This window comes from Anser cygnoides, chromosome 2 (genome assembly GCF_040182565.1).
Source record: "Anser cygnoides isolate HZ-2024a breed goose chromosome 2, Taihu_goose_T2T_genome, whole genome shotgun sequence".
NCBI lineage: Eukaryota > Metazoa > Chordata > Aves > Anseriformes > Anatidae > Anser > Anser cygnoides.
In genome coordinates, this window is record NC_089874.1 from 27,420,597 (window position 1) to 27,481,544 (window position 60,948).

A 60,948-nucleotide genomic window follows, 5' to 3' on the forward strand; every position below is an offset into this window, starting at 1 on the left:
ATATGAAAAGTCTTTTAACTGATTTAATAAGAAAGCATTTATCTTCTTTTTTCTATTGTTTTAGTGATTCAAAAGCTGAGAAACCATGAATTAATTAGAGAATGAGTTAGTTAATAAATTAATTTTCTTGCATATTATTTTACTTCAAAATTTCAGCACCGATCCAAGACAGGCAAAAAAAAAAAAAAAAAAAAAAGGAAATTCTACAGCTAAAATGTTAATATGGATAGGATATATGGACAGTCTTCTTTATTCAAAGGAGACTGATTATTTGGCAGAAGCAGAAGTAAAGGAAGGGAAGAAAAGACCTGCCTGACCCCAAATTTAAATCCCCTTGGTGAAACTGGGTCCACCTTTGATAAGGCAGCCTTATGCTATATACTGGCACATTGTAGGCTATTGTAATAGTATAACACTATTCTGCTTTCCTATTTCCAAACACAATTTGATGTCTTGAATCCAAAAATACTTGCTTAATGTCTTTGTGTGCCTTCTTCATTACCCTGATACTCTCTGTGCATTTGCAATGAGTTCCCACATCCTTCCTATTATTTCAGTCATGACAAAGCAGCTCTCTGTTTTTGGACCCTATGGAAGCTATCTGTTTTTCTTGTTCTATGGCACCATTTCTGTTAATCAGATCCTGATCTTGGTTGTGATAGTCTCAAAGAACTTATTTCAGAGTGATGTTTTTCCCTCTTTGCTCTAAAAAGTTCAGCAGTGATTGCAGTTATTTGAGACACAGTGATGACACTGACATCTTTGAAACTGTGCATGGCTCATCACCGAGGGGAAGAAGCTGCAAGTTGTTTTAGGAATATAAAAGGCAGCTTTGAAGATCAGTTAACTTCCTTCACGCACAGATTGTTTAAGTGGAAAAAAGACTTGAACATATTTTGTGTTTCTATTGCATCGTTTCATAATGTCCTACCACAGCAAATAAAACAATGTGCAGTTTAGCTAACATGGCAAGCTACTTAAGGTTTCAATAGTTCCTTTTTTATTATTTATTTTTTCCCCATCTTTTGCCTACTCTCTACTCAAATAAAACCTTCCCAGTGGGAATATCCACCAGATTCTGCTGGTATGAATGATCACCAGGATGGCCCATGTCACCACTTTAGAGAAATATAAAAACATCTCTAGTGAGACTGCCCCAGGTAAGGTTAATTTACAAGATACATTATTCTTAGATTAAAAACAGGGTTTCTGATGCAATAATGTAAATTGTGAATGTAGAGACGAGCACTAGTTTCTACCAAAACTAAATGAAATATATGATGGATAAAGTTTTCAGAACTATTAGAATCAAGTTCTCTATATTCCTGATTTAAATATAATTCAGAGCTTGCTTCTCCTTCCAGAAACCTTAAAATCCTATTTTACAACCTTAATGGTAAATTGGTCCAGCACCAGAGCGTTCAGTAAAAATGGGAATTTGTGATCTTCCTCTTTCGAAAACTGAAGATGCAGTCACCCTCTGGTGTTTGAATGCCATAGGTAACATGATCTTGATTAAGATCCCTACAGGATGCCTAGAGAATTCTTCACTATAAAGTCCTACATGTGGTTGATTCTTCAAGAAAAAAAATCTATTGTTTTGTTGTACCAAAAGATGCTGAAATTAGCCCAGCTAAGACAGCAAAAAGCATAATTATCCCCTGCAATAGTATTGATGTTGTGTAATTGTGTTTGTATAATATTTAATTATGGTAAAATACCTTTACCTAGGCAATGCCTATATTACTGGACTTGGGATGCAGATAGATTCCCAAGTTCAGGTATATAACTTAGCAACATACCAACCCTATCTTACAGCAGAACTTAGGTCCCATCATCATGAGGATGTGGAATAGGAATCATGGAGTGATGCAAATAGGTGCTGGTTGAGAGTAATTGGTGGCAGTCCTGTGGCATGTCACAGAGTGTGTCAGGAATTGACACAGACCTTGGGCTCCTGCAGTAGGCAGCTCATCTCTCCTGCCACAGGACTATGGAGTGTCTCCGTGCAAAAATAGCTCAGTTATGAGATATGGCCACTCAGAAGAAGAGGATGAGAACAGAACAGGAAATTTTTATAATGGATTTTGAAGAAACCAGAAAAGTACTATTGTTCTATGAAATTATAAATATAATAGCTCCTTTTTGGAAAGGAAGAAAAATATCATGTATCTGTTATTTTTATATTACCCTACTGCTATATTATATTATATTCAGACCATCTACAACTTGAATGGAATTACTATGTGCTAGGCAGTAATGAATTACACAAATCATCTGTTTTCCCCTTATGAGCTCAAAAAAAAATAGTCACCATAACTGTTTTTCTCTCTTGGTTGTACTAGCAGCCCTGGACAAGCAACAGTCCCTCTCTCTTGAGAAAGTACAGCACAGCAGCCCTGATCACCAGCAGCACATTTACATGGCCTCAGCCCAACGTGCAAAAATACTACACCCCACCTCTCCGTCTGCAAATTTTTGAGCTTTTTTCATGCCCACCACTCATACCCCAAGTTTCAGTTTATCCCCCACAAAAAATAACATAATTTAAGAGGAGCTTCTTGAATCTGGAAGTGTTAAAAACTCTGAGGCTGCGCTGGTCTGGTAGAGTGTTAAGCCAAAATCAAACAGCAGACCACCTCAGAGCACAGCACCGATTTTGCCTCAGTCTTGCACTAGACCGGCTCTTTGACCAGGCTGTGACACTGGTGGCAGGAGAGCACCTGGACTGCAAACAGCACGTTCTTCACTCCATGGTGACCATGCTGACAGGGACAATGGTTGTGGCTGAGTAGCAAGTAAAGAGGGGGTTAGAGCCACGTTTCCCAAACCAAGGACCGCCTGTGTCACTGAGTGTGCCACTCGTTGCCAAGTACCTCCCTCTGCCACAGAAGAACTTAGTTTGGGGTGTACCCATGGAGGTCATCCAGTCCAACATGAGGATAACTTCAAAGTTAGATCAGGGGACAGCAAGTGTGCTCTGCAATTCTTAGCCATGGATAGACTGAGAGCTTGCACTCTGATGTTTCTCAAGCAGTGAGTTGCATATCATCACATGGAAGGAATCATCTCTTACAGCAGAGATCCACCCAACAGGCTGACTGGGACACTGGAGTTTCCAATCACAGAATCAATCAAAGTTGAAGCACTTCTCAAAACTTTTCTCCAAGTTCCAAAGTCTACTGTTTTCTCCGTGCAAGTATTACCTCCCACATGCAAGTGTGAACTGCAGTTCTGCCTTTAGCCTGTAACCTGCCGTGCTCTACTTGTTTCCTCCTTTTCTCCAATGCCCTGAAGATTCTCAAAGGGTGGGACCCCTTTTCCCATTATGAGACCAATTAGCTCAAGTTCTGGCCCTCAGGATTGGCCATGTGCCTAAGGGCAAGTTGAAGATGTGGTTTCATCCACAGGTGGTTTTTAACACTTTGGTAACCCCTTACCATTATCTTCCTGAAGAAGCCACCAAAACTACTTTCAAAGTCTTCTTCCAGCATGCACAAGATGTCTTCTGCATACAGGGCTGCATGTGGCTACTTCATGAGGATCTTCATGCTTTTATACTGTTGGCAACCTCCTGCTCCTCGGGCACAGTTGTCATCTCTTTTTCTATGGGTTTTGGGAGCACACAGGGAATATGCCATTTGGTGACGATCCTTGGAACACAAAAGACTCAGAATTGATCACAGTGCCACAATCTCTGTTCTCCATGGGCAGCTGCAGCAAAAAATTACAGACTTATCTCATTTGAGAGAAGGTACCAGATAATTTTATGAATGATTTGACATCAGTGGGATTAAGTGGTACATATGCTTGCTCTGGACAAGGAATACTCTCCTAATCACCTCTTTACTTCTCTGAAAAGTCAAAACACAATAACTTATTCTGTAAAAAATAAAATAATAATAATAGTAAAAAGGTATACAGGAGATCAGGAAACAAAAAATGTAGAAGTAACATGGATAACCATAGAAAAATTAGTGTGGCCCTTAACTAATGAGTTTATTGACATTTTTAAGAGAAAATGACTTTGCTCACCTGATGTTTGCTTTCTATGACATACATTTGACTATCTGTGTAGGGCTTGGCTGTACATTAATAAAAGAATTGCAATCAAATCACAGTCTGCCAGAGACAAACCTTTGCTTTCAAAAGTTTGTGAAAAAAATACAGTACACAGTTTGACTCAGAAAGCAAATGCTGTCATGTTCTGTCTTTCTCAAGCAAAATATCAAGGAAAAAGTATAAAAAGTAGAGGAAACTACTAATGTTTAATGGAACACTTGAGAACATATGAAAAACAGAATACATGATGTATCCTGAGGTAATAAACCTCAGATCTATGAGTAATATTTTTATCTTTGATGTGTCCAAATGCATTTAACATGTTTTTCTTCATTTGCTGCACAAAACTTGCTACTCAAACTAGCATTTTTCTGAATTATATGTCTGCATATTAATGTGGAAGGATGTGAATATTTCATAAGCACAAATTATTTTCATTCCAAGATGGGGAGAGAACTGTCCATGACACCAGCTTTCATCTGCAGCATGTTTATTCAAGATACTTTCTTACAGTAGACATCTTTAGTCTAGAGTAATCATATATCATTATTAATGAAGAATTTAACTGAAATATAGAACATAGCTATATACATTTTGTGTTTGGAGTAGGCACTGCAAGAAACTATGACTATAAAAGCACAACATGTTGATTGTTATTAATTTTACAATATTCAGCTACAGATAGAGAACTGTCCCTCTCTCTTTGATTTCAGTTTTATATATATATATGTTTATCCAGCATTTAGCACAAAGCAGATCTCTACTGCCCTGATGGGGGAATCTAAGTCTGTCAGCTATTTGAGGAAGCATTTAAACTCCTACATATTCAAATATCCATAGTTAACTTTCCCAAAATGCCTAAATGTCTTCTTCTGGAGGTGTAATTTGAATCCTAGCCATGCTCGGAAGATAGCTACTTAGATATTGAAAGAGGCTTGGAGAGTACAGATCTCTGTGATATCATTCCAAAATGGTCCACATGGAAAAGTCTTAACCTTCACTTAGGTATTTATATTGCTTATAAAGTAAATCTGGACCCAGCACCAATGTAAAAGGAAAGCCACTTAAGCTATGGATTAGAAAAACTCCAGTAGAGGTATGGATACATCTGCGAAGCTTACCAGCCCTGGAAAGAACAAGATCACCTTTTCACAGAATCACAGAATCAGAGAATCACAGAATTGAAGGGGTTGGAAGGGACCTCGAAAGATCATTGGATCCAACCCCCCTGCCAAAGCAGGCTCCTTAGAGCAGGCTGCCCAGGTAGGCGTCCAGACGTGCCTTGAATATCTCCAGAGAGGGAAACTCCACAACCTCCCTGGGCAGCCTGTTCCAGTGCTCCGTCACCCTCACTGTGAAGAAGTTCTTTCACATGTTGGTGCCGAACTTCCTGTGCTCTATCTTGTGGCCATTGCCCCTTGTCCTATCCCCACAAACCACCGAGAAGAGGTTGGCCAAATCCCTCTGTCTCCCACACCTCAGGTATTTATACACATTGATGAGATCCCCTCTCAGTCTTCTCTTCTCCGGGCTGAACAGACCCAGGTCTTGCAGCCTTTCCTCATGGGGAAGATGCTTCAGGCCCCGTATCATCTTTGTGGCTCTCCGCTGGACTCTTTTCATCTAATTTCACTGACCAGAGCTTTACCTGAAGATTGCTGCCTTCATTCTTCTTTTCTAAACTTAAAAAAATAATCATAATCAGCTGTCTTTAAGGCATTGTCCAGTGAATGCACATAAATTACGGCAGATCCACATGTAAACTACATCTCAGATTAGATAAAATGAGTAGTATATTTCCAGTCATTTTAAAGGGCTGCAGCAACTTCCATCAGCCCTGTGGCAGAGAGATTGTATATCTTTACTTTCAGGGAAGAGCAAACAGCTGATGAGATGTCTAACTTGAAGATGGGGAGGATAACAGACCTCCACACTTTCTTCTGACTAACCCTAGGTGGTCTCTCTCTGTTTGTGATTACGTTTGAATTCCATTATCAAGCATCTAATTCTTCCTTGCCTAGGCAGGAAAAGTAGGACCCTGAATTTTGTTCCTAGGGGTGTTCAAGCAAGCAGCTAATACTTAAAAAGTCCAGTCCTTAGTTTTTAATGTACTTAAATTCTCTTTTTAAATAAAAAACTAAAAATTTTAGTAATTTTGTATGAAAGCATCAGAAGACCTCTCTCCTGTAATTTGGAATACATGCGATGCATGTGATACGGTTCTGTCATTTGGAAGTAAACACCATGTCACCTGAGCTGCATTTTGCTAAAGAGCCATTCCTTCCTCGTGTCCTGGGTTGCAGACGAGCAGCGGTGCTTGTGGCATGCACAGTCCGTGCTTGTGCTTACACACACAGCCCGTGCTCATGGTTACACGCGTGGCTGTGGGAGAGGAGAGCCAGGCAGACTTGCAAGTTGACAGGGAGTTAGCACAGCTGCAGACTCGCTCATCATTTCTGTCTGAATTCATTATTCTGGATGTCCTGGGAAAATCAGCTTTCTGGGAAACCAGTCAGAGTATATTGATGATCAATATGAACTACCAGAAAATATTTGTATGCACGCACTACAGTGCATCTGTGAGGGCACTGGCACTGAGGCAGAGCGCAGACCTTAATGGCCAGCCCTTAATTATCATTCTGATATAAGTCCTGATGCATCTTCTTACTAGCTAAAACACAATAATTTTGCCTTAACTGGATAATGCTATGAATCGAAATGAAAGCCACCTCTCGTTGCTGCAACCGAGCAAAAAGGGAAGGAATTCAGCAGAAAGGGAGCTGCCTGCTCACTTGTGTGCACACTTTGTGAGTGAGGCAGGGCTCGGACCTGGCAATTCTATTCCTCTGCTCTATGAAACGTGAACGGGATGAACGCTTCAGCTTCTAGCCAAGTGATGACCCAATAATGGTTTTTCCCTTATGTATACATAGGATACTTGATTGTGTCACCTTCTGAGTTATTATTCCTTATTTTTTACCTCAAGCACACCAAAGACAACTGGCTGAGGTGTGGATTGGTGAGACTCCCAGGCTGGTGCAGTGAGCTCATTTCAGATGAACACAAGCCCATTGGAACTGAAGGCTCTCCCAAAAACGCAGGTGCTTCCAGATCAACACTGCATTTACCCTTGTTCATTAGTCTCCAGAGGAGTAATCTGGGAGCAAAATCACTCTAGCAAGCATGATGTGAGTATATGGAAATGAAGGGTGAGGGAAAGGGCTCTTGGAGAGCTCTGACCTTCAGGACAACAGCATCATACCAGTTTTAGGTCAGAAGGGACTCTTCAGTGATGATTTCCAACCTCCAGGATGACATGTGATTCCCCTGGCTTGAGCCTCACGCCTTGGGTTTGGCTGCTGCACCCCAGACTTGGGCTTGGAGGGACAGCATCTTGCAGCTGTGCCTCCAGCACCGTGACAGCAAGGGCAGAACAGGCCCAGGTGGTGCCTTGTGTACGAATGGGGGAGGTTGGTCCTGTGACAGTTCCTATGCTGAGTACTTAGAGCTTTCAGCCATGCAGACCACGTTTTATCTTTTCCAGACAGTCCACCTCTAGCAAGTACATCAACTTTTGCAGCCCTTGACAACAGATGCCACCTTGGAGGAGAAGCCAGCTCTTCAGCAGGTCCAAGATGTTCATCTCCTCCAAGGAGAAACAGCCCTGAGAGTGAGGGGACCTCACACCTCCTGGGACCTTTCCTGGGGTGGGGTTCAGCTTCCTTCTTCCCTCCCATCCCACAGTGCCCGCAGTGCTCTGAAAGACCAGCCCCTGGTGGCAGCAGGAGCCCGGCCCTGGGCACGTTGCTGCCTCTCGCCTGCCCAGACACACGACAGGACGACCCTCCTCCTCAGCCCCAGCCAAGGCTGCCCGACCCTCCAGCCCTTTGCAAATGCTCTCAGGCCTTTCATCTCACACATCAAAAGGAATTCTAGAAGAAATAGATGCAAATAACCTAAACAGAGATCTCGCAATATCAGGGACGTGGCGTCAAGCAGCGGGGGTGGTGGGAGAGAAGGCTTCTTTGATTTCCCTGAGCATGGAGGTGTCCCCCAGGACTTACTGTGAGGCAGTCCCCCCTCCTCCTCTGTCTGCCAATGGAGGCTGGGCCCCCAGCTTGTTAAAGTACCCACGTCAGATGTGGCAAGGCTTTAAAATCACTCAGAAGTCAGTATGGAATGAGTGGGAAAGGAGCACAGCAAGACAATGAAGCCAAACCCCAAATACCAAATACCATAGCCAAATACCTTCATGTGAAACCCCATGAAAAAATCTCAGGTTTCCATAGCATCCGCCAGCATCTCAGTCACCTACCTGCTTAGGCCACACTTTTGAATTCTTGCACAAATAGCCTTGCTCTGGTCAGGCAGCTACTTTTGTAAAGCTTCTGTGTAATAAATGATGCCCATAAATCCATTTCACAAGTTTTAAAATCTTTCTAGCTGAATGATTTGGCAGGAAGTGACCTACTTAAAAATGAACTTGTCACTGACATGAGTTTAGAACTTGAGGGTTTAAAAAAATGAATGTATTATACGGTTCAAAACTGGAAGAGAAGACAGCCAAGCCACAGAAAGATATTTTACTTCAAGTGATTATCAAAGCAGCATGAAAGACTGTCCTTGCTATCTTCTTCCTTTCTCTACTTTTCTTCTGCTTTATTTGAGCATCTGAACTTCTTAGATCTCCCACATATTTCCTCCTCAGGCAATTTCTTTTTCTTTACTTCACTTTTATCTCACCATGCACAATGCTATATCTAAGACTAAGTTCACAGACATTTGCTCCTGGAGCGCCAACTTGCACTGCAACAACTTGCCAACAAGTTGTTGCACAGGCCTTCTTATATGAATTAAGGATTTAGAAGGAAATCTCATAAAAAATGTAGAGTAAACAAAAAGCAGAAAAGTCAACAAAATGATGGACGACTTCAAAGACTTCTGGAGAGGTGGTGAACTTCTGTCGAAGGTATATGAGGAAGGAAAGAGAGAGAGAGAGATGCAACAAATGCCAATAAGGAAGAAGATTTTGCTATTATGAATTTGTGAAAGCTGTTTAACATGACAAAAATGGTAGGTTGTAGTAACAACTACCAAAACTAGGCAGTTGTAGGAAGATTAGAATTAATTTAAATTTTAACTGAAACTACAGCCTTTTATCCTGCTGATTTCTGAATCTTTTTCAAATGTGCTACACTACTGAGAAAAAAAAGAGTAATATTGAATGAAGATATAGACATATAAATTATCTTGTTTCTAAAACGGAGTAAAAAAGAGGAGGATTCACAAGTGCTTGATCCCCAGTGAAGAGGCCGTTTCAGTGACTTGCAGATTGTAGCATGGATGAGCAGCGTTCATCCCTTTCTGCTGTCGCAACGAACACCTGGAGGCTGCAGGGACTGGCAGAAGGACCTAATGACAAATAAGCCAGGTACTCAGCGTGATGATGGCAGTTTTCGGTGGCAGGATCAGATAGATATTCACTGTTGAATACAGGCCAGAGGGACTGGCTTTGATGATCCATCTGCAAAATTTCCTAAGACCGAAGCTATTTTTTGAGGGCTCCCTGAGAAAAGATTGTCCTTCCTGCAGAAAAGCTTTACTGAAGGTGTGCTAGGACTTGATTAAAAATCAACTTTTTGCTTTCATCCATTGATGAAGTAAGCTTAAACCTTCCCTTTATCCTCACAAGTCACTGTGAGGTAGTTTTCAAATAGGCTTGGACAACCAAAGCAAAAAGCCTTAGAGTGAGAGCTCCAGACTCAGAAGGTTCACTTTGAATCAAATCAACTTATTTATAAATATATTTGTAATCTAATAAGTGTTCGGGAGACAAACAGGGTCTCTGTTTGCATCAGAACAAAGCAATGTCAGCAGTTTTCTGCCTAGAGTGATGAACTTGGTTAATCTGAAGAGCCTGCTCCTCGGCTGCTCCGAGCCCTCTGCATTGCGAGGAGAGGTCGCGTTGCAGATTTTCTGGCTGAGCTCAGACCAGAGACGCTCACAGTCTGCTTGAGCTTCCAGGAATACTTTGTGCCACATTTCATGGTTGTCCCTGAACATTACGTTGGTTATGGCAAATATGGAAAAAAACTACATTTGTGGTTTACAGAGGCAGGCACTGTCTCTGCGAGGTCAATACCATTCTGCATTTGCTATTAACATGTGTTGTCAGAATGGTGTTCAAGGTTGGCTTTATGAACAAATCCTAGCAAATACTGCATCTTCCATGCCTCTAATCAAAATATTTGGAGAATTATGGTAAGCCATCTCCAAGTAGCTGCATGTCCTGATCTTCTTGCTTTTGTTCAGGCAGAATGAAAGCAGGCATAGAAACACCCCAGAGGCTTTGGCAGAGGCTGAGCCCCCGCAGCCAGGCACCCCTGGGCAGTCAGACGGCCACCCCCCTGCTCCTGCCCACCAGCTCCCCACACCTCCTGCAGATGTAGAGGTGGTTTTGCAGGGCTTTGCTTCTCTCCCTCTGAGACCTCCAAATAGCTGAGGATAAATGTTTTTTCTCCTCCAAGGACACGCACTCCATCTCCCATAAGGATCTCAGCAGGACTTCATTTATTCCTTGCTCAGTTGATCGTCTATAGAGCTACCAGACTGGGAGGACAGCCTTGACTGCAGTATCTACATTGTGTGTTTACAGTCAGCATCTTAATACCCCACCATTTATTTTCATTTCAGCTGTATGCCTAACTTAGTGTGGACAAAAATGGGCCTTGGATCGTGGTGTAGGAAGTTCACTCTAGGTAACTCTGTGCAAATGATACCAATGGCTTGGCAGGACAGGGAACAGTGATGGCTGTGTGAAAGGTCACAGGGATCAGAAGAGTGGGGAACACCATTACCTGTTCTTTTCAAAATTAGAACAAAAGCATTTCCAACTCTTAACAGACAATTAAGTGCGAGATCATCTTTTCTTCCTCCTGTACCTGCCCAGGAAATGGCATTCCTGTGGCACAGAGATCTCAGTGCTCCACTTCTTGCCTGCCTGTGAGCACAATATGATTGACCCGATAATGTCTGATTTCACAAGCAGAAGAACAAGGTCTCTCGTGCGCTTCATGGATGGAGAGAGAGAGAGAGATGCATAATTATCACATATGCTTCATGCATTAATATGTACAGGCATATGCTCTGGAAATGTAAACCTTCATTAAATGAAAAAAATTAAAGCCAACAAATTTGTAATGTAAAATTTAAAATACAGGTGAAAGTAATTCACTAACCCAGCCACATTTAATTATAAAATGAGGCTGTTGTTGTGTGCTCTGCTGATTTTTCCAATGCCACTTGGATGCCTTCCCAATAAATAATCTTACAGTGTCAAAATCCATCACTGTTTTACAAAGACACCTCATCTGTGATCAAAATCATTCTATTTCCCCTGGAGACACATACCTATGAAAAATTTAAGAGGTCATCAGTCACGGTCTCTTTCCAATATTTATAAAGTTATAGCTCTGGATAAGAACGTTTCCAGAATTCTTGTCGCAACAGAAATCAGAGTTGAAATCTGGGCTATTCACTATGCTTAGGTAGACTGCATCTCATCCCTATTTTTTTGAAGTTATATAAAATATCTGTTCTAGGGCTGAATCTCTGTTATTTTCAGATACCTGGTAAAGGGATGAAAGGGGATCTCAGTATATATGAGACTTAGGCTCTAGGTTTAAGTACCTAGCATATGATTATATGGCATAAAACCACTGAAGAACAATGTCAGGTGCATTCATTTAATGTCTCTGAAATGTTATATACTCAAACAATTCAGATTTGCATTCTGCCCCAGATCTTACACGCCTACATTTAATTTGCTGTTTTCACAGAGCACATTAGCTGTTTGTTGATGGAACAAGAATCACTCGATAATAGTGTAGCAGCGATCGTCTTTTATCATTAAACTGTTGGACTTTTTACTGGAAACCAAAGCATCATCATAAAATTCAAATAAACATTTCACAAGGATCATCACACAGGATGTATCATATTAAACCCATCTGAAAAGCAGTTCTCTGAGGTGTGTTTCATAGGCAATTGCTTCCCAAATAGTTTTCCATTAGTGTCGAGATTGAAGCCACAACAAGCGCCTCTAATCTGGTTCCCAAGCTCGATTAGGGAGATGTCTGGATAATAACTCCAATAGCGCATTTTTCTGCCACTTCCATGGGAAATGTTGACCACTGTTTGGTTTACCGTGGGTCTAATGATCTCCTGATTCATGAACAAAAGTCTTTGTGCTAGCTGATACAATTCACACAGTCTAAGCCTACCAGGAGGGTGGGATCTATGCACTGGGCATGTACAGGGCGGACATTCAACGCAGGCACCTTGTACCTACACACTCTCACACAATAATTCACAATGTAGCTCACTAATACTATGCAAAGACTTTTGCTTTTGTGCCTGAGGCAGAGGAAAGTTTTGGCAAAAGTGAGGACATTTTGCTCTGCCCTGATGCAGCCAGAGGGCAGGGACCAGGCAGCACACGGGCAGGATCTGTAACTGCTTCCAGGTCGAGATGTGGCTCTTCCTCCCTTATTTGAGCCTTCTACCTCGCCTTCACATGAAAAATCAACTCAGAAATCCTCCCTGGGAATCAGTTTTGCTAATTAGCCATGAAATCCGCTCACTTCCTGACAAGTCCATAAGTGTAATGTCTGGGTATTGCAGGTCGAAGAAAGATTAAGCCATCAATTTTTTTCAGAAACAGAGAAAGAAAAAAGTAAGCTTGACCTATTAGTCTTTTTTTCACTCCCACCCAAACTGTTAGCTAAGTCTGAGATAATGTGCTTGAATTCATTGAAGTTTCTAAGGAATGGAGAGGACCAAAATACATGCCTTTACATTTTCCATCTCTTGCACTCTCTTAAGAAAGAAAACCCCTGTAATTCCACAGGTCAGGCTATGATTACATCCATTTTGATACGGCTCTGAATTACAGAAGAGAGAAGACTTTTCAATTCAAACCTACCATACTTATCACAGCTTAGACTCCTCAGTGACAGAACTGACTTCAGAGGAAGCTCTCAGTGTTTCTGTAAAACATGAGCTTCATCGACACTCCTAGGATTGCTCTGCCTGGAGCCATATCCCTGACCTCTCGGTTGGTTGTCGTTACAGTGAGCAGAAAAAATGCGATGAAAGAAGACAAGAAAACAGTTTTCCTTAGGGGCTCTTCAAAGTTTGCCTATCAAAGGGAACTCTGCAAAGCTGCAGCACGAATATCTGATGGCTCGGGCTCCCCAGAGCTGCTAACGGTGCCATTTTTGCCAGCTCGCTCGTAGGCAGGACGAGGAGCATCCACAGCACCCACAGTAGAAGTGTCAGCGGTGGCACTCCAGCAGGTGCCTGGCTCCGTGCCGTCCCCAGGCGGGATCCCCCAGACCACCCTCTTCCTCATCCACCCCCTCCAGCAGCCCCTGTTGGCCACGGAGGGACCCTTGGATCCCCGGTCCGCATCCTTCCACCTTTACCTGCTGAGCCCTGTAGGGAGCTGGGAAGAGGCTTAGCTGCTGGCTGTGCTTTGGGGGATACTTCGGGGGCTGGGGAGCATTTCTGCTTGCCAGGGAGGCCTGGAATTAGCCGTGCCTTTAGCAACCAAGGTGCTGGGTGCCCACGGGGACCGGCTGCATCCACAGCTGTATCCCAACACCCTGTCCTCGGAGAGGAGGGTTACGGCTGACAGCAAGGCACCTAGGTGTCCCAGCGTCCTGGAACAAGCCGAGGGATGGTACAAGGCAGCTGACTCCAGCAATCTTGCCTTTCTCACAACAAACACCGCTAGCCCCTGCCAAGCTCTGCACAAAAGTGCCTTACGGAGGCTGCGGCACAGCCCGGGTGCTGGGGGTCCACCGGGGCTGCCTGGGACGCCTGGCCTGAGGGAAATGGGAACAGCCGTGCAACGGGGGGGAGCGGGAGGAGCTGTCCGAGCCCCTGGGGAAACGCAAAGCTGCTCTATGGGATGGGCAAAGGTAGGGACTTTGTGCCGGGGGGGCTCGGCTCCCCCTTTGCTTCCTCAGACCCGTGCTCAAGGATGCCTCAGGGGGTGGCACGGGGGTCCCCAGACCTGGCGGAGCTCGGGGGGGGTCCCCGCATCCCCATGCCTGCTGCTGGCCTTACCCGCACCCTATAGCCGCACCCTATAGCCCGGGTCCCCGCAGCGGCAGCGGGCTTTTGGGGGGAAGACGAGGGGAGCCGGAGCGGCCCCTCCGGGAGCTGGGGGCGGGGGCTGCTCGCCGGGGCGGGGGCTGTCACGGGGCTGGGACGATAAAAGCGGGGGTAATTGCATTTAGGCAAATGAGGCTGCCTCGGCCCTCCCCGTCCCCGGGTCTATAAAGCGGGGAGCGGCGCCCGCCGACGGCCAATGCGCACGGAGCGCCCGCCCTGCCGCTGCCACCGGTGCGTGAGCCTCGGGAGCCCGTCCGTCTGTCCGTCCGTCTGTGCGTCCGTCTGTCCGTCCGTCCGTGTGCGCCTGGACGCGTGGGGCTGCGGGGCTGTGCTGGGAGGCTGTGTGCGTGCGGTGTGTGCTGGGGGCGCGTGCCTTCACGCGTGTGTGCGGTCCGTGCGCGTCCCCTCTGCCTGCGGGGGGCGGCTGCGTGTGTCCGTGTGTCCCCCGCCGTCTGTCCGGCCGCACCCCGGGGTGCCAAGGGGGCGTGGGTGCCCCCCCCCATGCACGTCTGCTCTCGCGCGTGTGGATGCTGTGTGGGTTTTTTTGGGGAGCCTGCCGGTAGGTGTGTGTGTGTGTGTCCGGCCCGACGTGCGGGGTGCCCGCACACACGGCTCTGTGCCTGCCTCGGACCTGTGCCCCCCGAGGGGCAGGCAGCCGTCGGGGGCTCTGTGGGGTTTCAGGGCTGTACGTGCGAGGGGTGTGTGGGGTTTCAGGGCTGTACGTGTGGGGTGTGTGGGGTTTCAGGGCTGTATGTGCGAGGTGTCTCCGGGTGCTCCGGGGCCTTACCCTCTGCCCCCCCAGGACGTCGAGGCGGCGATGAGACTCCCGCTGGCTTTCGCCGTGCTCCTCCTGGCCTCGGCGCGGGCGCTGGCCGATGAGATGGGAGCCCCCGACGACCTCAGCTACTGGGCAGACTGGGCCGACGGCGAGCAGGCGAAGGTGAGCCCCGCTGGGATGTACGGCCACCCCGGGGGGACCGAGCTGGGTCTACATGTGTGTGTAGGGTGTGTGTGTGTGTGTGTGCACACTGGGGGGCTCAGTGCCAGTGCCACCCCTTGGGGGCTGTGGGTCTGGGGTCCCCACTGATGGCTGCCCGCTGTCGCCCCGCAGGAGGAGCTGCCGCTGCCCCTGGAGCACTTCTTGCAGAGGATGGCGCGGAGACCCCGGCCCCAGCAGTTCTTTGGCCTCATGGGCAAGCGGGATGCCGGTGAGTGGGGTGGGGGCATCGCGGCACGCCTTGCACCGTGCCTCCCTAACCCCTTACATCTCCCTCCAAATATTTCATTTCAGTTGCTTGCATGTTTTCAAGCGTCATATAAGACAAACGCCCTACGCCCAGCATGTGCGGTGAGTCTCAGTCCCTTGTGGCGTGGCCCCGGTGCCACGCGGGGCTGGGCGTGTGTATGGTCCGTTCCGTGTCCCCTGCATGAAGTGGGAACTGGTCAACACCGCTTGGGGCCAGCAGATCTAACTTGTGGTGGCTTATCTGAAACAAGGTTTTGTATCCGATTCAAAGGGAAACGTGGTTGTAAACATCACCTTAATTTTCCCTGTAGGGTGGTTTCTGGTTTTGATGCTTCAAAGTGTTGCAGTAGCATCGTATGTGTATAGCTATCCCTTTTATAACTTTATCCTTTTTTTCTTTCCTCTTTCCTCTCCTCCTCCAACCAGGATACGGCCAGATCTCTCACAAAAGTAAGTTAAAATGCAAATATTTTAAGTAGTTATGAGAAGATATTCAGGTAGAGAATAGTGTATGTCAGGGAATTAGGAAGAAAGTAACTGAGTTTAGCTGAGGAATGGCAGCCCAGAGGTGGAGAACTGTTCTGCTAAAGGCAGAATACCCCACAGTCAAGCCTCAAACCTTACCTAGTCTAAGCTGCCACGAGCTTAGAGATTTCAAGCCACATTAATGTGTGGATGCTGCAGTTCTCTTTTATTTCTCTGGGGGCTTTCTGTAGCCTTTCTCATAGGCAAGGCAGGCTTACTGCCAGACTTGGAGAGGAACAATTAAGACAGCAAAATCTGGAAGATTACAATAGCAAACTCCCGAGTCCCTGTGAATGATTCCAGGGACGAGCCCAGAGGACTGGATGTGAGATGCCAGGTGGGTGCTGCCCGCGCTGTCCGGGCGTGAATCAGCCCCAGCTCACAGCACAGCTTGGCCGACCATGTTCTGCCCTACAAACACATCTTGCACCATTAATAAGTGTGCCTTGCTTTGTTTCTGTACATCATCAAGCAGGAGATGGTGTCAGCAGTGCAGTGCTACCCGGTTGTGCACGGTGACAATCATACTCTCTGAATATATGTGAAGATGCTTAGACAGGGTCTGGAAGACTTAACAAGTGGAAAATATCTTTTTCTATTTTGGGAGACCTCCTCTGTCCACAGAGGTCAATAACTGTCTCGGTGCTCTGTTAGTTAGCTTTTATCACAGGGATTATTTATTGGAAGACTAATTAAAGAGTCCGATACAGAGCTCATGCCAGACAGCCTGCTGACTGAAGTAAAAAATTATAGCCTTCTGAAACTGCTTTGGCTCACATTAATACCTATGATGTCTGAAGATCATTCGTCTTGGCTTGTAGATAAATTAGCCAAGCAAAATTCTTTCCAAAGAGAGATTTCTAAGTTTGCCTCAGAAGTCAGCTTAGAGAAAGAAGAATGGCTCCTTCTCGGTCCTTACCTGAAACTTTAGCTATCACTATATCCGATACATGCTCTAGGCCAGAAGTTGGACTAATTTATCCTCTACACATCCAGTGCCTCGAGGAGTACTAATGAGACAGGAAGGTAATATCAGAACTCATAAATATTCCAGAAATAGAGCCAGACTGTCTAGCTCAGACATGTCCAGACATTGAGCCCCATTGGCTTCATCTCCAGTGAGGGCTCTGCCTTGTCTGTGGGGAAGATTTTCCTCCACATTACAGGAAAAAAACCACCAGTAGGTAGAATAGATGCATCACAGAGTTGCAGGCTATGCTGAGATACCGCTTTCTTATGCATCTGTCCAAATTAATCAGAATTGTACTGGGGGAGGAATAAGAATTAGCTATTGGCCATTTTTTTTCCTGTGGTACTTAAAAAAAAAAAAAATCCATCTAAGTCAATGATTGATATTCATTCTACATGTTCTGAGAGTGTTGTGAAAAATTAGCGTGTGAGATGAACAGTTTAGGAGCCAGTGTCTTCCTTGGGAGAGCACATTTTCTTAAAATCCTGCCTATTTAAAATGTATTAAAACAGCCCCAAATATGTATTTTTCAGGGCATAAAACAGACTCCTTTGTTGGACTCATGGGCAAAAGATCTTTAAATTCTGGTACGTATATGACTAAATCTGGTACTCTGCTATACAGCTGCTTAACTCTGTTGCCTCTTTGTTCCCTCCCACTGGATGGCAGAAGCAGTCTTTAGCAGAGACACGGAGTTCTCTGAGAAGGGTCCGGGGTTTTCTTTCTGAACCAAAATATGTCAGAGTGCCCTTTACTCCAACACTTGGGGTGGTCAGGCACTGCCACGGTGCACGTGAGGTCAGGTGAAGGTCCCGAGGGCACTTGCCTCGCTCCCCCTGTCCTGGCTGGCAGTGTGTGCGTCTGGTCCCCAAGGTGCTATGGCAGAAAAAGAAGAAATGTTATTGATGCATCAGGAAAAAATCCAGAGGATGAAAATGTAAACCTCATTTAAACTTGTAATTGAAATACTGATCTCCACAGATGAAGGGATACTCTCATTTCTGCAGATCATTATTCCTGATAAACTTGGAGCAGGAGGTGAAAGAGCAGAGACCAGCCATTAACACCACCTCAGTCTGCAGGTCAAGCTGCTAAACATTCCCAGCCTCTTCCAGCTTTACCTAAAAATAGCAAAAAGCATTTTAAGCTTTGAATAGATACAATGAATTTCTATTGTTCTCCCATGGCATCTATATAGGGCAGAGTCCTCCTCCCTCTTGCACGATCCCTGAGGGTAATTCCAGGCTGCCAGGAGCCTCTGCTATAGGGTTGCAGTGAGGAAATCCCTCACTGTGAACTCTAAAGTGTCAGTTAATTCCCTAGAACAGGAATTTAAAAAAAAAAAAAAAAAACTAATGCCTATTTCATGTCTCTGAAATAGTTCTCGCTGTTTTTGTTAAATGGATGATAAAAGTTAAATTACTAGCTGACACCTTTATATTACTTGGATACATGCTGTGATCTATATTCTGCAATTATGGTTGTCAGTAACTTTTATTTTCAATTAAACCCTGTTCAAACTAGTAATATTGCTCTCTGCATCATTTTGCAAATTGCTATGTATCATGAATAATTTCATACAATTTTATCTGTGGTGGCAATAGCTATTAAATGCATAATACCTGTAAATATATCTGCTATCATAAAAGTAAATAGCCTGGAAGTAACAGACCGGGTTTTATTTCCATTGGGATTACATTTACATGAATACGAGGATGTAATATATGGCAAATATTTTAAAAAAGGCAAAGATTTGATTGGTCTAATTTCAAAATTGCTGGTATAGTTAGGATACTGTTGTGTGGTATTTATCGGTAACAAAGGGGAATAATGAATTTTTACCCTGTTGGAGTATGTAATACTGCCTGACAGGTAAAAAATACAATTCACTGCTTTCCTCCCTGATTCCCTGAGAGGAAAATGGTAGGAAATTTCTTCTCATCCTCTCGAGGAGGAGGAAGGTCCCAAGGGCTGATCAGGAATAGGTGCTAGGTTAGCTGTCACTTCTAGCTAACCCTCCCCACTGGGTGATGTTTAACTGGGCAGGATTTAGACCTTTTCGTGGCACCACGCCGTGGTTTTCTTCTTGTGCAGAAGCCCTGTGCCTCCTGGCAATGTGCAGGTGTTCGTACTGCCCCAGCAAAGGCTGGTGTGACAGCAGGGCACCGTAATGCCAGTGTCCTTGTCCCTGATCTGGTGAAGCTGGCTGCTGCCCAGGCTGCCACCCCAGGTGGAAAGTCCTGAGTACAGTAAAGATGCTGTAATAATCCATATTGAGAAAGGAAGCTCAATTCATTTTTTTTCATTAGCCTGATAAAAATTGAAGCCTTCTGAATTTAAATCTGTCGCTGATCCAAATGCCAGCTCCCCGCAGCACGCAGTGCAGAATGCCCCCAGGAGAGACGTGCATTTGCTTGCATGCACACTCTGCCAAAGCCAGGATCCCTTGGGTTTGAGGCAAAGGTGACTCCAGAGACTAGCCATGTCCTGCAGAGGTCAGGCTCTGCAGAGCCTCCTCTTGTGTTATAAGAGCAAGAAGGAAAGCTGCTAAGCACCAAATTTTTTACTGAAGACTATTTTAGGTGGCAGTCGGCGTGCAGGGTAGTCTGGGTTTTGCTTAGCTCCCGCTGCAGAGTTTAATAGAAGATGTCACTGTGTGTATGGGCTGGAGACAGGGAAGTTTTAAACCCAGCAGAGAGCTGACAGTGCGGGACAGAAGGTGGGAATGTCAGTGCTGAAAGCCTCTGCTCACAGATTGACCAAGTGCTCTGGTCCCGCCTGTTAAATGCAATACTGGGAGGTAAAGGGGCTCTGAGATAATGGTACTTCAGGCAGCTCCACAGTCAGAAAGCACTGCTCAGACCTTGGGCATCTGGAAGCATCCTGCAGCCTAAGGGGCAAGAGCAGCCCAAGGAGCTCGGGGCTGTGCCAGGACCCCACATCTCTGCCTGGAAGGTGAGCAGGGGCAGCAGCCTCCAAGCAGTGCTTTCCCAGTGCACCCACCCATGGGCTGTTGGGGACTTTGGGGACAGGGTAGGACGCGTCCCCCTGGGAGCTGCAGCCACCCCATGCTCTGGTGGCTGAGGTCACAGAGGTTTCCTTGTGCCTGCTGGGGTCTATGTGGGGCTGCACGATGTGCTTCATGCCATTTTGGTTTTTTTTTTGCAGGATCCTCTGAACGGAGCATAGCACAGAATTACGAGCGGAGGCGTAAATGAGACATTCCCGTGCATTATTTATTAAACTTCATTTGTTCCAATGGCCAATGCAGTGTAATATAAACTAACCACTGTATGGAATAATTATTTATTTAACAATAATCGATGGGATTTTTTTTGTTGTTTTGAGTTAGACATTCAATAAAATGATTATTTTTCATATTGTGGCAGCGATATATGTTGTGTAGGTGCGTTGCGGTTCTGGAAGGACAGCTCCTTCGAGACCAGCAACCTTGGTGATGTCTCACAACAAAGCACATCGTTTGATATGACCTGTAAAGTTACATTCACTAAACAGAGAAAAGATTCTTTTGTTCATCAAAAGTGAGTCTATATCAGCTTGACAACCAGTGCAGAACAGAGCTGATGTACAGTCTAGTGCCTCAATTTGTTTTCATGGTTTATAATGTACTGTAATTTCCGTATCAAAAAATATATTTGTATCATTGCAGCATGTTTTATGTTTTGTGACTACGTATCTATATATTTTAAAAAGGGGAGGGAGGGGTAAGGCTTGAATGTGAATCTGAGGTCTTCATTTCGTAGTCTGGAATTTTATGATAGTAACATTTTAAATAAAAGCCACTCTGGGGATTTTGCAACATACTTCCTTTGGTGATAGTGATGGCGTTATTTCCAGTGTGAGACACGGATCCAAGCAGCAGGGATCTCAGATTAGAAAGACCTATCAGTGTAATGGTGTCTTTTCGCAGGGAGGCGGCGAGCCTCTTCCTGTGGGTTTGGTGGAAGCTTTGGGGGAGCTGCTGCTGGAGACAGAAGATCCCAGGGCTGCGCTGGGTCACACAGGGTGCCTGCCATTTGTCCTCGCCCCTATGGGATCCAAGACATGCATTACCTGACTGAGAAGGGCTCACTGTATCCCCCAGCTCCAAGTGGAACAATTTGCTGGGGATTTCATCCAAGATTGTAGGTTTGTTATTTGAAAGCCAAGTTTTTAATAAATTCTAGCCCTCAGATTCACGATAAAAACACCTGTTGACTCAAACCAATTGAATGTGAGGAGAAAAATATGAATGTAATCACTTTTTAATTAAAATGTCTGGTTACTATATTTTCAGGACAGTCACCAAATGCTACATACGTCTCACCAGATGCCAAAGCATCTGGCTATTTTCTTTCCACCTGCTAAAAGCTAGAGGTCTCTGTTTGATGCTTTCACACAACCTTTCATCGCAGATTAATCAGCAGTAAAAACAGCCAGCATATACAAGCCAAATTTCAAAATAAGCAATACAAAGTGATTAACTAGTTGTTGGTTTCCATTTTTAAAGTGAACTTGGCAAACTCCATTTTCAAGTTTATCTGAGGCCTCCCCACAATTGCACCCATTACAAGTGCTGGTGGACATAGGACCATCCCCCGCTCAGCTACGGGCATCATCTAGGCCTGCCCATGCTTAAAACAGATCCCACTTCACAGCGTCACAGAACGGCTGAGGTTGGCAGGGCCCTCTGGAGGCCACCTGGTCCCACCCCTGCTCCAGCAGGGCCACCCAGAGCAGGGTGCCCAGGCCCACGTCCAGGCGGCTTCTGAAGATCTCCAAGGAGGAGACCCCACAGCCTCTCTGAGCAACCTGTGCCAGCGTTTGGTCACCTGCACGGTGAAGACATGCTTCCTGATGTTTGGGGGAACCTCCTGTGTTTGTGATTGTGTCCATTGCCTCTTGTCCTGGCACTGGGCACCACTGAACAGAGCCTGGCTCTGTCCCCTTTACACTTTCCCTTCAGGTATTTATAGACGTTGATGAGATCCCCCTGAGCCTCTTTTTCTCCAGGCTGACCAGTCCCAGCTCTCTCAGCCTCTCCTCATCGCAGAGGTGCTCCAGTCCCTTTGTCATCTTTGTGGCCCTCCTTGTTCCAGGTGCTCCGTGTCTCATACCAAGGAGCCCCGAACTGGACACAGCTCTCCAGGTGTGGCCTCACCAGTGCTCAGCTGAGAGGCAGGATCACCTCCCTTGATCTGCTGGCAGTACTTTGCCTAATTAAGCCCAGGATACCATTAGTTTTCTTAGCAGCAAGGACACGCTGCTTGGTGCCCATCAGGACCCATCGGTCCTTTTCTGCAAAGCTGCTTTCCAGTCAGGCACCCCCAGCACGTCCTGGTGCCTGGGGTTGTTCCTCCCCAGGTGCAGGACTCGGCACTTCTCCTGGCTGGGCTGCATGAGGTTCCTTCAGCCTGTCCAGGCCTCTCTGGATAGCAGCAGGACCCTCTGGTGCATCAGCCACTCTGTCCAGTTTTGTGTCATCTGCAAACTTGCCGAGGGTACATGCTGCCATGATCTTCCAGATCACCGAGGAAGATGTTGAGCAGGACTGGGCTCATCGTGTGCTGATATTCGCAGGGCAGGAAAATACAGAAGGCAAAAGTTTGCAAGGCAGACCTTGACATTTACCTCTTGGGCTTCTAAGGGGGATGTTTCTCCAGTCCCATCACCAGTACAGCTTAGCTGAATAATATATGAGGCACACCTGAGACTTTCAAAAATAAACTCACGTTTCAACAGCACTTTGCGGTTGCACTGGCAGAAAGAAAGAGCTGTAGGCTCACCTGTAACAACAGAGCTCAGCCCCGCAGGTGTGGCTTCAGAAAGCAGCTATGATCAGCTTAGAGGGGAATTGCAGGCCGGTGGCAGCAGCTTTGGGCTGGACACTGCGTCCTCACCCACATCATTTTGGTGCCTGCAGGAAGGAGGCAGGGGCTGCGCAGCAGGAAACCTGAGGCAAATTCGTGACAGGCACCGCACAAGTGCAAGACACAGAGGTACTAGTGCTCTGCCAGGGCTTGTTTTCAGAGCAATGAACCCCTGTGTCAGCTCCCACTGAGCTCGGCGAGGAGGGGAAGCTGACTGCTGGGCTGCGGCACAGCAAAGGGGGTGCAGAAATGTGCAAATGTGCACTGGGTGATGCTCAGCGAGTCGGGGGAAACAAACCCGTCAGCAGTGAGAGCGGATCTCACGTGTTCAGAGGACAGCACAGGCATTCATTAGCAGCACCCAGCAAAGGGCCGGGCCCGAATCTTCCACTAAAACAATTTTCCCCAGAAGAAAGGATGACCCTCCAGCTTCAAATACTCTCTTGTTACATGGCTGTCCGAAAAATGTTTTTAATTTGACCTTTGAAAAGACTCATCTCCATTTCTGATGGCACATGTGTTAGTCCATGTTTTGAACAATAAGATTACAATTGGCATTGATGTATGTGTTTGCACAGTCACACATTCCCAGATACAAATAAAACACACACCAAGAGGCATGGACTGATGTGTTTCAACTAATTCCAACTACAGCGCACACACAAAAAGTATATAATCAGGGCAGTATATATCAGGGCAGTTTTCCAAAAGCTGCATTTAGGAGGACATTTGGAGCAGCAGCTTGTCACTTCAGTGTGCAGGGAGAACATGTTTTAGATCAATGATGCTCCAGAGAAGGAGGAAGGAGGAAGGAGGAAGAGAAGGAGAAGGAGGAAGGAGAAGGAGAAGGAGAAGGAGAAGGAGAAGGAGAAGGAGAAGGAGAAGGAGAAGGAGAAGGAGAAGGAGAAGGAGAAGGAGAAGGAGAAGGAGAAGGAGAAGGAGAAGGAGAAGGAGAAGGAGAAGGAGAAGGAGAAGGAGAAGGAGAAGGAGAAGGAGAAGGAGAAGGAGAAGGAGAAGGAGAAGGAGAAGGAGAAGGAGAAGGAGAAGGAGAAGGAGAAGGAGAAGGAGAAGGAGAAGGAGAAGGAGAGGAGAAGGACTTCTGGTTCCTTCCGGTATTCTGCCCAAGTCTGTCTTGCTCTCATGAGGCTCATCCTGATGTCTCAAGGCTCAAGTGGGAATTCTCAGCCTTATTCTTACTCCCTTTTTTTCTGCCTTTATTGGAAAGCAATATAGTTTATACATTATTGAGTGCTTAAACATCAGAGGGACTTTTTAATAATTTCTGTTGTCTTTACCCCCCTTTTGAGATGGTTGTCTCCTTTAGCTTTTAAATGCTTTTCCTGTGTGTGTGTGTTTGTATGATGGAAGGCATTGTCTGCAGCCCCAGGCCACGTGTGTCTTCAGCCCTGCAGCTCCATTGCAAGGTTTCAGGAGGCTTTCAGTGAATCCCTTGCTGCCTCAGTCACAGCCAGCCACATCTGTGACACAGACTGAGACATTTTTGATGGTAACAGCCTGACATCCCTTGAGCTACATCATCTGATCACTAAAGCTTCAGCAAGGGCATCAATCAGTGAAATGTGAGTGAGCTTTTAAAACAAAATATTAAAAATCTTTCTAGGAAGTCAGCACAGAAAGCAAGCCCAGGGTGATGCTCAGGGTAATTTTCCCACTGGGGAGGTGCTGCAGACAGTTCAATATCACAGCCCAGACATGCTCTGCCCCCCTTTTTTGCTTCTTTCTTCCCCAGAAATAGGTCATTTATGTGCCTCATGGCTGGTGGCTGCTCATCCGCTGCCCACCAGCTCAGGCTTAGGTCCCAAATCCCAGGGGATGCTGAAGTCAGGCTGACAGCAACCTGTCTCAGCCAGGCGTGACCCGGAGGAACATCAGTTCAGTCCATCACATCCATCTCTCTGCCGTGGCATGGAGATGAGTCCTCCACTGTGCAGATGCAGCAAAATTTACCCTCGGGGACTGGCAAGAGTCTGGACCCTCTGCACACTTTGCCAGGGAGCCTGGGCTCTGCAGCACTTGCCCACCCAGCTGCCATGAGCAAGTTCTTTGCTGTGGACATGCCAGGCTCTTCTTTTGCATCGTGGTCCTAAGCAAAAGGAAAGGAAGACAAAGTCTGAGCAGGGAGAACTCTGTGGAAGAGCCCAGCCCCCAGCCATTGTTAGCTGGAGCAGAATAACACAAAGAGTTTTAATTTTTATTATTTATTTTCATTTTTAAAATTATTAAAGCTATTCAAAAATTTTTTTTCATTGTAAGCCAGCAACAGCTCCTTCAGAGCTACCAAGAGCCATTATTTATATGCAGACGTTGTCCCTGTACTTTCTTAAACTCTAGCTCAGATAACTGCTTTAGCACAAAGAGATATTGCACAAGTCCCAGTGCAAACCTTGCTAATGACCAAATTTTTCCGCAATGAGCCCTAACCGTTCCCTTAGCCATAATATTGCAGACTTTGTTAATGAACTTCTCCCAGAGCTCTGGGACAGGAGCACGCGGTGGCTCCTTCCCTGAGGTGATGCTGCGCTGCTCTGCCATGCAGCCGCCTGCGAGTTCATATACAGCTCCGTGTCCTCATGCTACCTCCAAAACGGCTTGTTTCCATTTACAGGAAACAGTTGTTACTGGAAGTGTAGGTTTTATTTTGCACTGTTTTTGCTGCGAGCAAGTGTACAAATGCTTGCTACCTATCTACAGCCTATCAAACCTATCTACATCCTTCAGAGATGACAAGCAGTCTCTCTTCACATTATTCTTTCAATATTTTTTGGAGACCATAGACTGAGACATTTGTCAACAGGAGGGATGTCTGGGCTCTATGAAATTCATTATGTTACTCATTAAAAATGACCATTGCTCCATCCCTGATAGATATCTGGTTTCTGTCAGAATATAACAGCAACTCCTCAGCTCAAGGCTCAGAAACTCCTATTGAAAGAGAAGTAGGCAGGGGGCACACAGCTGCCTAACTGCAAAGAAACTTATGAAGAATGATAAGGCAGAATGTTAAGAAAAAGCTCTGGCAAATTAATAGTTTAAAATGAACAAACAAACAAAAAAAAAAAAAAACACTACAAAACCAAACCAATCTAAACAATTTCTTATACTGCTATTTTAGAACCACAGCTACAAAAGAGTTAAAAGACATACCTGCACCAACAAGTCACTATACTTGTGTCATTGCTTTCTACAGGAATTAGCTGGCACTGAAAACATCTAACTGAACAACAGATGAACACTTCAAATCAAAAACAGTCAATTTTGGCACAGAAATGCTTTTTAGTTTCATTGTTGTTATTCTCAGAAAACAATAAGCACAGTGTATCAAAGCACTAAAATTCAAGCAATATCCTTTGAAAGCAAAACTTGCTTGAAGATATTCATTAGTTACTGAAGGAATAAATACGTACAGCAGGGCTACATTAAGACTGCATTTAAAAGCAGAAGTTAAACATTAAATCCTGCTGGACAGGGAATCAAACAATGGTGACGGGTCTTCTGAGTGAAAACTAGTCTATGGTTATGTCTGTTCAATTATATGATGAGCACAACTGAGAAATGAAGTTTTCAAGGTGATAGAAAAGAGAGATATTAAGAGACATTTTGCATGTGCTTATTTGTTTGCAGATGAAAAATGTTGCATACGCAGTTATTTGTTTCTTTTTTATTGCTCACAGGACGTACCCATGTGCTTGAGTTTGTTTTAACAGCAGTACACCACACAGCTGAAGAAATAATTTTGCTCGCTGTTTCATTTCTTTCACAGCTTTTGTATTTGAGATGCACCATGTGGTGCGTTACGGGGCACTGGGACTCCGTGCAGAAATGGAGCTGCTGCATTCATTACCGTGAAGCCCTGCGGGGCAGCCTGGCAGAAGCAGCCCTGTGCTCAGCTCACCCCTGTGCCATGGTGCTACCTGCAGCCCAAGCAGCCCAGGACCACAGGACCTGATGCATATCCTGGTACCACACCGGGGGCTGGTTGGGGTGAGCTTGTTTTACAGAAATCCCCTCTAAGGATTATGGAAATCTCCTGGAAAAAAAGATAGAACGGCACAAAATATTCCTCCGTCTACTTTTGTAAATTGCCTACCTCTATTCAGAGCTGAGAGTCTGAGAAGAGTTTATTTGCTTATTTTTTTCAATTGTTTTCCAGGGAAACATTTGTTTTACCATCGCTGCTGGTATTGATGCATTTAAGGAACACAGCTACCTGCGTTGCAGAGGAGATGATTTATTGTACTGACTATGAAAAGTGAATCTCAACCAGCATTTACCATTACAATGGCTAAAAGAATATGGGCTGGAGCACTTTCCAGCTCAGACAACTTAGAACTATTAGCAAAACAAAACAAAACAAAAGAAAACAAAAAAAGCTTTAACGCAGAGCAGAAAAATAAAACTTACAAACCGAACAATACCAGATTTTTTTAGTCTCCCTCAAAGCAATGAATTTACTTTGTCTCCCATTAGGAACTGTTTGTGTTGAATAGAAACCGATGAGCCCATTACATGTTATAAACTAGGAGAAATGTTAAAGAAAGTCAGCTTGAACCATAACATTAATACATTATTTGCATATTTCAAAGACCTTTATTTGATGGTATTAGATTTTATAGGTGAACTATGAAGCTAAGAGAGAATTTTTACTTTTTCCTTTGGCAAGCAAAATAAATGTTTCATGGTTTTTAATGCTAGGTCTTACAAAAACCTGTTCAAGATGCCCCTTGAGAAAGATGACCCACGCCAATGAAGCACTGTTACATCTCATTTCCTCTGATGTTTTCAACACGCACCATGTACTGGAGTCATGAGGTTATATAAGATTCTCAAACTTCATGTTGAAAGAGAAATAAAGTTTCCAGACACCATATTAAGAAGAAAATTTTAAAATGATTCAGAAAGGACAATATTCAGGATGGGATATTTGAGTGAGTCTTTTATAAAATTTCATGGTTTATATATATATATATAATTGTTAAAGTTTATATATATATATGTATATATATAGCTTTGCTGCAAAGGGTGTTTCTAAAGATTTTCTCTATGCTCCTCAGCAGGACTTTTCCTTTGAACTTTCACTGTTTGGCCATCTATTAGAATTGTACAGAGAGCTTTCAACTTCCTGACACAGCAAGTGTGTGCAGGAACTGTCATGGAATGTCATTTCTTTATTAATATTTGGCTTTTAATTCACATTGTGATATTCAGGAATAGATGCTATAGGAAAAAAATATATATTTCTATTTATACAAGAGGTTAGCAACCTTATCTGAATAGCGTATTTCAGTGATCTGAGATTCAGAGCATTCAAGTCAGATGCTCTTTGATTATCAAAAAAAAAAAAAAGGAAGAAAAAAAAAAAGACAAAATTTAAAACCAGTGTGTAACATTATATCATGAAATATTGTCTTGAGAAGATCTACACGAGTTTTTTCTGAAATGAAACTGAGCAGGGACCAGCAGCACTGTCCAGCAGCCAGAATCCCCTCTTTCAACCAGCTTCAGTGACAGAGACAACCATGATCCAAAACACAGGCTACTGTAGACAGACAAGGATCTGTCTGATCTCCTGATCTCCTGATCTCAGGAGTTCAGAGAAGCAGTGTGACCGTAGTCCTTTGCGTCACTTTCTTCACTTTTAAATACACCTTGAAAGATACAACAATCACAGCACCCCAAACACACACTTTAAGCGTTCGATCCAGCTGAGGCAGCTATTGTAGCATTTAAGGGTGATTATGGCAAATTGCTAGAGCTCAATATTTCTTCAAAGCCCTGATCTACTGAAGTGCTCATGCATCTTTCTGGTTTTGTCTCCTCAGAGCAAAGGAGATCAAAAGTTGTAACAGAAACACAAACGGCTCCTGAGTGGCTGCAACACTTTTTCAGGTAACTTAATTGAAAATCATGAGTGATGCCTCCTATACCTTAGTTTTTGATATTGATTCCTTCAGAGACATCTAAAACAGAAACAATTAAAGAAGCAAATAAACATCCTGAGATTTAAAGTAAGATAAGCCTTAAGTAAAAGGGAACGTTTCACAGAGTGTCCTGGATGGAGCCATCTGATCTGTTTGTCAACTAATGCTATCACTTCAGAGAACATTAAATTTGCTATATACCTATCCCTTTCCTTGTGTTTGAAGCAAAAACAATTTAGGTTGCTCCACTTTTTGTTTCATCTCACACAAAGGCACCTCTCCACCTGTTGAAATGCAGAGTTACATGGAGCTGAGCTTCTCCTCCTCTCGGGGAGTCGCCAAGGACAAAACCACTCCACTTCCAGCCTTGAGACGGGCATCACCTTGGAAATGGCTTTGTGACTCCTGGGATTTAGCAGATATCAGCTGGTAATTAGAGCACAGAATGTAAATACTGTTCTGTCATCAGCACCCTGATGATAACAATATTTATCCTAAACCTGTGCTGAGTGCCCATTACATTTCTTATCCAGTTGTTAAAAACTGCTGATCTCCCTGTAATATCAGTTTTCTATGAAATTTTGTGTGAGTTAAAGCAACAATTCTGCCAACAGATGAATTCCAAAAGTTTTGTACTGCACTGACACCAGGCTTGGTGTATCCCACACCCTTTACACACTGCATGTGTGTGTGACTTGTTCTTTGGCACTGCAAAATTAACAGTGAGATATTATGAGGGAGTTAGAGGGCTGCAACTATATCGCTGTGCAAGGGCAACTTTTATCTACAGGAATAATGTAGGAATCTCTCATTCCCTCCGAGAAACTTTGATAGAGCCAGGTCATCTCTGGAAAGTATTTGCATATTTAAACTGTTTCATTATCTCATAAAAGTCTCTAATCGGTCATTTGCATGCTAAGAGAAGAAGAATGTTAACAAGAAGGAAGAGGCAGAGGAAATCAACACAAATACCTCTTCGCAATCTCATGGAGCAAAAGATTTAAAAAAAGAAGAAAAAAAAAAGTGTATTTGGGAAGGAAAGAACTGAAACAAATTACAAAAAAAATGTCCATGATAAAAAAAATTACATCACAGTAATTATTTCTTTAATAGACTACTTCAATAAGACATTTGCATAGAGGACACATTTCTACAGAGAGTTAGTCATTACATTTATCTTCTTTTCTATTTCAAGCTGGGGCAGTAAGCCATGCTTAATTTTAAACATGACAGGAGAGTTGTCTGACAGCTCCAGCTGTTTTGGCTTGTGTTCTTTTGCACCAGAGCAGAAATATCTGCACAAACCCCTACATTAATCACTCTGAGCTATTCTGAAATCATTTAATTCTTTAACAGTGAAGGAGGTGTGATTTAAAAATAAATAAATCATGCTGAGAGGTCTGAACGAAATTCCTGTAGCATAGCATCTGCCACAAGTACTGGTTGGAAGATAAAGGGAGACAAGGGAAAAAAATACAACACACTGAAGATCTCTAGATCATCCTTTTCATATACATACATATATATATATATACACATAGTTTTTATCTGGTTTTTATCTAATCATTTTTTAATGTTTTTTATCTAATCATTTCACTTTTACTTCAGGTCCTGTTTCCCAATACAGACCCTGCCTGGTAGGTAACTGGCCTCTTTGGTGTTCTGCTCTTTGGATGTTGCTGAGTCCCTTCTTCAAGGTCCTGAGCACCACTAGAAGCTGCTGAGATCATCAGACACAGAGAAACTTTACTTCCCAGAGGGAGGGGATTAGTAGAAACTAGTGATTTTCAGGCTGGTTGAAACAGCATTTTTAGCCGTGTCAATGAAGCATTCAAGGGACTATTTAATTCCATTTTTATAGAACCATAGAATGGTTTGGCTTGGAAAGGACCTTTAAAGATCATCTACTCCAACCCTCCTGTTGTGGGCAGGGATATATTTCACTAGATCAGGTTTTGTTTAACTAGGCCTAGGTATAGTTTTAGGGTAGATGCGTTTCTGAAAATAAAATATAGAAGTTTTTATCTTAGACCACGGCAAAACCAAAAAAAATTAGTTTTCCTTTGAATTAAATGTTATGTATTTCTTGTGTGTTTGTTTCTTGAAAATAATTTTATGGCACAGAAAAAACTTGGCTGTCCTGTACTGGGACAGCTTGACCAAGAGAAACACATTTGCCTGGACGCAGTCAGCATGTGGCTAGTGTGAGCCACCAGGCCCTGAGCACAATTCAGGAGAAAATGAGTTATTTTTTCTACCAGACTAAGCACACTGAACTCTAGAAGGTATTAAAACAGTTAAAAACACTCTAAATTGATCCAACATGCTTCTGAAACAAACATGAAAGCACCAAGCAAACGCTACCCAACCAGCCATCACTTTCTGGATTTACCAAAATATATAACACATTGTTTAAACAACACTAGACTGGTTTGAAGAAAAACTATAATTAAAATAATAATAAAAAATCAGACAGTAGCTGTAGTCAAACCTGCCGTTACCAAAGACTCAAGTCTGGAAGGGCTCAGAACTGCCTTGCTGCCCCCAGCTTGGTGATCAAGCCCTGGAAGGGAATGTCCCAGAGGACTTGTCCTCTTCTCTCTTCCAAGACAGAGAAGTTCCTCTGCTCCATTTTAGGTATTATTTTTATTTTCCTGAGGCTGCAGGATAAGGAGAGGAATTTTGTAGATGACACCAAGATGTGTGGCGAGGATGACATGCTGAAGGGAAGGGATGCCATCCAGAGGAACCTTGACAGGCTCGAGAGGTAGGCCTGTGTAAACTTCATGAAGTTCAACAAGGCCAAGCTCAAGCTCCTGCACCTGGTTTGGCACAATCCCAAGCATGAATAAAGGGTGGACGATGACTGGATAGAGAGCAGCACTGTAGAGATGGACTTGCAGGTACGGGTGGATAAAAAAATAAATATGAGCTGGGAATGGGTGCTTGCAGCCCAGAAAGCTAACTGTATCCTGGGCTGCATCAGAAGCAGTGTGGCCAGCAGGACAAGGGAAAGGATTGTTCCGCTTTGCTCTGTTCTCATGAGCCCCCACCTGGAGTGCTGCGTTCAGCTCTGGGGCCCCAGCACAAGAAGGTCATGGACTTGTTAGGATGACTCCAGAGGAGGGCCATGAGGGTGATCAGAGGACTGGAACACCTCTCCTGTGAAGACAGACTGAGGGAGTTGGGGTTGTTCAGTCTAGAGAAGAGAAGGCTCCAGGGAGACCTTACAGTGGCCTCACAGTATTTAAAAGGGTCCTACAGGAAAAATGAGGAAGGACACATTGTCAGGGAGTGTAATGACAGGACAAGGCATAATGGCTTTAAACTAAAAGAGGGTAGGTTTTAGATTAGACATTTGGAAGATATTCTTGACTCTGAGGGTGCTGAGGCAGTAGAACAGGTTCACCAGAGAAGCTGTGGATGCCCCGTCCCTGGAGGTGCTCAAGGCCAGGCTGGATGGGGCTTTGGGCAACCTGGTCTGGTGGGAGGTGTCCCTGCCCATGGTAGGGGGTTGAAACTAGATGGTGCTTAAAGGTCCCTTACAGCCCAAACTGTTCTGTGATTCTATGAATCTATGAAAAAGCCCTCTCAGAAATAGGGACTGCAAGCTCAGAGTACAGCAGCTTTGGGATGTTTCTGCAGACCAGAGGGCAGGACAGGTAGTTCGGGTGCCATCACTTTAAGAGTGAGAAGATTTGTCTTCTCTGTTCTGCTTCTAGGGCACCTTGGGCTTGCAGGTCTTCACATCCCACTCTGCCACATCCCTTGGGATAGGTGGTGATGGAGACAAGTGGTGCCGTCACTCAGCTAACTTACGTCTCTGGGTTATGGCACTGCCCAATTCCCCAAGCAAAGTTTGTTTACATCCAGAGCCCTCCAAGGCGTTGTTTTTCTCTCAGACGCATCGCCTGCTCAGCAGAGCTGAGGATTTCAATCCCCCAAAGAATGTCACAGTGTTTCGCAGTCCTCCGCTTCACTATTTAACAGACGTCTCGCTTAAGCAGAGATGACCTAAACCAGATGGATTTTGCAAAACATTTCTATTATTCACCCAGCATGTAGTGCAGCTGATTTTGGTTTGCATTTTTATAGCTCAAACAGGAAAACTCATCTCTAAGTCTCCATTGAGATAAAGGATGTGGATTTAAATAAAAACCGGTGGGCAGTGGGCACACACAGGGAAGAAGACTAACAAGTTGTCTTTGAGTCCAAGCATTGGAAAGGCCCAACTCATTTGATGTCAACCGATCCTACCACAGGAGGTCCCAAATTCATTTGCTCAGATACCACCACCATTAGTGGTGTCTCTATGGAAGGCTACAGGTTTCTGGGAGAACAGCTATGGCTCCATCCCCTTTCTCACCTCACACCTACCCAGATGGGGTACAGGCTTTTGCCTTTATGATATCCACGTTACAACCGCACCCTGCCAATGTGCACTCAAACCAGCCTTCCTCTTTCTCTCAAGCCAGCACCCACAAGCCCTCATTCACCTGAGTAACACTGTAGTAGCATTTCTTTCCTTGACTTCTCCAGTCTGGCCAGATCCTGAGCTCAAAGCTCTGGCTAGGCTCACTGACACTGTGGAATATTGCTCTCAGCCATATATCTTTGGTGATGCCCAGACACGATTGGGCAGCAAACATCATTCAGTAAGAAAGAAGCTATCAAACATCACCAGCTCACATTTAGCATCAAAGCACAGACTCAGTCTACATGGTCAGCTCAGAGTTGTACTGAAAAGAGAGGGAAGCCTATCTCATTGTCTCCAAACACCATGTTTAAGACCAAGGTCCCCATGTTTGTTTGTTTGTTTTTTTCCTGCAGGGGAGGAAAAATAAATAAATAGATAAATAACACCTTCCTGTTGAAAACTTCAAATCAAGATTATTGTATCAAGGAAAGCACATGCAGCCAGAAGTGAAGAAAATATGAATCCCAGCTAGTCATTCCTGAAGTTACTTTCACAGCATCCTTTTGAGAGCAGGAAATGGCTCCACAGAAAAGGGCAGTGAGGCTTTCTGCAGTTCACCAGGTAAGCTTATGCTGGAGTGAAAAATCAAGTCCAAGTTTCCTATCCTCTTAGGAAACCAGATGGTTCAAGAACCGCTGGGATTGGCATTTCACTGTGCCTCAAAATGTGACATAAAATGCATTATTTCAGAAAATAGAGCTGGGTGTCACAGTACTCTCACATGCACATATCCCTTTTCCCAGTGACCGTTGATTTGTTAACCCATCTTTCCTGTAAGTAACTCATCTACTGCAAAGAGCAGGCTGTCACACTAGGTTTCATTGTACAATACACTCAAGTGCAGTGACAGCAACAGGGAAGAGTCTGTATGAAATGATGACAAACACAGCTGGGAAATATGTGACTCTAGATATAGAGTTTGAGGGTGCTCACAGGGAAGCACACGGGTGCCCCACACCACATCCCTGACCTCAGTGGATTTCAGTGTAAGGGAAGAGGAGGCAGGATTGTCCAGGGTGGAGTACCATGGACAGCAAGACAATGGTTGCTAGAAAACAGAAAGTTCAGTGGGAGCAACTAATAGAGACATATCAGCCTGTCATCCAGGAGAGCATCACAGAGATGTCACTACAGACGTCTAGCCTTAATCCAGGAGGCTGTCTCATATTCTGGATGTCACCAGTAACACCTGACATACTGACCTCTCTGCTATGCAACACGTAGAAAGGACATCAGACCTTTCTTCTAGCAGGCACCTCTGTCATCTTCTATGCCAGATTCTGCACATACACACACACACAAAACATATTGATTTAGAATCATAGAATTATTTAGGTTGGAAAAGACCTTCAAGATCAAGTCCGGTTTTCCCCTAACACTTAATTTCACCACTAAACCATGTTCCTAAGCACCACACCCACACATCTCTTAAATACCACCAGGGATGGCAACTCCACCACTTTCCTGGGCAGCTTGTTCCAATGTCTAACTGCCCTTTCTGTGAAGAAATTCTTCCTGATATCCAGTCCTGGCACAAACTGAGGCCTTTGCCTCACATCCTATCACACGTCACCTGAGAAAAGAGACCAACGCTCTCATTGCTGCAACCTCACTTCAGGCAGTTGAGTAATGAGGTCTCCCCTCAGCCTCCTTTTCCCCAGATAAACAGTCCCAGCTCCTTGAACTGCTCCTCATACGTCTGGTTTTCTAGTCCCTTCACCAGCTTTGTTGCTCTTCTCTCCACAGGCTCAAGCAACTCAACATCCTTCTTGTAGAGAGAGGCCCAAAGCTGAACACAATACTCGAGGTGCGGCCTCACCAGAGCCAAGTACAGGGGGACAATCACCTCCCCGGTCCCGCTGTCCACACCATTTCTGATGCAGGCCAGGATGCTGTTGGCCTTCTTGGCCACCTGGCATGCTGCTGGTTCACATTCAGCCAGCTGCCAGCTAGCACCCTGAGCTCCTTTACCGCTGGACACCTTTCCAGCCACTCCTCCCCAGGCCTGTTCCACTGCATGGGGTTGTTGTGCCCCAAGTGCAGCACCCCGTGTTTCGCCTTGTTGAATACCATGCGATTGGCCTTGGCCCATCGGTCCTGCCTATTCAAATCCTTCTGCAGAGCCCTCCTACCCTCAGGCAGATCAACACTCGTGCCCAACTTGGTGTCATCTACAAACTCGCTGAAACTCAACAGAACTGGTCCCAGTACTGAGCCCATTTGGGGAACACCATTTGACCGTCCACCAACCAGACTTAACTCCTTTCACAATGACCCTTTGGGCCTGGCCATCCAGCCAGTTTTTTTACCCAGCAAACAGCTCATCCTTCCAAGCCGTGAGCAGCCAGTTTCTCCAGGAGAAGGCTGTGGGAAAACAGTATTGAATGCCTCTATCTCCGCAGACTTTTCAGTTACAGGCAGTGAAAAAAAATCCTCTCTATAATTCAGAAAATACAACAAAGGGCTTTCACAGGAGCTGGGTGTTTGAAGCTCAGATTCCCACAGATGGCATTAACTCAGCCCCAGCAGAGCCTGAGCCGCATGGGGCCAGTCCATAGCATGAAATTCACTGAAATTGTGCACAGACAGAAATCACAACTTGAGCATATTCCTGAAATATGGAAATATGAAATACACCATAATGAACTGCAACGTCCGCAGATGGTAGTCCATTATCAGCCCAGGCAATGGCAACCTGTGTATCCACAGCAGAGCTTCCCTACACTTCCTCACCACCATGATTTAAGCTGGAGGAAACAATCAAATCTTCCTGCCCTGCCCTCAGAGGCTGCCAAAAGAGTTCCAATTAGTGTCAATTGGGATAATAGCTCTATTTGCATTTTTAAGCTATTATTAGCAAGTTGTCAGTCAGCCAGTAATTTGTATCACTTTGGTATAATGAGTATTTAAATATTTAAAAAGAGAACATTCCTTTCTACCACCCCCTTCCTTTTTGTGCTAAAATAATAATGGTTTTAATCAAAAGTAATTTGTATTAATATACATTTTGCCCCAGGTGTTAAGAGCAATCTTCAAGAGCAGTGGTGAGAGATGTTAAATAATACAGTTTATTAATATAGACAACTCCTTATAGCCATGACAGTAGCAGAAATGGAGGCTGCTTTTGCAACCAGATCATTCTGCCTCTATTTGGCTACTGTAAGATGATTGTAATGTAGAAATTGAGGTCAGTTTCAATTTTCTCTACCCAGGATTACAATTCCCTAAAGGACTAATTTGGATCCATTATTCCATCCTCTCAGTGCAAATTCCTCAGCTAAGCACCCAGTAGTGCACGAGGCTTCTTCCCAGAGTCCTCCCGGAGCAGGTGAAAGGCTGTGCTGGTCAAACTGGACAACCAACTGCATGCTGCCTTTGTATCACCAGAGTTGCTGGGGGATGTTGTTTCCTGACAGGGTTTATTCTGCTTTCTCAGGTACATGAAGTCTCGGCAGCTGTATGTCATCACATAAAACTCACAGAACATATGGATTGCTCCATTTACAGAAATAGAAAATCTAAATGTATATGATGTGCTGCATTTTACAATGTTTCTTCAAAAGCCAAACTAATTCTTTTGAGGAAAAAAAAAAAAAAAAAAAAAAAAAAAAAGCAGAGGTAAGGCCCTAAACCTTCCTGATGCACATCTGTAAAACTTCCCAGAAGGATTCATAGACATACAGAGGATCATACACTGTCTGAAATCCCATGATCCATATGTTAACTGTGACAAAAATGGGGTGGAACGGCAGACTTCAGAGGTAAAATCAACATTTCCCATTCCCCAGCCGTGTTACCTTCCACATTCCTTAGAATTGGCATTCCATACCATTTGTAACTCACATGTATAATTTATAATATTGTAAGCGCTTTTAAATTATTTTCAAATTTAATATTGAATGCACTCAATATTAATGTATTCAATTCTTAGCTGCCTTCTCACCTGCAGCACCAGAGTAAGAAGCTCTGCACAGTATCTTGTGAGCAAGATTAATTAAACCTTCTTTTCCCCTCATCATCTTCGCTCCTACTCTAATTTACTGTTTATTAAATTCACTTCCATGAAGCTCATAAAAAAAAAAAAAAAAAGAAAATCAGCAACAAGCACGTGTGAAAAACCAGGCTACAAGCACAACTGAAACAGGATGGAAAGCAGTTTTCACCATGCATGGAGTCTGTTTGCACTAACACGTTAACAGCGGCTGCCATCTGCTGGCTAGAAAGCCACTAGAAAAAATAACTTTCAATCCAAATTCAGACTTGGACAAACTGTTTTTGGCCTGCTGGAGTTATATCTTGCCCTCCTCAGACACAGGCTCATGCCCCGCAGCATGCACGCAGAGCAAGGGGCGAAAGTCATGCTCTGCAGCAGAAAACCTGGTGGGAAACTCTTGTTATGACCCCCAGGTAGGGAGGAACAGCAGCATCGGGTGGCTCCTAGGGTACCATTGGCATCTTCTGTTGTAGCTCATTGAGCATTTCGAAAGGTCCAAACCCAAACATACATTATAAGAAAAACCAGTTGCCTGGCTAGTTTTCCCTTAGCGTTTCTAGCCAACTGAAAGATCGAAAGTGGCATCACACAAAAGAGTGGGCCAAGTATCGTGAACAGATCTTAAAAAGGATACAGAAGCTGACTGTGTCAATTCTGCTAGCGACCACCCTACCAACCTGCAAAATACCAGGGCAGCACAAACCACCTTTGCTTCTTCCTCCTCAGTTCCTTCTTTCCTTCTTCAGGCTTTGTAAAAACACCAGCCATTACCTCTACCGCAGTCAGGCTCATTCATAGCCTTTTAAGAGTTTCCTAACTGCAGCCCCTATGCCAACTATAATGTATTAGTTCATATGTAAATAAAAATTTCCAACAAAATGGGAACCTCCACCTTCCACGCCTCACCAGCATTATCCAGGAGATTTATCCACCAGCATTATCCATGAGATTTACCCCACTATAATGGTACGCAGGCTCTCCTACACTTCAGCCCCACAGTCTTTTGGGTTCACTGCTCAACAGCCAGTTCAAACACAGGTTTACCTTGTATTAATCCCCCTTACATGACTCATTTTTTTAATTACTTGTCATATATTAGGTCTATATCAGAATAAAACACAAAGTCCAGCCTTCCAGAGTCTCAGAATACATATATATATATTTTTGGTATTTTCATTTTAACCCCAATTGACTACATTTTATCTCAGTTCTGAGTACAGAAACCTGACAGCCTTGATTGATATTGACTTTGAATAAAATTCTCTACGTAATTAGATTCCAGAGAAAACATAGACATTTGTTCCGTCAACCTAACTTTCCAAAAGCATTTTTTTTTTATATCTTGGTGAAATCAGTTAAGTAAGCATCCCCTTATAGAGGTTCATCAGAAGACATTTCCCACACCAAAGGTTCTCCAATGGGCTCTACATATTCTCTTAAGCTCAGACAGGCTGCTTTTACATGTTACTGCGATTTTAAGAAGACACTGCTTCAAACATTGTGGTATAATTTCAAACCATCCCACCTAGAAATCTCTGCCTGATGGATTAAGGCTCCCCAGAGCCCTGTCAGGTGTTCCTCATTTCTTATGTCTTTGTTTGTATTGGAAAGCTTCTCTATATATACACTTTTAGGGGGTACTTAGATGTGGATACGGTCAGGGAAGCCCCACAGAAGCCAATCAACTGGGGGTTTAAATAGCAGGCAGATTTTTATTAAAGCGAGGCATGGGCGTCACTGAGCAGCCTTAAGCAATTAGTACGGCCCATGTGCTGCGGTGCTCTCTTTGGCACATACACTGTTTGTTTCTCCTTTCTCAAAGCAGGGAGTGACTGCAGTGCAAACATCCAAAGCAAAAACAAACAAACAAAAAAATAACAACAACAAAAAACAACCCACAAAAAAAGAGCCCCACTATTTTATTCACTTTGCAATAACCTTACAGGTTCTCCCCCAGCAGTCCTGCAAGCCAAGGAGTTATCTGTCTCCTTCCTCCCAGGTGGACCACTGACTTGACTTCTCCACTCCACCTCAGACACACTAGTTTAACTAGCTGCCTCAAGCTGTCAAAACAGTCCAGCTTAATTTTCTACAAATGAAATGTAGTGAGAAAAGGAGGCAACCACAGAAAGAGAAAATGTAAAACAAGACAGGAGAGCATGGCATTCTGGACCTGCGTCCCATTCCTTCCTATTGCAAGCTACAAACTCATTTATGGCTAGCAGATGATCCCAAGTAGCTGTGGTCTTAAAACAGAAAAAGAGAAGAAACTACAGATCTTCACAGAAGTCAGAAAGTTTGTCGAAGTCAAGCCTATACATGGGGAATGAACGAGTACCTTTTTACTCCTAAGACCCCTCGTATATATACCTCTAACAAGAATAAGACAGCAAGCAGTATTTATCCTCTGCACTTCAGTGAAAAGCTAAAAAATAATTAGGATCACCAGTCCAGGATCTTGCATTGCTATGTGAATGCCCAATTCATTAGGAATTAAAAATAAAAAATAAAAATGGTGGATTTCCTTGAACACCTGGCTGCTCCACAATATTACTTATCCTTGCTAGGGCCTAACACTAATTCTGAAATAAAGAGCAACAGGTGAACGACGTTGAAGCAGAAAGTACATTAGAGTAGAGACCAGAAAATATGTTGTGCTTATTTTTTACTGCAGGCATTTTTCCTATTATCTGAGCCTTGGGAAGTTTACAGTGAGTATTAAATCTCACCTTTATACATCAGTACCCAAGTAATATACTCCATACTCCATACCCAAGTCAAAATATACTTTACTGTTTTAAAGAAAATCCGAGAAGGCAAGCATGGGGCCCTTATGTAAAGAAGTCTGCAGGAATTTGTTATCTTACTCATCCCATGTTCATAAAACAAGTACGTGCAAATCAAAACATGGCCACTACTAGTAAAGCATGGGCTCCATCGTACCACTGAGAAGTTTCAGTAAAGTTTCTGGAACACATCAAATGCATGATTAGGAAGGGGGAAAAAAGTAATACATAGACAATCATTTTACAAAGATCTTTTAAAAAAGAATTGCTTATATTTTATCTTTTAAATAGCAGCTGCTTTGGTTTCCGTGTCGAGAGGGGCATTAAACTAGACTACTTCATCAAAAGCATGATGTTAATCAAGGCGATCTGCAGCACTTGTGTATATTTTTTGACTAACCTCATGTTTACATTACCTCTAAAAAAAGTAGGCCCCTGTACTGAACTAATTAATAAGAAGTTGTCCCGGATAAAAAGTAATTTGTTTGAATGAAAAGTTTTATGTTTACTGAAAAAGCTTTTTTTTCCTTTTTCTTCTTTTCATTTTTCCGTTTTTCCAAGCAAGGCATCCAATCCCATTGTCTTTGTAGGTGCTTTGTCTGACTAAAATCTATGGTTAACAGGGCTGGCTCACCACACAGTTGATCACATGCAATTGAACAGCAACACAGTCCACCTTTCCAACATACAGGTGGAAACATTATCACAATAAGTCAAAAACTTCTTGAAATATTATGTCAGGCAACTTCCATCAGACAGATACAAATCACCCATTTAACACTCTGTTTTCAAGAACAAGAAATACATTTAAAAAGTGAAGCCCTTGAGTTAGAAACAAAGATGTAACTCAGCTTCTTGTCTGCTCTGCTCTTTGATAACAGTCACAGTACCTTTAAACTTGTGGTATATTTAAAAGATTCAAAATGGCCAACTGGTGGCTTTACAGTAAGGAGTAAGATTCCCTTTAATTTCATTAAGTACCAGCACCACCATTATAAATTCTAGTTAGCACCTCTGCACAGCTACGTGTGTCTTTTGAACACTAGGCCAAGGTTCTTGGGAATTATTACAAAGACATCCAGAACAGAACAATATAGATACAGCCTATCCAAATCCCACAGCCAGATATACAAATCACTAAACAGCTAGGGTGAACTTGCCATGTGCTCAAAGGACCTTCACCAGTTTGCATCACTTTGCCTAATTCAAGTCCTAAAATCAGAGTTCACATTAAAATATATTAAATGACTGCAAGGCAAATTAATACAATTGAGGCCACCGCATAAGGAACAGTGCTGCTGAATAAGGTAGTTCCTTGTCCATAAAGTATTTTCCCATAAATCCCCAAATTTGGGTACAGCAGGGTGAATTTTATAATAGTATACTAACCACAGAAAGCTCTCATTTCCAGTAGCATTGTCAAAACGCATCTTAAAGACCATTTAAGATTTAGGTTTGCATATATCTTTTTTTATTATAATTTTTATTTTATTTTTAAAGTGGAGTGTATGCAAATTGCTTGCAGTACTTCTGTTTGGGGGATTACTTCAACAGCCTATTCTTGGGCAGCTGACTTGTAATGTTTCAATGTGCGAGCAGAAGGATCAGCAGTTTTAACCCATCTTGGCATCCAGTAGTGGGGCAGCCAGCTGTTTCGTCCTGGGTAGTGCTTCTCAAAGATCTGGCGGTAATAATAACTTTCTTTTGTTTTAGGAGGATTAAAAGGGTATTTCTCCGCTGCCTTTTCAAGCAGAAGGTCATCAACCTACAAAAACAGCAAAGTTCAAATCAAGCTGCAAATACATTTCTAACTTCTACAAGCCAATTTGCTGCAAATTAGAGTCATGCAAGGATTCACCACTGAATGCCTATAAGTTTAATATATATATATATATATATGAATAGATCTATTTTAGAGGCATAGGTTTCTCACAGGTGCATTTTTGTCATAGGCTCCTTTGATCTTTATGGACTATATATAGACCATATAACTGTATTTCCAGTGCTGTTAATATTTCTCTGTGTATTACATGTGATTACATGTAATTTATGTTGGGTTAGAATCACCTTTGTTAGTTAGCTCAAAAAATCCCCAATAACCTTCTTTTCTATCCTTCTCTTCATTGTCAATCAACTGGCACAACTTAGAGCAGTCTTTTGCCATGTAAGTGCTTTCCTGTTTTTTTCAGCTCAGACAGAGCTGTTGACTGCTTGTATAACCAGGCTCTTAGCAACAAAAGACCTGGGATGCAGAGGCAAAAGACACCTGCAGCTGTAAGCTGGCTAAGAAAGGAAAGATGAAAAATTGTACCAGTTTAAGTAATTTCTAAAGCAGCTTTCCCTGCCAACATGCTATCTAACTCCCCACAGCCATGAAAGAAATTTGCCCCTACTGCAATTGTACAGGCTCAGTAGGGGCAGCACAACCCTGCTGCGTGACCCATCTACTTTCTTGTCTGTGGATATATTAGAGAAGGAAAGTGGGATACAAGCAGTTGATGGTAGGACAGACAAATACCCATCCATAGGCCCTACTACACATATTTCTGTGTAACAGAGCTGCAGTGTAAAATGAGTTCTTAATCCCTCCTCTCAATGATCAAACTGCCTCTGTACACTAGAGATTATGCTTTGTCCAATGCAAAAATGCTGTAAATATTCAGTGGATATTAATAATAAATTCCGTGGATAGCAACACAAAGAGATGCATTAAAAAGCAAAAGGACTTAGCTAGGCATTATCTTGGAAAAAGCAAATGAAATAAACAAGGAAGGACATTATAAAGTCGTTATACTACTATTCAGCCACAGAATAAGTTCATGCAAGTGTCTTCAACTGAAGCAGCTGCTTCAGAAATTTAGCCCAGAAATTGTGTTTGCCAACACACAATCTAATTTGCAACCCAGATACTTACATGATGCTCATTTCCTTACACAGTCATTTCTGTCAGGCTCTAGCATTACTTTGTACCTACAGTTTCAAATGCCTTTAAGCAACACCGGTAGCTGGCAGACTGTTGATTAAAATTTATCTTGCTCCTCCACCACAAAACTCAAGTTACTGTCATACCCAGATTTATTCTCCCAGCTAAGCATATGACCTGCCTCTCCTTGGCAGCAATATCTCAATAGACTTAAATGTGAAAAAAACAAACAAACAAACAAACAAAAAGGTGGTACGCTACCTGTTGATCAATATAGTCCTGAAGAATAGAAAACCAGGATTTCTTTACTGATGTTATACCATCACTGAAAGCTTCTTTGGGTCTCCAGAGTATTTCTTTGGGAAGTAAGTTGGAGTCTTCAAAGGACTGTCTTAAAAGGTATTTTTCGATTCCATTCTGTTTGCAGAACAACAAACAATGCCATGAGCATCTGTACAATGCAGAACTGCAGTACAATGATTTAAATACTTGACTAAGAAATGGGTTCCTTTCAGAACGTCTGCTCAGAAAAGGGTTCCCAGGAGTCCAACAATCCAGCAAAACATTTAAGAGCATGCTTGGCTTTGGTCTCAAACACTGAATTCAGCTATTTAGTCATGCTTAAAAATTAATGGATATGTGTTCTACATTTGGGTCCAACCCTAGTTTTACATACCTTTGGGGTTCGCATTTCTGCTGGTAGAGATAAATAGTAAGAAGTAAAACGATGATCCAAAAATGGGACTCTCAGTTCAAGACTAAACAGTGGAAAAAAAACAGAAATGACACTGAGTTAACCCAACACATCATCCACTTATAAATTCCCTAACGCATAAGCTTTCTTTGTCTTTCACATAAACACAAGGTTAGCTGCTTTTACATGAAAGACATTTCACTTGCATATTCATGACTAGCTCATTTAATTAATCGATCTGGAAAGTTAAATTTATTGTCTGAATGGATTAATTACAGATCTCAGATGATTTATGATGCCATCTGCTGGACGGCTTCTAGTACAATGATTTCCAGACAACAGTCCTACAGGATTTGCAACATCTGTGGTTTCATGCAAAAAATAAATACAAAACCCACGCTGAACAATGCTGTTGTCCCCAGAGAACTACCAAGAACCTGCAAGTTCTGACTGGGATTTGCATCAGCATTTGTAAAGATGTCACAGAACCAAGCAAAGATTCCCAGTCATTTCTACAATCTGCATTTGTTTGTATTTAAAAAAAAAACAATTAAAAGGAGCCTGTATGGTTATTAAGCTACTGCCTACTGATCCTGCAGTATTTGCACACCAAGTTCTCTCCTATATCAGTAGCAGATATACGAATACAAAGTCTTCTTACTTACATTCTCTTATACATAACATGGCTTTTAAAAACACTGAAAGCAATAAATGAAATTAGAGTAATGGAGGCAACAAATAAAATTACAGTAACTCTGCCTTTGGTAGGAAGAACCCCTCTCAGTATTTTCCCTCCAGAGACATTAAGCTAGCTAGCCTCAAAGTCAAATGGAGATTTTATACTAGACGCAGAGCTGAAGCAGAGTACAGGCTGCATCCAGTTTGCTACTACCACTCTGAAGACTGATGTTCTTCCTAGAGTAGTTAAGACCTAGACACTAGGAATAAAGTCATCCTGTGTCACAATATTCTGAATCATTTAGTAATTCAAACAGCAACAATTAGATGTTACAATTTCCTCAGCGGTGGATGAACTTTTCCTAAAAAAGAAGTTCATAAAGGATCCTAACTTTTTTGACAGGGTGGAGAGGTGGGTCTGTGCAAACTTCATGAAGTTCAACAAGGTCAAGCTCAAGCTCCTGCATCTGGGCCAGGGCAATCCCAAGCATCAATATAGAGTGCGTGATGACTGGATAGAGAGCAGCCCTGAGGAGAATGACCTGGGGGTATGGGTGGACAAAAAAATAAGTATGAGCTGGCAATGTGCACTTGCAGACCAGAAAGCTAACTGTATCCTGGGTTGCATCAGAAGCAGCGTGGCCAGCAGGGTGAGGGAGGGGATTCTCCCCCTCTGTTCTGTTCTCGTGAGACCCCACCTGGAGTGCTGCGTTCATTTCTGGGGCCCCAGCACAGGAAGGACATGGACCTATTAGACCAAGTCCAGAGGAGGGCCACAAGGACACTCAGAGGCTGGAGCACCTCTCCTATGAAGACAGGCTGAAGGAGTTGGGGTTGTTCAGCCCCGAAAAGAGAAGGCTCTGGAGAGACTTTGTAGTGGCCTTCCAGTACCTAAAGAGGGCCTACAGGAAAGCTGGGGACAGACTCTGTGTCAGGGAGTGGAGTAATAGGACAAGGGGGAGTGGCTTTAAACTAAAAGAGGGTAGGTTTTAGGTTAGATATTCAGAAGAAATTCTTGACTCTGAGGGTGCTGAGGCACTGGCACAGGCTGCCCAGAGAAGCTGTGGATGCCCCATCCCTGGCTGTGTTCAAGGCCAGGCTGGATGGGGCTTTGGGCAACCTGGTCTGGTGGGAGGTGTCCCTGCCCATGGCAAGGATTTGGGACTGGGTGATCTTTAAGGTCCTTTCCAACCCAAACCATTCTGTGATTCTATGATCCACTTCGGCTCTTAAATCACATTTCGTCATCATCCAAGAGACTACACTTTACCCGTGTGCTGCAGTAGTTCTGTCCGCACGAAGTACATCGAACAGGTAAAGCTCCTTCAGAAGCCTCTCACTCTCTTCTGCAGCTTCTTCGGGAGACGGCGCCTGTAACCAGACACATGTATGTAGCACGCAGATCTAATACAGCTGCAGCAAGGGAACTATTACTTGCTGTCCTGTATTTGTGTTGCAGTGATCACCGCGTACAGACCTGTGACATACCTTAGTGAGAATTTAAACATGCCAAGCTAATCTTTGACAGCAAGCAAAAATATATGCAACTTGCACACTGGGATTCCCTACTACCTACTTATATAAATAATCTCTCTTCAAGCACAATACAAGGTATACGTTCTTTACCTGCCTTTGCAAAAACATCATTGTCTATATAGAAGTTATAATTTTGATTATCTTCATTTTCAGGTTTTCAGGAGATTATTTAGGATCAACATGATTTCAGAACTAGCAAAGAATACACACAAGAAATAGTTTCAGCAAGTTTGAAGTTTAAAAGTTATTTTTGAAGTGATTAAATCAAATCCCTTGGATTTTATGCCACCTCAGGAGAAAGTCTCAATAAACACACAGCTGTACCAACTCTCAAACTTCACACCTTAAAATCTCAGTAGAAGTTTTCTGTTGAAGGGGAGAACAACACGTTCAAGGGCCTGTTGAACAGAAAATGTATTTACCTTATGGAAATATATATATCCTTGTGTCAGCTCATCTGAGCCTTCTCCTGAAAAGATGACCACACTGTCTGTTTTCTTGCGTATGTACTTGGAGACAAGATACATACCTTAAAAGAAGGAGAAAGTTATTAAAATAGAGCTATACGTATGTTATATACAGTTAGTACAGATTTAATTTAGCATTTTGGAAGTTTTTCTCCAACAATGTATTCCTCTGTAGCAAACAGCTTCAATACACTAACATAACATCTCATTGTTATTCAAAGCCATCACTAGCCAAGCAAACCAAGTGCTGCAAATAGATCTGTGTACTTATACTTGGCCCTCAAAATATCAGAAAGGCTCATGTGTTTGTGTGTGTTCGTGACCCTGGGAATGCTGGAGGATTCCCATAGGAACACATACCAGAGTTGTTCTGTCTCAATTAGAAATTAAGCACAAGATTAATTCCAGCACAGTCTTGAACAAACTTTCTGGTTTTGGAGAACAAAAATACCAGCAAATGTTGCTGCTTAGCTCTCTACCACTATGGATTGAACTAGATGAGGCCATTTTATCCTTTTTTTCTTTTTTTTTTTTTTTAAAAAAAAGAAGTGTTTATTAACCAGAATTATGTCTTCCCCTCATTACATCTTTCTAAACAATAAACTTTTATAACAGAAGTATTAGAGACCTATTGAAAAGGATTTATTTCGCTGTATTTCATACTAAGCAAGAATCGCAAAGGAAGAAGAATGGCAGATGAAAAGTTGCCTTCATTCTTAAACAAACATTTTCAGTATTTCACATAGCAATTCTAGCTTCTTATCCCATGCAGTTCTCAAAACTGCCTTGCCTGTTTGGTGTATTAGCTTGTTTACAATGCTTTACACTGACACGAGTAACTGAGTAAAATGCTGTAACTGGCATTACACAGAAGGCCACATTAGATAAGAGTTTTTCATTCTTATCATGTTGGCAACCCTTTTTAAGGACCTGCTGGTGACTGCTGTCATTTCTCAAAAATCAAATGTACATTAGAAGAAGTTTACCTGACTTGAGTGTATATGTATTACTAGAGGGTCACAAGAAATACTTCACTGTAATATTAAAATTATTCAAGAAATGGGGTAACCATAACTGTTTTGCTATCATAATATTCAGTGACCCAGACACTGAGCCTCAAATACAGGTTATGCCTCAGACAGCCTGCAAATTTTTTCCCTTCCTCCAAGGTTCATATTTATCAGAATAGAAAACCAAGACCTGTAGATTTTTTTTTTTTTTAAATCATGTTTCTTTTTCATCCCAAAGCTTCAGGAACAGCTCTTGACAATGTTTACACAGTCAGTGACTTTGAAACTAACAACTCATTTTGTCTCATTGTGAGGTCACAGACAAGACTGGGGAGCAGAACTTGGGAGTCTCAGTTCCCAAGTTCTACAACAGCTAAAGGATCTAGTAGATGACTACAAGGTTTTGCATAAAATTTATTCAAGCAACATAAAGCAAAAATTACTACTAAAAATCTTACCGATTGACGCTCTTACTGTTGTTATGTCGTAGGTTTCCAAGGAGAAGATAACCTCCTCGATTGCCTGAATTCCCTCTTCAGAATTAAATATTACTTCATGATGTTCACTGCCTATATGTGCTGCCACCTGTTTGTAAAAGGTTATAATAATGTATTGCATTTCAATTAAAACATTTTTTAAAACACACTTTGTGTTTTACACACCCATTTTATATGCACACCGGAAGCATCAGCTAGCTTCCTTCTGCCATACTGAGAATAAGATGACATAAGGCCAGTAAAAGGTGACAGTGGAGCAATCACTCCGACTTGCAGTGGTACATTCGCCAAAGGGAACACAGTCTCCCTAATTACACAATGTTCAATCATGACTACAACAGAACATCCAGCTGCTTGTCCAACGCCTAACAGAATCTGCAGAGGATCTAAATACTTTGAAATTTGCTCTGAAAAGAAAAAGCAGCTCAAAAGCCTTAACAGGCTGGATACCTAAAGTATATCCCACAGTTATCCTTTCCAATGGATATCCTACAGTTTGTACAAGGCTCTAAATTCAATAAAATGGCAATTAAATTGCAATACTTAACATATATACAAATGTCGTAGCGTAGGAGCAATAGCATGGTGATAGACTCTAAAATCTAGAGGCAGAATTGGGACGACTCTGAAGGATTGTCCTGTTGGACACTAATAATGCACTAATAATCACAAAAAAAAAAAAAGTCTTCCAAAAGGAAGAGAAAACGGCTAAGACTTAAGTTATCTCTTTCTTAAGATTTAACTAAGCAGCAAATGTTGTACTAAATGATTTACTGCAAATTGATTTACATCATAGCAATAAATGAATAATAATCAGCATTACAATCAATACCACATCGTGAAGTTAGTACCATTATTTTACATTGTTTAACATTCAGCAACTGTGAACAAAGTGGAAGCCACATGAGCCACATGTACTGTACCTTTCTGGCAGCCAGTAAATCAGGGCTGTTTTCCATTCCAATTGCAAAGGTTTGTAATGGATAATTGATGTTCATTTCTTTCATCAGTTTCAGAAGAATGGCTGCAACCAAACTGGAATCTAAGCCCCCTTTAAAAAAAACACAAGCAAACAAAAAAAACACCCTGATAAACCACATTTCTTGGTTAGGTGTTTGACTGTTTTTTGTTTCCCTTTAAGGGAACCAACTCTAGATAGTTGAATCTTATGAATGGGTTTCATTTTTAAGCAACGTGAATCTAAGGTAGTTCTTGTAACAGTTTACCTCTGCTTAACAAGATAATCATATGACTTTATTGGAACATCTTCAGTAAGTTACCAGTACTTTTAATGTAAAAAGCATCAATGGAAATCCTGCATTAAGACAGAAAGTACTCTGAAGTCATTGTATCACTAGAGATGTCCCTTCTCAACTCTGCTACAATTGGGCTTACTCTTCATTCCAAAACTGCTCTCCATCCTCTTCTTACCTACACATTTGATACTGTAATACTAGAACTATTTATTTTTGATTTGTTGCTTGAACAGAATTAAGTAAAAGTCAAGCAAAATATTTTGTTTGACCTACAACAGAACATTTAGTGAAAGGATTCCACTCTTCCCCAATCATTTTTCAAAAGCATGTCTGATTTTTTTAGTGAAATTAACCTTTGTAACAACATCAAAATGAAAAGGTTCACTAGCGATATTTTTTTTTCTCCTCATCTTCTTTCCCAAAGGAGGACAGGGAAGGATTTGAACAGTATGGAAGACAAACACACTGTAAAACACCAAGAGGCACACAAGGAGCCCAGATATACCCTTACGACTCCTCCATTTTATTTTGAATAGCTAGCCCTATTACTTCTTGACCACTTCTGCTTGTTGCTCCCTCTCTGAAATACTGATCAGAGCACAGTACCTCTTCTCCCACACCTGCCTGCAGTTCTAACAAGCAGAAGGCAAAATCCTCTTCTCTGCTTCCTACACTCTGCATATGTTTTTTCAGCTGAGAGCATTCACATCTCTTCCCACCCTGATTCCCTTTGTAGGAACACTTCCCTGACAAAAACTTTCTCTAGAAAAAGACATGCAAAGTCCAAAGAAATAAGGACAGTGTAGAAATCAAACCAAGTGCTTGGGATGTGAAAATTGGGGAAATGAACACCTGAGTTTCCACTGTGAACTTGAGGAACTCCCTTTGTGATTGGAAGTGCAAGCATTTCTCTAACTGTGATGCTCCAAGCATACTCAAAACTGTGAAGCATGGAGATACTCTGTTATTATATCAGCCCAGGACATTAGATTTACCACAGATACAGAGTGTGCATGTGGATCTGAGGAGCTGACCGTCCTCTGATTTTATTTCTGAAATTTGTTTTTGAAACAGGCTTTTTTACTGAGGCTGGGAAGTCCCAGCTCTGCATGTCTCTCTGTTTCATTTACCTCCCTCCTACTTTTTATGATGCCACGGTAAGGAAATACTCCAACAGTATTTCCTGTTTAGTTCTCTCTCATTCAGATGCACACTTAATAGAGTATGTGATAAACGATGCAATTATTGATGCTCAGTGCGTGAATGAATAGCATACCAGAACTCTAGCTACAAGTGCAAAGTGCTACAAAAACACAGTGAATAAGATGTCAGTCTCATGGCTACAAAGCCTTACCTCTGCAAGACTGAGCCACCAAATCACAACATTGATCAACTAAGTCAGAGAACAAGTTCTTGAGCCACAAGCTATTACCTCACCTGAAAAAGAGCGTACTAAATAATTATGGTCCAGATGCTCCGCTGCCATTTGGTAAATCAAGGGCAGTTTGGGATGGAAGCTAAAGCAAAGGAGGTGACAAGCAAACAGGAGAAACTAAGTTCTATCTGAAATATGCCTTTCTCTAAGCTCATTCAGAGCAAAGTGAACTTTTTTAGACATCAACCTAAGCATAAACCTTCCAAGTTTAAGAGTACATTTGGTGACTTTTCAATATAACTACTACCTTTGTTTCTTCTTCGTTAAAAATGGTCATTGTCTCTACAAGACAACATCCCAGCTCTAAACTTTAAAAGCGTAAGACTTTCAAGATATCTGTAATCTGGAAAATTTTTTGTCACAAACCACCAAGTTCTCTGTAACCAAGAAAGCAAATGAAGATTCAGATCAGGTACCTCACAGCAGAACAGTCAGTTTACTTTCTTTTAACTGGTAGATGATGCGTGGAAGAGAGAAAAGACAGAATCACTGGAATTCTTGCCACTTACCTGACAAAAGACAACCAATTCTTCTGTGAGCCATCAAACGCTTTCTAACAGCATTTTCAAACAGAATACGGATGTTACTTTTCACTGTTTCAAGATCAAAGCCTGTCCAGGAAAAAACAAAACCAAAAAACATTAACAGTGCTGCTTAAACTTGGCGGCATTATGTGATTAGGAAAAAAATATATATTTGTCTGAATCTCCTTTGATAATAAGGGCATGCAAGTTCATATATCTTGGTACGTAACTATCTTCAAAAATGATTCTCAACTTGCTACGTTATAAAGGTTCTTTCATTTTTTTCAAATGGCAAATTTTAAAAAACAATCAGTTCAAGCTTCATATTCAAAGATTATGATTTTTCCCCAGTTTTTAATCAGAATTAACAGGCAAATGTTTTGCTGTACTACCTGAAGGTAGATTTTCCACTGTATCACAAGCAGCATGGAGTGGTTCATCTTTATAGCTATGAAACTTTACTAATTCCACTGATGCAACCTTGCCAGAGGGCTTCAAATCCAGCACTTCATAATGTCCCGGAAGAAATGGTTCCACTTTAGGAAATAAGGATGCTGAATGCTTTAAATTGATAAGTCCTATAGATAAAACAGAAACAACAACAAAAAAAGTTACAAAAAGAGTTAGAGAGTTTTTAACCTAGATTGGCTAAGGCATACCTCACTCAACAACCCCACTACTAAAACTATATACAAATATTTTCTCCAGATCTTAAATTTGTTATAAAAATATCATTCTGAGTCTGAGTCTGCCCTGGTTTATGGGAAGGTAGAGGGAAAATGCAGTGTCCTTAGGTTCCTCAGATGCAGCATGGCTGGAAAGAGCAATGTTGGCGTGGCAGTAAACACAACACTTCGCTTTCAGGTACTTAGAGATCAGAATAAATTGTTAGGCCCCTACATCCAGGACAGTAAGATGTATACAATCCAGAATTGGATGATAAGCTACTGCTGCAATCAGTGGAAAAAAAGAGTTACGACATGTAGAGGCCTGAAATTTCATCTCTTGTAGCATTTAGAGACGAGAACACCTTAAGTCTCTAAACGGTTAGTCTTTTGAAGAGAGACAGGCATAACCTCTCCTTTAGAGAGCATGGTGACAAAACACCACCTCTCCTTTTTGTAAAATACCTAGAGATTAGAGACCTCTCATCCAGGAAGTGGTACGCCCAGCTTGCCACTATGGAGCATGATTCTGCTTCTGGCAGGTTGCACACCCAGATCTGAGCCATTTCAAGCTGAGGCTGACAGCATACGAAGGAAGTCAGATTCTACTAATTGATAAGAAGCACTTCACTCCTGTGAGCATTTCTCTGACTGAATACATGATGTCCAGGTCAAGATCTAAGATGCTTATGACAATTCAAAAGAGTTAATAACTGATTTTATGTTAAAAATTAAGTGTAGTCAAGCTAACGAGGGGGTTGTAATAATTTTTTATCCCTGAAGTGATTGCTTAATTGACATTGATTTACTGATTTCATAACTCATCAATTTCAGACTCATCTACACTGTTGCTTAACAGAAGTCAAGAATCAGACTTGTGGCCAAAACTTATGTCCACTCCTCTTATGAAAGAGGATGTTTTGCACCTGTTGGTCACCCAGATGCTACTTGAAGAATTCTACAGAAAAGTTCCTAAGTTACTGTTAGATACAGACTGGCAATCCACAGTGAGTGTGATAGGATACAGCTCCTAAAATATTCACTTCCTTTCTTCCTCTCCAAGAGCCACAGATGGTACAGCTGTGGTACCACTTAGCACTACTAGTAGAGGAGTCAACTTACTTCAGAGTCTGATAATAAAGTGATATGGAACAATCATGAAAGTCCATTTTAGTCAGAGTGCATTTTAGGCAAAAAAAATCACTTTTGGCATTATTTATGGAGACTGGAGAGAATTATGTTAAAAAAAAAAGAACAGTAAAGGTATCATCTCAAAGGGAAAAGAAGTTCATCAAATAACACAAGCATCAGTAAAAAATTATCCAAGGATGCAGGAAATTTCAGTAGGATTTTAAAATTCTTGGCTTTTACAAATTAGCAGTTCTTATGGCATTATTTCCCAGTTCGCCCCAGAATACCAGGAACAAATACTTGTATCATTTATTGTAGCATAAATCTAGCCTAATTCTATAGACTATATTCAACTTTGGGTTAACTTAAGACATCTTAGGCTCAATCTGCAAGTTATTTAAGGGATATTAATGATAATTAAATGTCTTCAAAGGTTACTCTCTGTAGCTTTTTGTTTTACCAACGCATAGATTTTATACTACTAAATATAATTCATTTATTACTGAACTTACAGTTCACTTTCTCTTCACACTTAGGAGAGCCTGACAAAGAAGTTGTCTCCAATAACAACACCTAAGTTTATTTAGGCACTAAACACAACTATTTTTACCTTTTGCCTCAGAACAGACACCCAAAAATCCATCATCAGTCAGCACCTTAAACAGTGGTCTGACTCCATAGGTATCTCTCGCCAGAAACACTTTTCTGTTTGCTGTGTCCAGAAGGATGAAAGCAAATACACCATCCAGCATGGATGCCGTTTGTTCTATTCCTCCTTTGTTGTAAAGATGAAGGATAACCTCACCATCCACCAGTGTTTGATATTCAAATCCAAACTGCTTCTGCAACTAAGAAAATGTAAAAAGAAAAACACAAATAGCATTGGCAAACATTGCTTATTAACTGGAAAAAAAAAGCAACACACTAATGTAATTGTTTAAGATGACAACAAAGCTGTGGTTTTTTTTTGTAAAATACAGTTCAAAGCTACATAAACATTTCTGCCAGTGAAGGAAATTAGACTTTTGTGTTCAAATTACTATCCAAGATCATCTCTCACCCAATGTAATTGACTCTGTAGCCTTAAGCAATGTGCATCATAGCAAGTTTTCAGAGAAGCATCTATATCTGGGAATGTAAAACTGCAAACACACAACGCTGGTTTAGCCTCCCCATCTCCACAGACAAATGGCACGAGGAGGCAAGCACTGGTCCTAAAAATCCAACTCAAAATAGGATCAGAAACAAAGGACAACAGCATTTCTTGTAGTCTCAAATCTCTCAGTACCACTTTCTTGTCAGATAATAGAGATAGCAACATTTACTTAAGGCTCTCTGCCCTCCAACACGTTGACACAGGTAACATCTCTGCAGAGTAAAGTACCTCAGAAACAAACTATGTTTTATTTGTGTTGTTACTCAACTCTTCAGTGTTTTTTTTATGCACAGAGTATTTCCTTCTGCATAATCTTCCTCCATTCTTCAAACTAACCTTTTCACTTTGTGTAGTTGAAGTTGGGGAGGAGGAAATTAGCTGTCAGGCTAAGTCAGACCAACTATATATTTTGTGTTCTTGTGGTGTTACTTTTAAAGGCCCTTCAAGATCTTCCAGACACCTGGAGTGAAGATGGGGGTGACAGCATCAATAAAACGCTAAAATAAATAAATAAATGAAGAAACCCCACATAACCAATGATTTTGCATTTTAGCTTATGTTCTTTGGTTTCAATTGCTATTCATGGAACAGAGTTGGTTCAAATTGATTCAGTACTAAGATAACTAAGCCACTGCCCTGAACAAGATGGCTGTTCCTCCAATGATTCTTTCCTAGGTAGGTTTCAGATGTTTATTTGCAGCTGAAAGCCTGAAAGAAAAGTTTATTTATGAAGAAAGAAGGCACCTAACCAAGGTAGTGAAAACTGAACAAACTCCTGCTGATGGTGATCCAAGTTTTATATAATTAAATTCCCCTTCCTACCCTACACAGGTTTCCGTGTGTAACATAACAGGGAGTGATTCCTACTCCTTTCAGCAGCAGAAAAAAAAACACAATGCAAAACACAGCAAATACCATAGCCTGCTGACACAATACATTTCACATACACTTTGCCCTGCCATACATATAATCATAGAACCACTTAGGTTGGAAAAGACCTCCAAGATCATCAAGTCCCACTGTTAACCTAGCACTGCCAAGTCTACCACTAAGCCATGTCCCTAAGCGCCACATCTACATCTATCTTTTGAATACCTCCGGGGATGGTGACTCTACCACTTCCCTGGGCATCCTGTTCCAACGCCTCACAACCCTTTCAGTGAAGAATTTTTTCCTAATATCCAAGCTAAACCTCCCCTGGTACAACTTGAGGCCATTTTCTCTTGTCCTATTGCTTGGGAGAAGAGACCAACCCATACTCCGCTACAACTTCCTTTGAGACAGTTGTAGAGCCAGATACTTACAAGATTAAATAATAGTAACAATCTCCTTTCTTTTCAGTCAAATTCCCAATGACACCATTGGGAGTAACCTGACTTCAAAAATGCATTGTATTAGAAACAGTGACACCTCAGATTATTTGTAGATTTCTGATACTACCATGCTCAATTTACGATCCATTTTAGGCATTTAGTTTCAGCATCATTCAGGATCAGTCAAAAACCGCAAGCCACACTACACGCTAAATTCAGATGAATTAAATCACTTCCCTTTATGAGCAACACAGGCAGTGTGGACATCTCAGCACTGGGAGAGAGGCACACAATGCTCAGCAGCAATATCACACCTATCAGGGATATTCTGACACAGGGCAGAGTTGCAGCTTGTTTTGTTCCCTAGAGACTTGTTTAGGTGACTCTCAAAAAACCCCACAAAGCTTCCGCCTTAAGCTGCAGAAACCTAAGGCCTTTTGTGGCCTACGGGAAACTTCTCCCTAGTGCTTGTTGTTGTTACAGAAACACATAAGCATTCCTGCTTTAAGTTAATAACTGACATGTCCCATCTAGATTGACATGCAGAAGTAAAAACGAAATACCTGACCGACTGGAGAAGGACCCAAAATAACTGATGTGCAAGACACTCGAAAATTATTTGCATTATGAAGAGGAAGGTGGGAGAGAAAGGGGGCTTGGAATTTCCCTCCTGAAGGATTAATGAAGAATGAACCTTTGTTTTAAGTTCAAACCTATAGATGCAAATACTATTTCCTTTCTTGTCAATTAAAAAGGAATTTTTCAGTATTAAAGACTGTTTGTCGCAATCTAAGCCACCACAGATTGACAGCTTACCCAGAAATTTTTCTTCCTTTTTTCTTCCTTCATCTGATAGCTTTTTTTCTGATATTTTAGTCCACCATGTTTTAAACAATTTCTGAATACCTACCAGTTTTGAAATAAAAAAGAAAATACTGTACGATCCCTACAACACTTACCTGTTTGAAATTGTATATTTCTCCATTGTAACACAGCCACAGATATGGGAACTTCTTCACCCGGATAGGCTGCATGCCATACAGCTGATCAACAACCGCGAGGCGATGGAAACCAAAACAACAGTTGGTGAATCCATTGACGTTCTCGAAACGAAATGCATCGGGACCTCTGTGTGCGATCTTCATGGCACTTAGACACTGGACAGAAAGGCACTCATCGCTTCCAAACAGGGCCCAGATACCACACATTGTGAAGCTGCTGAGTTACCTAAAAACAAAGAATGTGTTCAATTAAAAAAAAAACAGCATCACAGCGTCATCTAAGTTGCAAAACACCTCCAAGATCAAGTCCAACCATCAATCTGACCTATATGCAATAGATGACACCTAGAAAGCAGAGATCCAAACACAGGTACCAAAAGTAGGCTATCGATTGTTGGACTGTAAAGAGAACCGATGAAGAACGTAGCAGACTTTATTAACATACGGTAAAATAGTTTCCCACAGTATGATAAGCAATCTTTGTCCAGCTCAAGAAATTCATTTTAAACCTACTTTCAGGTTATGTTTTTTCTTTTTTTTTTCACAGAGCATAAACAGAACAATTTACTTCTGGGCACCGGGTATGACTCGCTGAAGTAACATCACACCAACAGCTCCCTTCACTCCTTTCAGAAGAGAGCCGTTCTCCCTTTACTGCAGTGTACCAAGGCACGAAGGTAAGTAACTCCGTGGTCAGGAATGAAACAAGTCCAAGCACTTCTCGCGCTTAGGTAGAAGCTGTTTACCCTGTTACACTACCTGGGCAACAACTCTTTCCATACTCCGAGCCAACAGAACAGGCACAGACCCAGCCTTTACACCAGCTGCAGAAGCCAAACCACAGCTGAAGGCCCCACGCGCTCCCCTGGGGCTTGGGACGCCCCAAGCGCTCCCCTGGGCCCTGGGATACCCCAAGTGCTTCCCCCGGGGTTGGGACCCACCGGGCGCTCCCCCGGGGGCTTGGGACCCCCTCCCCAGCCCCTTCTCCCCTGCAGCTGGGCAGGGTCTGTCATTTGGCCACACAACACACTGGGTCCCACCTGGTTGCGCACGGGGAGATGGCAGGGGACGATGGCAGGCAGGGGACGATGCCCCGCAGAGCCAGCCGCAGGGCAGGATGCCCACAGCCTGCGAGAGGCACTGGTTTAATAACGGGAGAGGGGAAAGTTCAGTCCCTTGGCGCCATCAGAGGGTGCCTCCGGCCCTGCCGGGTGACTCGGGGCAGCTAAGAGCAGACACCACGAGGGACACAAATCCCTCCTGCCCCTCCTGCCCCGCTCGGTTCGCTGGGCACCGCTCCCCAGCCGACGCGCCAGCCGCTTTCCCCCGGGCTCCCCCCCCGAATCCCGGCAGCCCGGCCCCCGCGGCTGTGCCCGTGCCACCCCGCCGAGCACGCCCAGCTCCCCGGGCACCACGCGGCAGCGGGCCGCGGCCGCCCCTTCCTTCCCCGGCCGGCTGCAGCGGCCCCCGGCGCCCCTCGCTGCCGAGCCGCGATGCGGGGCAGCAGCGGCGCCGCCGGTGCCCGGCCGGCCAGCAGCCGCCGCCCGGGCGCTTACCGTGCGCCGGGGAGAGCCGCCGTCCTCGCTGCGGCGTGGGGAGGAAGAGGCGGCTCTGCGCCGTGCCAGGCAGCCAGAGCCGGCCGCCGGGCTCCTCCCCCGCCGCCTGCTGCCGCCGCCGCTGCTCCTGAAATCCGCCGCCAGGTTTCATCATGCGGCTCCCTCCCTCCTGCCGAGCGGCCCTCGTGGGCCCCGGCCGCCCCCGGAGCCGCCAGGGCGCGGCCTCCCTCCGGCATCCGCTGCTCGGAACTGAGCCTCCGGCCGCGGCATCCGGCTTTTTGCCTTCTTCTGCGTTAAAACACGTCCCTCCAGGGGGTACCGGGGCCCTTAGGTCGATAAGGGCGGTGTGCAGCCGTCGGAGACCCCCGCGTGGTTGCCCTAAAGCCGCTTTATTTCCCTCGGAAGAGGGAGCGCTTACAGAGCTGATGCCTTCAGAAGCGTTCACTGAGGAGTTTGCTGGGGGAAACTCGGTCTTGAATAAAAGATGCCATGGGTAAAGGCGTTTTGGTGGCTGCCTGAACTTCATTAACGGGCAGTTTTGCCTTTTCGCCTTTGAGAGCGCTGAAGTGAATTAAATTCGGCTCGGAAGACCAGGAAGTGAAGTGCTAAATAGGAACCTTTATTCGCCACACACGCTTCAGGAGTGCCATTAGTTGTCATTTACATGCACTGCGGTTTCATGGCTTGCTTTAGTGGACTTGGGTTTAAAACTGCAGTGCAGTGCATAAAATTCCTCAGGTTATGGAGACTCAGCAGTCAGGGCGTCTGTGCGCAGAATTTTAAAAGGACCTTTAAGAACCCTTTAAAGTTATATTTTTTTTAGAAAGAAAAGCGTGTTAAAGTATTGCATGCATAAGAAGTAGGCTCCTGAGCTGGTCATGCACATATGGAAGCTTCCACTCAGCACTGCTTCACCTACACCTAAACCAAACAGTGCTGAGACTCTGGGCAGCTGCGGTGCCAGGTGTGCAGCTCGCAGAGGCTTTGCACAGCCTGGACGAGCAGAGTGAGAGCAATGGCACATCGAGACACCGCTCGCAGAACGGCGTTTTTTTCTTTTGCTTCTTTTCTACCCACAAAGACGCACAGAAAAGATTTTTGGAAGGGTCTGCTTAGGTTTAGGGTGTTGTCGGGATGTTTTTATTTTATGGGCAATTCATAACTGGATCTCATGCAGTGCTTTGCAATAGTAAATGCAAAAGCATTTGGGAAAACGCAGATCCTTTCATGGAGAAAGTGAAGGAGAGTGGTGAGAAGCAAATTGCAGGAAGTCACCCAGAAAGGCTGGGCAAGCACGGTCAGTGAAACTGCCTAAGTCATCACTAATGTCTGCATCCCTGGGGCACACTGGATAACAGCCACATATTTCACCTCCCTTTTACTACCCTCTTGTAAAAACTGGAGGTAACTGCTGCATTTTAGTATGTCTTGCATGTTTTATCTTCCATTTTAACGAAGTTTATGGTGTTAAATATAGGACTAATGGGAGAAATACCGGACAAAGTCTATTTTCAGACATTGGCAGTTTTACTGTTCTCTAGCTACAATAGCACAGGTGATAACTGATATGTCTCTGTCGTTTTCTAGCCTTTTCTCTACTATTGCCAAGTAGCCCTTTACTGTCTATTTACATTAAGTGTTGTACTTCAGTGTCCAGTCTTTGTTTTTATCGTGTCTATATACAGCACCGCATGTAATTATGCCCCAGAGTCTCCCAGCTCCATTCCTCAGTCATCTTTCCTCTCAGTTTTCCCCCTCCTGCAGACACTGTCACGTGTAGTTAGTTTCTCCATAGCGTTGTCTTCTCCACTATTTCCTTAAAGCAACTTGTGGAAGTATTCCAGCTTTCCCGTTTCTGTATGCCAGGATCACAGCCGTCCTTGTAAACCAGACTCTTTGCATGCAGACTCAGATCTGTATTCCTTATTATTCTGATAATTGCCAGGCTTAGATTGACTTTTGGTCAAGGTTCTACATGTCCCAATGTCCAGAATCTCTCCTCCGGCTACTCAGAGAAAGGCCAGAGAAAAGTCTGGCTGTCACTAGTAGAAGAGGAAGGTTTTGTTGACCTTTTGGCACCCTCCCAGTGCGGCGTTCCAGGACCACCCACTAGAGTATGCAGGAACATATAGTTAGGGAAGAGCCAGGTCATTTTTTTCCTCCCGTGTCCCCTACTCTTCTTAGGCTTAATGTGACTCTGTCTTAGAGCAGTGGCTGGGTCCTAGTACCTCAAAAATGAGTCATCTCCCTAGTCATAAGTCTAGAAAGAACTTTTAAAAGTGTTGCACCATGGGTGATGACTCACAAATAATGATGAAGAGGGGTGAGTAATACAGTCATTAACGTTAAAATGGTAGCTTATGTCTTACTTATTCGTGAAGGAACTAGAAGTGCTTCTGTTCTTTATTTTTTTTAATCTTAAGACTTCTGGTGTTCATGGGTGATATCAGGCAATGAAGGGCACAGTTGTCTTGTAGCTGACAAAATGACTTTGTTGGAGGTATGGGACACCTGAAATGAACGGCAAAGAGCTTACACTGGAGGCAACAGGTAATTGAGTATTTACAAGGTGGAAGAGACCAGGTAAGTAAGTATAATGTAGAAGCAGAGGAGCAAGCCACAGAAAGGCATTAGTGGGAGTCGCTGGATATTTGTGGACAATTTGTAGAGAAACCAAGGGGGGCAAAGATGTCCTTTGGAATGGACAAGTATGAGTAAATGCCATCTGCCTTCCTTTCTGACCCTGCCCTTCAACAAACTCACACTTTCTGTGCCTGGCTAACACACTACTACCATCTGAGAATCTGCATCTGCTCTCTGTCAACACCCTGACCCTAGGACTTTGACGATTTGCAAGCAGTAATTAGTGAGCACTGACTTACGAATAACACTGAAGTCCACTGTTTCCTCTTGGTCAGCTGGCTTGCTTTCACGCTCAGTTTTTGGAAGGCTATATGTCATTGAACTGTTGCAGCAACGTTAACTGTTGCACTGAGGTGGTCAGTAGTTGAGCACTGCTCGTCATTGAAGTCTGTGCTCCTCAGTTTATTCCCTAAAG

At 43.2% G+C, this 60,948-nt stretch overlaps 2 protein-coding genes across 2 annotated transcripts; one reads left to right on the plus strand and one right to left on the minus strand.

Annotated features, from left to right (window-relative positions):
• The first annotated feature begins 14,323 nt into the window (after positions 1–14,323).
• TAC1 (tachykinin precursor 1) lies at positions 14,324–20,656 on the plus strand. The gene is made up of 6 exons (XM_048075462.2): positions 14,324–14,472; positions 15,044–15,181; positions 15,353–15,449; positions 15,914–15,937; positions 17,516–17,569; positions 20,151–20,656. Exons 2-6 carry the CDS (start codon positions 15,059–15,061, stop codon positions 20,198–20,200), a joined length of 348 nt encoding a protein of 115 aa, XP_047931419.1. The 5' UTR covers positions 14,324–14,472; positions 15,044–15,058; the 3' UTR covers positions 20,201–20,656.
• Positions 20,657–41,514: 20,858 nt separating this feature from the next.
• ASNS (asparagine synthetase (glutamine-hydrolyzing)) lies at positions 41,515–58,061 on the minus strand. The gene is made up of 12 exons (XM_048075426.2): positions 57,891–58,061; positions 56,293–56,560; positions 53,475–53,712; positions 51,461–51,646; positions 51,054–51,155; positions 48,777–48,904; positions 47,815–47,941; positions 46,302–46,408; positions 45,614–45,714; positions 43,648–43,729; positions 43,233–43,388; positions 41,515–41,813 (listed from the first exon to the last, which is right to left on the minus strand). The coding sequence occupies exons 2-12, from the start codon at positions 56,539–56,541 to the stop codon at positions 41,604–41,606; spliced, it is 1,686 nt and encodes a 561-aa protein (XP_047931383.2). The 5' UTR covers positions 56,542–56,560; positions 57,891–58,061; the 3' UTR covers positions 41,515–41,603.
• Between the last annotated feature and the right edge of the window lie 2,887 nt (positions 58,062–60,948).

Coding starts and splice junctions, on each gene's coding strand:
- TAC1 (XM_048075462.2), top strand. CDS start 15,059: ATGAGACTCCCGCTGGCTTTCGCCGTGCTCCTCCTGGCCTCGGCGCGG. Junction 15,182..15,352: donor CCGACGGCGAGCAGGCGAAG/GTGAGCCCCGCT, acceptor GTCGCCCCGCAG/GAGGAGCTGCCGCTGCCCCT. Junction 15,450..15,913: donor CATGGGCAAGCGGGATGCCG/GTGAGTGGGGTG, acceptor TCCTCCAACCAG/GATACGGCCAGATCTCTCAC.
- ASNS (XM_048075426.2), bottom strand. CDS start 56,541: ATGTGTGGTATCTGGGCCCTGTTTGGAAGCGATGAGTGCCTTTCTGTC. Junction 48,905..51,053: donor AATTGGTTGTCTTTTGTCAG/GTAAGTGGCAAG, acceptor TTTTTTTTAAAG/GGGGCTTAGATTCCAGTTTG. Junction 45,715..46,301: donor GATATATATATTTCCATAAG/GTAAATACATTT, acceptor GTCTGGTTACAG/GCGCCGTCTCCCGAAGAAGC.